Source organism: Sorex fumeus, unplaced genomic scaffold (assembly GCF_029834395.1).
Source record: "Sorex fumeus unplaced genomic scaffold, SorFum_2.1 ptg000061l, whole genome shotgun sequence".
Taxonomy (NCBI): domain Eukaryota; kingdom Metazoa; phylum Chordata; class Mammalia; order Eulipotyphla; family Soricidae; genus Sorex; species Sorex fumeus.
In genome coordinates, this window is record NW_026606118.1 from 57,208,994 (window position 1) to 57,278,777 (window position 69,784).

A 69,784-nucleotide genomic window follows, 5' to 3' on the forward strand; every position below is an offset into this window, starting at 1 on the left:
ACCACCCTCTCTCATCCTGGGGTGACCCAGGCCCGACCTTCCTCTGAGCCCCCGGGGGGGCTTTTCAGGGTCTCTCTGCTCCCCTTGGTTTTAGCTCTCCCCTACCCCACCCCCGAATCACAGCCATCCCCTCCTCTGCAGATGCTTAACCAGGCCCTGTCTTCGCCTTGCATTTTCCTCTAACCGGGAAATTATAAATATTTATTGTTTCCCTCCCTGCCGTCCCCTCTCCTCCACGTCCTGATGGATAATATCCTGTGGACGCAGCTGAACTATCTCTCAACAAGTCTGAGGACAACCTGGTGGGGCTTCCCCAGGGTCAACCCATTTCCAGGCTGGTGTACGTGAAAGCCTCCCCCAGTACGTGCACGACGCCCCCCCTGTTCCAGGCCGCAGTCCTTGTGGCTGTAATCAATCCCTGCTGTGGGGAGCCAGGGAGGAAGCAAGAAGCTCTGTTCGCTAGCCGTCGCCTCATTCTGTGGAGCAAACGGCCTTCTGGCTCCAGCCGGCCCTTCTCACCCTCTGGCCTCTCTTCTGGTGGGGGGCATCGGGAGGGAGAACTGAGGTCCTCCTCCGGCTAGGAATCACGCATCGCGTGGGCCTGCCAAGCTCGTATCCCAAGTCTTCCCTCCACCCGACTTCTCACCAGCTAGACCCTGGTCTCTGGTGAGAAGTTCCTCTCTCTCCCCTCTGAGACCAACACACACCCGTCTAAAGCCTAGTGGAGGGGATGGGACACACAAGGCCCAGGCCTGGGAAGTGAGTATTTCATTCGATGGCTCTGTGATGACCTCGGGGTCACAACCGCCACCACTCCATAGCCCTAAAACAAGCACAACCACACAATGGTTCCCAACTGCACGCTTGGACAACGGATGGAGTCTCCACTTCCGGTGTCGTGGGCTAAACTGGTTCACTTGAGACTGAGCTCTCTCTCTCTCTCTCTCTCTCTCTCTCTCTCTCTCTCTCTCTCTCTCTTATTCTCCAGGTAATTGAGCTTCTTCACAGCACGGCAAACACAAACACCCCTTAAGCCCACATCTGAAAGGCCCAGAACATCTCTTCATCCCCTTCTCTCCATCAGGTCCTAGGAGCAGCCCAGATTCAAGGGAGGAAGACTAGACTAGAAGAAGACTCTTCTTTTTTTATTTTTTTTATTTTTTTGCTTTCTGGGTCACACCTGACGATGCACAGGGGTTACTCCCGGCTCTACTCAGGAGTTACTCCTGGCAGTGCTCAGGGGACCATGTGGGATGCTGGGAATCGAACCCGGGTGGGCCGCATGCAAGGCAAACGCCCTACCCGCTGTGCTATTGCTCCAGCCCAAGAAGACTCTTCTTGACAGAGTAGGAGCCAGCGGGCAGAGACGGGCAGGGCTGCAGGCAGCCGTATCTGTAACACAGCCGCTGCCCGGTCCTCGGACCCGGTCAGCCGCCCCAGGAAAGGGAGACAGAGCCACAGACTGGCAGTTTCCTGAGACAAGCAAATCCCCCCGAAGGCCTTTGAGGGCTGCCAACAAACTAGACCCCTTCTCAGGAGGAAGGGAAAGGGTCTCAGCTGGTCAGAGCGGCACCTTCAGGGAGGGCTTCCAGGCTGTGTCGCCACGGGGGGATGGCACAGTCGCTGTCACCCTCCCCTTCTCTCCTTTCCGTTCTGTTCACCGACTTGCGCCCTGGTTGCTCCCAACATGTTGCAATCGCTTTCGTGCTTGGGTTTCGGATCTTCCGCTGACAAGCCCCAGCCCCGGGAGACGGTCCTCGCCTCGCCTCGCCTTACCGCACTCGGGGGATCTGGATCTCAGCCCTGGGCTTGGCGGCCACCACATCCTCCCCCTGTCCCACTTTCCCGCTGCCTGTTTGTATTCAGTCTAGACAATTCATTTTCATTTGTTGATGTTCTGCCCTGGCCCGGGGCAGCCGTGGGGCGGTGGAAAAGAGCACTCGAGTCGGAGTCAGGAAAGCTGGTTTAAATTCTGGCTTGGCCATCGACAGGCTTTCTATACTCGAGCTAGTCCTTCACTCTCTCTGAACGCCCCACGACTCCGTTGCCAAGAAGAAAATATGAGTCCTCCCACCCCCGACACCACTCCAGCGTGGCCTGGAGACAGTAGCCACTGTCCATGAAGAGACCTCTGTCCCCCACCCCAACTGTGGACTCTAAGCCCCCCTCTTCTGTCCAAGCTCCCGCCTGCCAGCAGGCCCTCCTGCCCTCACCCAATCCCACCCCTCAGGGACAGACTGCAGGCTCAGTCATGTCCATCACCTCACCAGTGTTGCCTGGACATGTCCTGTGTTCAGGCTCTGTTGGAGGAACCAGAGACCAAGAGCAACATGGCCCCCGATCTCTGTTCTCACATGCCTGGCCTCCTTGGGCAATTCAATTTTAGAGCCGTGATGTCCAAAATGGTCGCCTACAGCCACACATGGGCCCTGAGCACCCAACCAAGATGTACGAGAAGAACCAAATACCCTTCAGAACCCAGTGATTCTCTAAGGAAGTCGGGGGGAAGGTGGCCCACAAAATCGCTCGTCCCTTGAGTAAATGTTGGAGCGCTATTTCAGATCAATCAGAGGGTTAGCGTGATAAAATTTGTAACTGGAGGGCCAGTTAGGTAGTACAGGGGGAAAAGAGCTGGCCTTGCATGCAGCTGGCCCCCTTGGGATTCCTAGCTCCACATATGTGCACATGTGTTCACATCCTGAGCACAGAGCTAAAAGTTAGCCTTGAGTACTGAGTAAGCCCCGAGCACCGCCAGGTATGGTATGAGCCATAAAAAAAAGGGCGGTGGGGTGGGGGAGTGCTGGAGCGATAACACAGTCGGTAGAGTGTTTGCCTTGCACGCGGCCGATCCAGGTTCGATTCCCAGCATGCCATATGGTCCCCCGAGCACCGCCAGGAGTAATTTCTGAGTGCAGAGTGGGGAGTCACCCTTGAGTATCGCCTCAACCTAAAATGTTATTCAAATCTATTTCACTTGTTTCCTTTTACCCTTTGAAACCCCACCAGGGAAGCTGTTTAGTTACATATGTGACTCAATGAGGTATGTAACTTAACAACTGGGAGCAAACTCTTCTAGAGAGGGTGAGGGTTGGAAGGAAGCTCTCAGCGCAAGGGAGGAGGCTCAAGGGGGGCCTCACTGAAGAGGCAGAGGGACTTGAAGGTCACAGGCTCACCTGCCATCCACATGGGGCCTGTGGAAGGAGCTCTGGGGTGGCAGGGTCAGTCACAGAGACCCGGCGGCGGCAGCGGGGGCAGGCCGGACAGCGCAGGGCCTTTTAAGGCCACTGGACGGACTTTGGTTTTTTTTTTTTTTCTCTGACTGAAACAGTCTTCAGGGTTTGGAGCCAAAAGGTGACTCGAGCTGGCTCCCATGTCCACAGGCTGGGCCTGGGGCTGGCGGGGAGAAGAGTCCGGGTGGTCAGTGTTGCAGCTACAGGCACCGTGAGAGCGTCTCTCCTCACTGAGCCTTCCGGTGGAAAGCTCTAGGAAAGGAGGGACTTTTGGGACTCAAAGCTCCACGATGACTGGGAGGTCGCCTCCCTGCTCCAAACAGTGGGGCACGTCAGGGTCCTCCTGCCTCACCGTCCCTGACTGACGGCCCCACTGGCCTGCGGCGAGGTGCCCTCACCAGGTCCCTGCTACCTCTGCCCACAGCCTCCACCCCACACCCCCGCCCCACCTGAGTGCCCTGTCCGTGCCCCCGTGCTGAGATGGTCACTCAGACTTTTCCCCTCCCTGCCCTGTCCTCTCCTCCTTGTTCCATAGGAGGCCCGGTCGGAGGTCACATGAAGACCATTCCTCCATCGCGGGTCCCCCACTCTGAAGTGGATGCAGAGACTTCTACCAACTGGTGGCTCTCCGCTGTCTCACTCCGTCCTCAAGGGGCCTGGTCGTGGTTTGGGGCCGACACCCGGAGGTGCTCAGGGCCTCCTTCTGGCTCTGCACTCAGGGGTCAGTCCTGCGGGTGCTCAGGGGTCCATCCGACAGGCCACAGACAAGGCATGTGCCCAACCCCTCTGTCAGCCTGCAACTGTGTCTTATGGAAAATGCCAACCCTTGCCCTACAGACATTCCAAAGGTACCCAAGGGGAAATGGGTTTGGAAGCATTGCTCCCACCGGCCAAAGACCCAGCTTCTCCCTACCCTGGGGTGCCAGAGGAGGTCTCTGTGGCAAGCCCAGAGGGAATCCCCCTCAAGAACAAACAGCGCTGGGGGGTCTCTCCTGCAGAGGTTCAAAGAACCTAAGACTCACTTGGTAAAACAAATGACACCCTGGAGTCACGGGCCCCTGGGAGCACCCCCTCCCACCCACAGGCCGCGGCAGTCAACAAGGTCCCATAGCCAAACCCAGCCCTCTCCACTCTGTCCCCTGGGCAGCAGACACACGCCAGTTCTTTCCTGAACCTGGATCATGTGGTTCCTGAAGGCCACCCCACACCAGTCCTTTCTCTGTAGACATCAAACCCTCCTCTCTCCTCCAGGCTCCCCCGGGACTGACCTCCCCAGAATAGGAGGACACTGGCCCTGAGCACAAGCACAACACCCCACATCCCTCGCACCTCCACCTGGAAGCCCTTCCTTCCCCAGGCGTCAGACAAATGCCACATTCCGCTGGGGGCGGTGGGGGAGGGGAGGTGGCGTGGGGAGGTGACCGGGAGGGACGGGAGGGACTGCTACAAGGAGGAACCCATGGAGAAGGCAGACCAGGAGGAGCTTTGAGATCAGAATTAAAATCTTTAATACAAAATGCTTTTTTAAGATATATCTGTATTTCTTTGTTGCTGTTTAAAAATAAATATGTACTACAGAATATCTCGAAAACTGCACTAGAGACAAAGATGTGATGTTAATATCTTTTTCCCCCCACAATTATTACGGATAAACAGTAGCACCAATAAATAAATGATAACAAATATTAAAATTAAAAAAGGAGAGAGATTTAGTATGTAGAGTTCTCTATTTTTCTGGTTTGTTTTTACATATAAAAAACAGAATAGCAATGTCTATTTTATCAGAATCACATATATACATAAACATATATATATATATATATATATACAAACACAAGTTGCCAAATATATATATAGTATGTAGATGTATATTGAAACCTTATTTCAAAGGAATGTGTGGCGGGGAGCGGGGCAAAGGTCAGGGCAGAACTGAGTGTTAGCAAATTAAATATCTGTTTGGGACAAGCTAGTGACTATCACCGGTCAGAGAGCGGCTGAAACATCAATCTCACACACAAAGACCAGTTCGAAGGAGAGAGCGCGAGAAAGAGCGAGAGAGCGAGAGAGATACATCTCATAAATAGTTGAAATTAAATATTAACCAAGAATACTGAAAAAAACCCTACTCTTTAATTAAATTAACTGTTTTAATTTCTAATTAAAAAGGGATATTAAATAAGTACCGTATAGAAAACACTTTCTCTTTCCTCTGCCTCCACGACGGGCGCCAAGCGCGTACCTCGCCTAGGTGCCTCGGGATGGGGGGAGGGAAGGGGGTGAACCACTCACACACGTCGCCAGGTCTCCTGGGGGGCAGCACTAGTGGTTTCAACGGTCTGAGGGCCGCGGCCCTTCTGAGCGGGCCCCCAGGCAGGGAAGGCGGGAGAAGGCCCAACAGAGGTCCCCTGCCCCCGAACCCCCGTGTCTCTCTTCACTGGGACAGCAGTTTCCTGGGCCTCTGGGGGGCAGATGAAGGCCGCCCCCGGTCCCGAGTCTTCCAGGCACGGCCCCTGGCGGGCGGGCAAGACGCTTGTGCAGCCTGCGAGGGTTCCCCAGGTGCAGCAGAGCCCTGAGGCCCCCCAAACTCCTGGTCAGGGCCAGACGCCTTGTCCCCACACTGCTTGTCTTCCTCTCCATTGACTCAGGGTCCGAGGTGCCGGGCTAGGTCTGGGTTTGTCAAGTGTTCCCGCAGCGGGACAAGTTTGCCCCCAGGCCCCGGCCACGGGTGCTCCTGGGCAGGGACGGGGACCCAGGCCTCCCGAGTCCCTCCTCCCGTCCTCTCCCCCGTCGGGGGTCTGCGTGGGGACCATCTCCACCCCACGCAAGTCCACAGCAGTCAAATACATCCAGTGAAGACACCAATAACATTACCATGTTAATTTAAAAAAAAAAAGAATATATATATTTTATATATATATAAAATATATATATATTTATTTATATATATATAATATATATATATACGAAGGTATGTGGGTGGGTGTGTCTACAGGAATCCCAGAAATAAAACTTTCTAATCTTCCGGGCTCGGTGATTTAGCAGCAAGAAAAATAAAATGGCAAAAATCCACTTCCGAGAGAAACCGTGCTGGGTCACCCGCCCGGGAGTGCTTCTGCGGGCCGCACTCTCGGCCCCAGCGTGCTCGGAGCAGCCTCTCTTGTCCTTCATTTCCACGTCTGGATTTCGGGTTGTTCTGGCGATGGTGCTGGTGGGGTGGTGGGTGGTGGTGGCGGTGTGGTTCAGCATCAGGCTTTCTGAGTCGTCTTTCCTGGTGAGAGGTCTGGTTCCCGCAAGCCCGTGGGAGGCGCCTTCGTCCAGCCCGGCTCACCGCCTCGGCTTGTCACATCTGCGGGCAACGAGACACAGCCCGGGGTCAGGCGGCACCAGGAGAGCGAGGGGCAGGCGGGCGGGCAGGGGACCTCGGCCGACTGGCACTGGAAGCGGTGACGGGGACGGGCAGGGGGAGTTAGGCCCTGCCTCGGGGACACCCGGCACGAGGGGAGGGAGATCAGCCCTGCCCATGAGGGAGAGGGGGACCCCCCGCCCTATCTGAGCCGTAACCGTGGTGACTGGCTCGTACAACCCAGGTCAGACACGACAAACACGTGGGACAGTTGACAAAGCAACAGGCGAACACGGACGAGAGACCAGCCCTGCCAGACACTGAAGCACTGAGGGGTGATGAGGTGACCCTGGAATGGGGCAAGGGTTCGTCTCACGGATCTGCACTGTGGGATGGATGCCAGGAGGCACTGGCCCTCACCTGGGGGCTTTAGGGGTCGGGGTGGGAGGTGCCAGCCAGGACCGCAGGGTGGTGGGGGCTGCCTAGGAAAGCGGGAGCCCCAAAGAAGAGGGACCCTCGACCACACAGGTGGGGAGACAGCTCATAGCGGCCGCCCTAGGGGTAACTGCCACTCTGACAGGCCCGGCACGAGGGCCCAGGGTCTGGGGGGATAGTTGGGCCTGACTGGCCCTTGCCCTCCTCCCCACAGGCCCGGCTATACTGGGTTCCAAGTCTGGGGTCCCTCGGGTGGGGTCCATTTTAGCCATTCCCGTTCGGGACCATCCGTGGGATCTTAGCACATAATTCCTACAACGGCAAGACCCTTCTCTTCCCGAGGTGCCCGGGGGGGCAGGAGCCCCCTTCCAGGGAGTGGGTGAAGCCCCCAGGCTGACCAGGACAGACAAAAGCCCCCGGCCTGGTCCCGGGCGTGCCCTGAGCACCCACACACCTCTGAACGAGGGCAGGTAGGGGGGGTGGGGGGCCACTCCCAGGATATGTGAATGGACCAGCAGGGGTCCAGTCACCCTGCCCGGAATTGGTCTCTGAAGACCCCCTCCTCGCAAGGGCTGTACCCCGACCCAGCCACTGGGCCTGTCCACCCCAGGACTCAGTCCCGTGCCCACTTTCTTGGTGCCCACTGCGGATGAGGGTGAGGTGGGGTCCACACAGGCCTGGCCGCAGGAAGCATCTGATCTAGGGAAGTTGACCTGGCCCTTCCCCCACCCGTCCAGGGGGCTATGGAAACAGGGGGGCGGTCGGCCGGACCTCTGGAGGGGTCAAGCGAGGGAGTGTCCCCAGATACCCCATCTCCTTGTGCAGGAAGAGAGGCTCCCCCGAGCCCCGAGAAGGACGGCCAGAGCCGGAGCCCTGTGGGAGTCTGCCCAGGGCTCACTCCCTGCCCCCTCGAGAGACACAGCGACAGGCTCGGGGAGGCGCCCACAGAGCAGGAAGGACCCTCGCACGAGCAGCAACAAAGGAGCGACACGTCCGGACCCACAGCCACGGCGCAGGACAGAACGTTCCGCTTGTGTTTGCACCGCCGGCCGGCAGGCAGACAAGCAGGGCCCCTGCACAGGGCACCAGGCAAGGCAGCTGGCAGCCAGGCAAGCAGCTGGCCCTGCAGAGGCTCCGCGCGAAGCCCCCTCTCTGTCTCGCTCGCCCTCTGGGAACCAACCTGCAAGTACGTTCGTTTAACTCAAGCTGCCTCGCCTTGCAACGCGAGTCTGTGTTTTTGCAGGAACATTTACACGTCTGCGGATCTTGTACAAACAAATGCTTTCTCCGCTCTGAGCAAGGCCCACAGGGACTGCAAAAAGGCAAAAGGAAAGACATCTAAGCTAGAGCGTCAGCAGAGAGAGAGAAAAAAAGAGAAAGAAAGAAAAATTAAAAAAAAAAACATGCAACACCCCTTGAGGTCTTGGCAGCTTCGCCCCGGACCTGGCTCACCGGCCCCCCGCCTCCTTCCACACCCTGGAAGGACTCAAGTGCGGCAGCGGAAGGGCAGAAAGAGCGGCGGGCGGCGAAAGTGGCAGCGCGGGCAGGCGGCCTGGCCGCTGGGCGAGTGGGCTCAGGCGGGCGGCGGAGAGGGCACTCGAGTGGGCGCCGCCCCGGGCAGGCTGCCCCGGACACAGCGAGGGGGGCTCCGACGGCTCCCAGCCCGGGAAGAGCACGGGGGCTCTCCCCCTGTGGGCACAGCAACGGGGGCCCAGGACCCCCTCTGCGCTGGGGCTTCCGCCCCAGAGGGGAGATAAGGGGCCCTGGAGCAGTAGGACCCCAGGCAGTGCCCGCAGCGGCCTCAGCACCCGCCGGCAGAGGCTACCCTGGAGGGACACTGGGCCAGGCTGGAAATACCGGACTCCGTTGCAATGGCCCCACGTCCCCCTCCCGGACCCTACCCCATCTCCACCTTCCATGGACCACAAGCCGCTTCACGTCATCCGCACCCCTTCCTCGAGTGGCGCTGGCCTGCCCGCCCCCCTCCCAGGACCCCCGTGTGGAAGCCAGAGCAGCGGGAACCAGCCGGATGAGGAGGCTGCTGGGCCTCCACGGGCCTCCACCGGTGAGTGCCCAGTAGGTGAGAGAAGGCGGTGCCCACCCAAGCCAGAGGCCCCTCCCTGGACCGTCCAGGCCCGCTCTGCCAACCCCGGGCTGGCACGGCGGCCCCCCGGCTCCCCAGCGGTGCCATTAGTGGAGTGAGAGTGAGGGACCCTGAGGCCAAGGAGAGGCCCGGGCAGGACAATGGGGTGACGGGGTTACAGGGTCCTGCAGACGGGAGTCTGCCTGGGGCCAGACAGCGGCGGGCACCACGTACACGCTCCAGGATTTATACCGGGATTTCTTGCGCTTTCTTTTTTGCCCCTTTCCCTTTCCTCGAACTGATTTTCTGGAAAAAAAAAAAAAAAGACAGACAGAGAGAGAGAGCGAGAGGACAGGGGGAGGCGAGTGAGCATGGGAGAGGCCAGGCGGGCACAGCACAGGCTGGGGGCGGCCGGGGTGGCGAGGGAGCTGCGGGACCCTCAGCGGGTGGAGGGTCTCCTCCTGTCAGTGCCCCCACCACAAGGCTGCAGGTGGGGAGAGGGTCTCCACGCTCACAGCACCAGGACCCTGGCGGTGGCAGAGTCCCTCGGGCAGCCCCTGTGCCTGGCCCTGAAGGCAGGCTGAGGGCGGGAAGCGGGTCAGAGCCTGACTCCTGGGGGCGGCTGGCTTCAGGGGGCTTCTTTTGTTTTTATTTTTTTTTTTTTTTGCTTTTTGGGTCACACCTGGCTATGCACGGGGGTTCCTCCTGGCTCTGCACTCAGGAACCACTCCTGGTGGTGCTCAGGGGACCATATAGGATGCTGGGACTCAAACCTGGGTCGGCCACGTGCAAGGCAAACACCCTACCCGCTGTGCTATCTCTCCAGTCCCCCAGGGGGCTTCTTTTAAGGCTGAGCACGAGACCAGGGGATTCTCCAGGAGCCCGGCCTGGGCGCACGCTGGAGGGGGCCGAGGAACTACAGCGGCACAGGCAGCCCGAGAGGCACGGGCCAGGCCGGCCAGAGCCTGGGCTGTGAGGGGGTTCTGGCCGGACTGGGGTGGGGGGGCTGGGCTGGGGGGGGGGCAGGCTGTGGCAGGGGCAGGCTGTGAGGGGTGTCTTGGCCGGGCTGTGAGGGAGGCTGGGTGTTTTCAGAGCCCCAGACAGGCAGGGGTGGGCTGACAGTTAAGGAGGCTGGAGAGGTGCCCACTTACCCCAGAGTCCTCTTCCAGCCTCTCACAGCCCGCTACCCCATCTCCCCTAGCATCTTCTGAGCCCAGGCAGCCCCCCACTCGTCCTCTGAGGAAAGCAGGTGTGTGTCTGTGGAGAATGGGGGGTGGGGCAGCCTCCCTCAAGGGACCCAGGGCTCTCCCGATCTCCCAGGCCCCGCATGGAGTCTCCACGGGGGAAGAGGCGGGCAGGAAGGGGTGAGGAGGGGCAAGCCCTCGGGAGAAAGCAGCGGAGGGAGGAAGTCACACACATAGACACACACACACATATACATGTGTACTCACACACACACACACGCACACGTGCATATTCACACACGAACACACACACGCACACGTGTTTACACAGACACTCGTGCGCAGGCACTCACATGCACACACGCGCTCACATGTGATGTATTCGCACTAACCAGGCACACACTCACATACAACACTCACACACATGTATTCAAACGTGCACGCACACCCGTATACATGCATGCATTCACACCCTATCATACACTCGCGTACACATGCTCACGCATGCGTAGTCGAACACTAATAGGTGCACTCACACACACAGAGACATGTTCACACACATATTCGTACACTAATGTGTGCACTCACGCCCGCACACGTGTGTATTCACACTTACACACGGGCTCACACTCGCACACACATGCTCAGACACGGGCACTCACACATTAACACATGCACTCATACATGCACACAAGTGCGTAGTCACGCAAATACGTGTGCTCACACACGTGTTCACGCGTGTGTTCATACACTAACACAGGCACGCACACTCTCAGCTCTCCACTCACGCCCTGACAGCCGTGCACTCCTGACAGTCGAGGGCCCAGGAAAGAAGGCGCTGGGGCCCAGTGTCGAGGCTTCAGTGTCCCCAGAGGAGGGTGTGGGGGAGACAGTCGGGGAGAGGGAGGCGGGAGGGGCACAGGTGCTCTCTCTCAGTCTCTGCTTCCCTGCAAGCTGGCCCTCCATCCCTGTCCACTGCTCACCCTGTCTTACAGACCCTGCCCGCCCAGCCTGGTCCCAACCTTCCATGCTGAACCCCCGGAAGCCTCCACAAATGACGGCATCCACTCGTCTCCCGGCCAGGAGAGCTGAGTGTCTCCGCCCAGCCTGGCTGTTCACGGCAACGGCACCGCCCCATCGTCCCGCGCCCCCATGGTAGCCCCGTGGTGGGCCGCCTCCTCTGGCCTGCAGCACTGGCCTGTGGTCACCTGCCCCCTCTCCTGCTGTGGGTGATGGGGGCTGGAGTGGTCAGAAGCCCCTGCAGATACACTGGGCCGTAAGCCCCGGTCTAGAACGGCTGGAGTCCTGGGAGTCACCAAGAAAGAGCCTGGCTCCCAGGATGCATTGCATAACTCTTGCTAGAGACTTCTAGAATCCTGGAGAACACTGCCACCACAAGTCCCTAGAGTCCACTTCCCAGACCCAGTGAAGCCTTCAGACCCCCTGAGAGAGGAAGCCAAGAGCCCCAAACCAAGACAAGTGGCCAAGGAGCAGAGGAGCCAGGTGGTGGTCACTTACTTTTCTTGCCTTGCTCGATCTTTCTTTGGTCTGCAGAGGGAGAGAGGGAAGGAACACAGCAGACAGTGACTCAGACGGAGGTGACAAACAGGTCAACAATAATCCTAACAACCAGTAGGGCTTCTGCTTCCAGTCTTTGCAGAGAACCACACCCTTGGTTCTTAACCCCAGGCCGTGCCGGCCACTCTCTCAACGATCTCCAAGAAGTGGAAACAGAGGGACACTGCAGTCAAATTTAAATGCCCAAGGGTCCACCACTGGCAGGTGGCAGAATGCGCCGGGACGAGGGGCGCGTCCCCCCGGCCCGGAGCAGATGCTGGGCGCACCCGGGAAACGTCAGCTCACCTGCATTCACATTTGCTGTGCTGGAGGAAGCTCATCTCTCCTATGTGCTGGCTTTGGTGAGGTTTGATCCTCATGATCTAGACGGAAAAGAAGCAGACGACAGCCGTTAGTGACCCAGCCAGCCAAACCCAGAAGGGACACCCCTGCATCTCAGCCCCAAGGCACTGGGGTCCTACAGAGCAGGGATGTGCGAGGGAGGTAGGGGAGACCGGGGGCTCTCGGCAGACAGAGCCTCAGGCCCACCCCAGCTCCCCCGATCCCACTGACCTCTGGGAGCCCCTGCTCCCCTGGAGGGCAGGCAGGGCTGTGAAGGGTTGGCCAGGCTGGGAATTCGGGTCCTGGATTATTGCCGCCCCTCGTCCCACCCCACCCCCGCCTCCCCTCTTGGCCTCCCCCTGGTCCCCGTGGCGGGGGAGGGGGCTCAGAGCTCCCTCCCACCTGCCCAGGCCGTGCCTGCCTCCCCCGCGGACAGCACCCAACCGGCCAGCTTGGGATCCCTCCGCCGCCCAGGCGTCTCCGGCTTCCCGGAGAGGGGGCTCAGAGAAGGGAGGGTCCCCCAGGAGATGAAAAAGGGGGGCTCCTGTCCAGACGTCTACCCTCGGAGCCTGGGCAACACAGCAGAGAGCTGGTGGGAAACGCAGCTCCCCCGCCCCCCCGCCCCAGAGCGCAGGTCACGGGCGGGCGATGGGGCAGGAGGGTCCGGCCAGGCCCAGCAGTTCCTCCTCCGAGAGACAGAGCGGCCCAGGAGAGCACCAGGGAGCCCCCGAGGCCCCAGCCCACCCACCCCCACCCCCCGCCACCCCCGGCCCTGGCACGGCAGGGGCGCACCTGCATGGTGATGTTGAACTCCTCGGTGGGCACGCACTCGAGACCCTCGTCATTGCAGCAGCCCCCGCAGCGCATCAGCGGCACGCAGGACGGCTTGAAGATGTACTCGATCTCGTCGGGGTACTCCTGGAAGATGTCCACCAGCGTCTCGATGGGCCGGCAGTAGCTGCGCTGGTACACGTCCAGGAACTTCACCACTGTGTGGGAGGGGTGACAGGTGAGCCCACAGGGGGTTCCCAGAGAGAGGGGGGCCCTCCCCCCCAGTCCAGCGCCACTGCCCCACGCGGGGGGCTTCCTCTGCCGGCCCCTCCCAGAAGGGCCATTCTCGATGCCACCGTAGCCGCGTCCCGCCTGACTCCAGGCCAGTGTGAGGGTGAGGAGCCCCTGTCTTTGAGGGAGGCTCCAGCGCCCGCGTGAGAAGGCACAGCCAGCCTCGTTCCCAGCTGCCCTTTGACACCGGCCAGTGTCCCCACAGCCGCGGGTCCTGGTAGCAGCCCCCTGTGCCCCCCGCCCCCCCGTCCCACAAGCAGGTATGACAGTAGGCAAGCACCAGAGGGCTGAGTTAGCACCCAACGACTCCCCTCGCATGATCCTCGGAGGTTCTGCTAGGACTCCCCCATTGGACCGAGGGGGGCATGGAGACTCAGCGACTTGCCCGCCGCCCCCCACCCCCCAGCCATGGTGTCCGCCCCCCTGCCCAGCCACACCAAGGGAGCGGAAGAGCCGAGGTCAGTTCCTCCAGCTACCAGGGTCAGAAGAGGAAGGAAGGGGCTCTCCAGAGCACACCTGCCACAGCGCCCCCAAGCCTGGGCCTGAGCGTGGCAGCCCCCATCCCACACGACCCCTCCCCCCGCCTGCCTGCAATCAGCAGGTGGCAGTGGGTGGGCACCTGGGCAGGGTTGGCCCTGCCAGCGCCCAGAACCCTGCCCCGGCCAGCGAACTGCCTGCATCACGGAAAACAAGGCAGCCGGCCCACAGCATTTCCCCGAAGCCAAGCCGGAGGGAGCCCGGGGAAGCCAGGCTGGCCGCGGAGCCCGGGGGCACTGGAGCATGAAGGGGTAATTCTGGGCCACAGGGGCGGGGCCCTTGAGAAGGAATAAACTCTGGACTCCAGAGTGACCCCGCGGCCACTCCCCCCGTCCCCTCCACCCCAGCAGGTCTGTCCCTGCATGGAGAAGAGGCTGGGCCTGGGGTTCTGGCCGGGCTTGGGATGACCTTGGGCCAGTCCCTCCCTCTCCAGGCTGTGGGTTGAGCATATCTCTAATGACCATGAGAGCGAGGGCTGGCGTTGGGGGGGAGGCCGCCCGTCACAGGCGGAGCTCGGCCCGGCCCGCTGCGCCCCAAGCAGCCTGCCGGCAAGGGAACTTCCTTTTGCTCCCACAGCGGTGCAAGGGCAGACGAGACCCATGTGTGTCTGTGCGTGTGTCTGTGCATGTGTGTGTGCGTGTGTGTGCGCGCACATATGTACATGGGTGTATGTACGTGTACGTGGGTATGTCCGTGCACACGAAGGTGTGCATGTGTGTGTGCGGTATGCATGTGTATCTGTGCATGTGTGTGTGCCTGTGCACGTGTGCACGCATGTGTATGCATGTGTAAGTGTGTGCGTGTATGAGTGGGCATGTGTGCGTTTGCGTGTGCGCACACGCGTGTAAGAGGGGAGACCTGGGGGAGAGGAACCACCGGGAAGGCCACAGGTCCAAAAACAGAAAGGCGAGTGCTGGGGCCCCCCGTGCCATGCCTGGCTTCACCTGTGGCCTCCACAAGGACCCCGAATCTCCTCCTTGCCACAGCCAGGCTCCCCGAGAGAAGCTGTGTCAGCGCCCCAGAGCCCGGGAGCAGAAGCCTGTGCAGGCCACCGCACTCCGGAGAGGAGTCACTGCAGGCGCCTGACCTGACCCTGTCCTGCCTGGGGACAGCGGTGGGGGCTGAGCCGTGAGCAGATGCAGGGAGAAGCCCCCAGGACTCCCCACCATCCTGGAAGAGCACCTCCTGCCCTGGGCGGAGCATCCTGGAGGCCACAGCTTTGAGGGGCTGGACAGACAGCCCGACCTCGGGGCTTCCGTGGTTTTCCCTATTTCCACAAAACCACCTTTTCTCCAATAAACAAAGACCACTTGTCTCACCACTCCCGGGCGGCAGGGACCACCAGGAGGCTGAGGGGCTGGGGCACGGGGGCGGGGGGAGGGGAGGGGAGAGCTGTGGGGAGAGGGGCTGCCAGTGGTCAAGTCTTGGAGGGGCTGGGCAGCTAAAGCGCAGGCCAAGGACAAGCTCAGGCTAGGAAAGGATGCAGAACGGGCCGGACCCAGGCCCTCCGCCCACCGCCACGACCCCAGGCCCCACGGGCAGATCTGGGTGGGTCAAGGGGAGCTTCCCACTTCCAAGGGGGCGGGGGGGCAGGTTCGAGGGGTGCCACGTGCGGCTTCCCGAGGTGGGCAGATCTGGGGCGTCCCTAGAGACCTGGAAGCTCCCACAGTCCCCAGCACAGCGGAACAAAAGGCTTCGGGCTGGCTGGGCAGGGCGGGGCGCGCGCCAGCCTCTCCCTCTGCTGGACTGGGAGGGAAGTTCCGGCACCCCGAGCCCTTCCAGCAGGAGGGCTTTTTCTGGCCTCTCCCCCAGAAACGCAAGCTGGGGGCAGCAGAGGCCTGGTCCCCTGCACCCTGGCGCTCCGGGCAGCCCAGGCCACACCCCCCACCACCGTGTCGCGAGTGACCTGGGAGCTCCCTTCTCCCCTGGGACCTGGGGTGTGTGTGTGTGGGGGGGGGGGCAGACAGGGTTGGGACCGTCGCCCATCCCCCTCCCTGTTCCCCTTAGACATCTGGGATCCTTGGTGGCTGCCTGGAGCTCAGCTCCCTGGCAAGAGAGAAAGAAAAAGGGTTCCAAGTGCTATTTCTAGCAGGGGCACCTCCAGCACAGGCGGCCTCACCGTGCTCCCCTCTTTCTCTCGGATTCCCGGACCCCCTCCTCCGGCCCCTCCCTGCAGACCAGAGAAGGAACAGGGCCTCCCCGACCCCAACCCCGAGGGGCTCCAGGGAGCCCAGCCCAGAACCCGAAGGAGCACTCACCTTCGTGGGGTTTCTGCTCTCCTTCCTCTGTCATGGGCGCAGCCTGGGACCACTATAGGACAAAACAAAGAGCGAGGCATGGGCTGGGGCGGCCACCCACCTGCTCTCCTCCTGCGGGCGCCCACTCGCCCCCCAAACCACCCCCCCACCCCACGCAATGGCTCAAATCTTGAAACCAAGGAAGATAAAGACAGCAGGGGTGAGGGGTTGGGGGGGTGTGCGTGGGGGCGGGGGGGGGGGGAGAGACCGCTCTGCCCAGGCCCAAGCAGGGCCCCCGCCTCTCACTGCAAAGAGCTTCGCTCTGCCCAGCATGCCAGCGCCAGGCCCGGTCCAGGCCGGGGGGAAGTATTAAGGTCAAACGGGAGGACAGATTTGGACAGGGGCAGGAAGGAAGGACTGGGGGCAAGAAAAAACAGCATGGTGACCTTCTGCTGACATGACAAATACCAGGTGAGCTGGGGCTGGGGGGCAGGGGGGGTGCGGGGCACCCAAGGGCACCCGCCACCTGACCCCTCCCAGCCACACTCCTCCATTCGGCAACCCCACTGGTTGTCCAGAAGGTGAGCCCCTGAGTGTACGTGCTGGGGAGGGGGTCAGAGGGGGAAACCCCGTTTCTCCCCCAGCCCAAATCTCCCGGGCACCTAAATAGTCTCTCCAAAGTCAACCTCACGCGCTCTCTCGATTCCTCCTTCCAGACGGAGGGGAACCCTGTCCCCCTCACCTGGGCGCCTTCCTCAAGTGCAACCCACCAGCCTTCACACTGCCCAGCCTCTAGGGGGCCCTCCGCACCGTGTCCAGAGGGGGGGGGCCTCCCCAGGCCTCCCCACCCCCACCCCTCCATTCCTCCCCAGGAGCGGTGAAGGTCACCAAGCCCCGCCATGTGGACCTGACAGGAGGCAAGGGCGGCCCTCTTGGTGCCTCTAGTTCCCCTCAGACCAGTTCCCCACTGCACCCCTCTCCAGCCCCCCAAGACCCAGAGCAGCAGAGCTGCCCTGTAGCCCCTGGTGAGTCGAACCTGAAGGTCTGTCCGTCTTTCTCCTTCTCACACGCACGGGACAGCCAGTGGACCCCAGCCCCCAGCCCCCCGCAGGGCACCCAGGGCCAAGGTCAGATAACAGTTTCCAAGCTCCCAGCAGGGCCCCCTTCCGCTGCAGCTCCCCGGGGACCCCTCCCAGGGCCCCCCGGGCTTCCCTGGGTGGGCTCCCTCTCTATGCACTCCACTCCTTCTGGACCCCCAGGTGGAAAGGGGACAGAAACTTTATGCTGCTTCCAAGGCCAGGGGGTACCAGGAGGGGCAGCGCCAGAGAGGAGGGGCCAGGTGCCCTTCTCTGGGGGCCTCTGAAGGTCACACACTGGCCAGGCCGCTGCTCCTCCTCCTCCTGCCCCCCCCCCCAACTTGGCGGCCAAACGCCAAGGCCTTTGTGCCAGGGTCTGAGGAACTGGGGTGGCAGCAGGGACCCTGGCCCGTGTCCTCCTGCCTCTCTCTAAGGGGGCTGCGAGCTTCAGGGAGGCGTGGGGGGCAGCCGGGAAAGGACCCCAGGACAGCTGAGGGGAGAGCATTGGGGGGGCAAGGCTGGAGTTCCCAAAGGCCACCTGGTCGCGCTGCTGGGCTGGCCAGGGTGCCTGGAGCTGGGCAGTGCTAGCCCGCTGCGGGAGGGCTGTCCCAGCTGCCGGTTCACAGTCTAGTTCAAACCCCCCTAAAAAAGTGTCTGGGGGGGGGGGATGACACTCCTTCCACCCTCCCTCATCCACCCCCAGAAACGCTCCGGCGCAGCGCGGCCCTCGGAAGTAGGGGGGAGGGGAGGGACAGCGACTGTCACCCAGTCGGGACTTTAGGGAGAGTCTCCAGCCAGCCCCCGGTTGGGCCCGGCACCCGGACCTCTGACACTGCGGTCCTGGCCTCCTCCCGGGACTTCGGGGTGGCAGAGGAGGCGGGTGGCAGCCAGGGGAGCGGAACCCACGGGTGTCGGGGGGAGGGGGGGTCCTCTCCGCGCCGCGGTGGGTGGGGGGGGGCCGGGGAAGGGGCGTCAGGAAATCCCTCCCCGGAGCGCAGGAGGGGCCGAGGGCGGGGGTGCTGTCCCGGGCCTCGGGCCGGGGCTACCTCGCGGGGTCACCTTCCCGCGGCGGCGGGCGGCGGGGCGGGGGGAGGGGCGCCGCCGGCGGCCCGGGGCTCCCCGCTCCGGCCGCCGCGGCTCCGGGAACACGCGGCCGGCCAGGCCCGGGCTGATGTAATCGGCTCCGCGCCGCGCGCGCCCGGCCGGGCGGGGGAGGGCGGGCACCGAGCGGGACGCGAGCGGGGCCGGGCGGGGGGTGGCGCGGCGCAGGTGGCCGTGCGGGCGCGGGGTGGGGTGCAGGGGGTCCCCGGCGCCGTCCCCCCCGAAACTTTTCCCCAACTCGCGGCCGGGGCCCGAGAGATCGGGCGGTGACAGCGAGCCCCCTTCCCTCGCCGCGCCCTGCCCCCTCCACGCGCTCTGCCCTCCCGCGGTCCAAGGTCCGAGCACCCCCCCCACCTCCCCGCGCACCCCCGCGCCCGGCCCGCCGGCCTCGGGCGTCCAGTGCGTCCCGGCACCGGCGGCCGGGTGCAAACTTCAGCCGGCCCGCGGCGGCGCAAGCCCGGCCCCCTCGGCCTCCTCCTCCGGCGCCCGCCCTCCGCCGCTCGGCCCCGATCGTACGTGCGGCGACTCCGGCGGGTGGGCAGCGCCCGCGTGGGCGGCGAGCGGGGCCGCGGGGCCCTCCCGCCGGGCGCCCGGCCCGGGGCGCGGAGCCCCCCACGCGCGCGCGCGCTCGCACGCACGCACGCCCGTGCCCTGCCGGGAGAGGCGCTCCGGCGGGCACGGCCGCTTACCTTGGCATGGTGGAGGTACAGCAGCAAGGCGAGGCTCCAGTGCACCCAGGAGAGCAGAAAGTTCATGGTTTCGGAGGCCCGGCCGGGGCCGGCGCGGCCGGCGCTCCCTCTCCGGCGGGGCTGGCGGGGCGGCCCGCTCGCGGGGGCTCCCCGGGCGGCGGCAGCCGAGGCCCGGGCCGGGGCCTGGGGCGCGCGCGCGGCTGGAGCACTGTCTGCGCACTCAGCCGCCTCAGCCGTCCATGAGCCCGGCGTCCGGGCGCCGAGTGGCCCCCGCGGCCCCCGCTCCTCTTCCTTCTCCTCTTCCTCCTCCCCCTCCTCGGGCTGCGGCTCCTCGCGGCCCGCGCGGGCACTCCTCCCGGTTCCGCTCGGCTCGGCGGCCCCGGCGCGGACCACGGCTCCTCCGGAGCGAGAACAGCCCAGAAGTTGCACGAAAAGTTTCAGGGCGACGCTGCGAGCCCCGACCCCCTCCACCCCGCCTCCGGGCGCGGGCCCCGGCTCCTGCCCGCGGCTGGCCGCCGCGTCCACCGTCGGCCGCCCTCCCGGGAGGAGGTGGGCGCTGGGGCGGGGGGCGGCGTCTGCCTGTCCGTCCGTCGGCGCGGCCGGTCCGGTGCGGGATCGCGCGGGGGAGGGCTCCCGCGGCGCTCCGGCGGTCACCCCCAAAAGCAGGTCGGTCCCTTTGCCCCCTGTCCCTCTCGGCGCTCGCTCGCCCGCGCGCGCGCTCTGCCGGGGTCTCTCTCTGTCTCTCTTTCTCTCGCTCTCTCGCTCTCTTCCTCGACTTCTCTCCCGGAGCTCTTGCTTATCTCTTTCTTCTCGTCGCCGCTTTGCAGGATCCGAAGTTATTCGGGAGAGTTCCAAGGAGTCGTCTCCCCCAAGGCGGCCGGCCCGATTGGAGCGGGGAGTTGGCGGGGAAGCCAAGACCAATGAAAACGGGAAAGAAGACCGGTTGCCTTTTTTTTTTTTTCTATTTTTTTTTCTTTTTTTTTTTTTGGTTTGGTTGGTCTTGGGTTTGGATTTTTTTTTCTTTTTGGTAAATGTCTAAGCAAAAGAAGAGAGAGCACAAGAGAGGGAGAAAGAGAGCGGGAGGGGTTAAAAAGCCTGGATAAACGCAGATCCGATTCCGGCGCGGAGTCCCCCGCTTGGCGACCCCGCCGCTCCGTCCGCCTGGCCTCTCGCGACTCCCGCCCGAGCGCCGCCGCCGCCGCCGGCTCCTCTGGCCCCCCGCGCCGCGGCCTCCTCCTCGCAGCCCGGCTGCCCCAAGCCTCTGCGCGGCTCCCGGCGCACCAGCCGCTTAGAAAAAAGGCCGCCCCCGCCCCCCGAGAGGCACGCCCCCGACACGCCCCGGGGGCGGTGCTGCCGCCTGGCCGGGCTCAGGTTCTCCCCGTTTGCGGGCTCCGCTTCCCCCTGGGGACCCCGAGCGAAGCCGGCCTGCCCCCCTCCCCACGCCCGGAAGGGAAAGCGCGACCCCGGCCGGGATTCTTCCCCGGCCGCAGATCACCCATCCTCCCCGCTCCGCTTGGAGACACGCGCGCCCGCGCCGGGGTTGGGGGAGGGAAGGGGAAAGTGAGGTTCTGCGAGTCCCGAGGCTGCAGGGCTGTCCCCGCCGCGCGGGGGGACCCGGGAGGGGGCGGACGGGGACCCTGGGGAGCCCTCGGCATCCCGGGGTCACCCCTGGCCGCCCGCTCCTCTCCCCCTCTCCGATCACCCCAGCCGCACCGCACGCGCGCGCGCGCGCGCACACACGCACACACGCGCGCACCCACCCGGCCCTGACACCCGCGCTCACGCAGACGCGGCTCGCCCAAGTTCAGCCGCTTCCCCGCGGTGGCCGAGCGCCCTCTAGTGACCACCGGGCTCCGGCTCCCGCGCGAGAGGAAGGGCTGGGGCAGAGGGTGGAGTGGGGGGGACCCCCGAACCCCGCCGCCGCCCCGCCGCCCCCCGTGTCTGGGACTTCCACCTCGAGCGGTCCCGGAGGCACGCGGCCCCGGGGTGCTGGGCACAGGGGCGCGATGTGTCGCTGTGCCCGCGGCTGGAGCGCCCATCCGACCTGCCGGCAGCAGCAGATGAGGCGGCGGGCCAGCCGGGGTCACCTGGGTCCTTGGGGGCAAGTGTCTCGGGCGCCCTGGGGAGGAGGGCTTGGCAGCAGCGCCCTGAGGCTATGTGGCCGAGCGGTTAGTCAGCGGCCTGCAACGGAGGGGACCTGTGAGAACCCACGTATGCTCTGGCGTCTGGCAGCGGTCGCGGGTGAGGCAGCTGGGCAGACAGAGGCCGGCCCTTGTTCTGGCTCCCCACACCCCCCCAGATGTTGCCAAGGAACCGAAGCCAGGGGGCGCGAGGGGGTGGACCGAGGCCAGGGCCCAGTGATGATTCAAACCGGCTCTGCCCGTGCTCGCGCTCCGGAGCCGCAGGCCAGCTGCCCGCAGCTCCGGGCTCATCTTCCCCTTCACCCTCAGAACTGGGGGGCTGCTCCTTGGCAGCTCCCAAATCCCCACCTCCTGGTGCCTCCTCTCCCCTCCCCACTGCCGCTCCTCTCTGTCCCCGCTCCCCGGCTCTTTCCACAGTGCTCCCCAGACCGGGAGAATTCCTAGTTCGGCTTTCACCCTGCATTCTGGGAACAGGGTCCCCCAGGGAACCCAGGGGGTACCGATACCTGGAGAGAGAGCGGGACCAACCACCCCATCCCCATGCAGACCCGCCCTGGAGCTTCTCCCAACTGGCCTGGGCTGATGCCCCGGGACCCTCCTCCAGCCCCCTACCTGGGCAAATGGTGCTCTACTGGGGAAGCCCTTAGTCCCCCAAACCCAGAGAAGGCCCCTCGGTGCTGAGTCCCTGCTCACTCCCCGCATCCTGCTCTGTGCTGAGCTGCCCCCAGGTCGCTGCACAGTTTGGGGACAGCTCTGGGGTCTGCTCAGTGCCCAACACCCGCCTACGGGGCAGCTATGTTCCCTCCCACCTCTAGAGCCTAAGACGTGAGGGTCTGGGGAAGACCCTCGTCACATTCTGGATCAGGCAGACTCCCCGACACCCCCCCACACACATACACACAAACACACACACTCAGGCCCCTTCATCTCAGCCGTCCTCAGTGCCCATGGGAAAGTAGCCATTGACTGTCCCCAACTGCTGCGTCCTCCCTGGCCCCACACCCTGAGCGAGGGTCTCCTCTGGGGCCTGGCCCAGAGATTCCCAGGAATAAACCAGAAGAGGTGCAAGGCGGCCTGGGTGTGGGTGGAACGGCTGCCCTGGAAGGGTCCCAGCCTCCACCCTCAGTGCAAAGACACAGCCTCGAGCTGGCCAGGGCACAGGGACACAGGTGGCCTCTGGAATCCACCCCTAATGGGGTGATGCCAGCTACGCCCCCTGACACCTCTGGGCACTGCCAGTGCCCATGACGGTGCAGCCGACATGCCACGTGCCAAATCTTGGGAAAAAGAGAACAAGAGAGACACAGGACAGGGCAATGGGACGACGGGGAGGGCACCGGCCTCGCACCCAGCCCACTGGGGTCCAGCCTCAGCACTCAGAAGGGTCCCCCGAGCCCTGCCAGGAGGGATCCCTGAGCACCACCCGGTGACCCAAGAGCCAAAAAGAGAATAGCAGAGATCCACGCGCCAAACCGTCAGCCCCAAGGGCCCCCATGGGGCCCCTGCCTGTCCCCTTTCTTCCCACCACCTGGTCCCCATGGACAGACTTAGGGACCATCCTGGTCCACGGTCACTGCAAAGCAGGGAGTGTCAGATGCATTGTCCCCTAGAGAATCCCAAGGGCCCCTGCAATGGGTGAGCCCAACCCGAGGTCAGGCTGGGTCCTAGAGAGCACCCGCGCCCTGCAGAAGGCCCCACCTCTGGGCCAGCAGCTGGTGGCTCTGAAGCCATTCGGATGGAGCCAAGGAGGAAAGGGACGTGTCCGGGCAGGGGGCAGGGGACGTGGACAAGGACATGAATGCAGTGGACTGGAGCCAGCGGGTGGCGTAGGGTGGGGGGGGGGCAGACAAAGGCAGTAGTGATGGGCCCTGGGTGAGAGTTTGTACTTTGTCCTGAGGACCTGTCCTGTGTGGGAGCCACTCTGCCCAGGGAGGTGGAGACAGGCATCTCCCAGCCCGCAGCACAGAGACCCTCTGAGGGACAGGGAGCGGAGAGTGGGGGGAGGGAGGGGCTGAGTGTGGCTGTTGCCTAAACATTTTCCCCAGTGGCTTGGCTGTGGTGGAAAAAAGGTCTTCACCCCAGATACCCCCACCCTGGCCAGGTCCCTGGCCAGGTCCCTGGCCCCATCTAACCAAACTGTGGAATTACTGGAGGGAGAAAGAATCTCTGTCCTGTCTTGTCTGTCTCTCCCTCTCTCCCTCTCCCCCTCTCTCCCTCTTTCCCTCTCTCTCCTCCCCTTCTCTCTCTCTCTCTCTCTCTCTCTCTCTCTCTCTCTCTCTCTCTCTCTCTCTCTTTCTGTCTGTGTCTCTTTCCCTGTATCTCTCTCTAACTCTCTGTCTCCTGGTCTATGTGGGTGTCTTTCTCTGTGTGTCTCTCAGTCTGTCTGTGTCTCTCTGTCTCTCAATCTGTGTGTGTCTGTGTGTGTGTGTGTCTAAGATTGTCTCTCGGTCTCTGTCTCTCTGTTTCTTGAGCTCTGTGTGTGTGTCTATGTCTGTCTCTCAGACTCTGTCTCTCTATATTTCTTTTTCTCTGTGTGTGTGTGTATGTGTGTGTGTGTGTGTGTGTGTCAGTCTCTCTGTGTCCCCACACCCCTCCATCACCCTGTCCCCTCTCTCTGCTGATGGGCTTGTTAACAAAGCAATGCAAAGCCAGGCTAGCACCACCTCCTATCCCCCATCCCCGGGCTGCCTGGGTGTGCAGCAGGCCTTGAGCACCAAGGACGGAGCAAAGTGAGATGGAGGATGCCCAGGAGACACACATCCCTCCTGAAGCTAATCCAGAAAAGGGGGTAAGAGGCTGGGGAGCAACAGGGGGGTGTCAGGGCGGGGCCATCTGGGGGATACACACTCCCCCCCCCTCACACACACACACCAGGTCCTTCCTGTGCCTGTCTGGATGCCGGAAGCCCAGACTGTCTCCATGGCTTCTCCAGAGTAGCACCCAGAGGGACCCTCCCTGCCTCCACTGCCCCCTGCTGAAAGGAATTCTCCCTCTGGCCTGCCCTGCCCAGGTTGATGCCAGTGCCTGGGTCATTTTCTAAAGGCAAGCAGAGCCCCAGCACTGCACCGGTATGACAGGGACACAGGGACCCCCACAGAGCCCAGACGCAGAGCTTAGGGACCCCAGGCAGCCCCTGCCATCTCAGCTGCTGTGTGGTGTCAGGGAAATTGCTCAACCTCTCTGGCCCTCCGCTCTGCAGCTGTGAACGAGGGTCAACCCCGGACCACTGTGCAAAGCCGACCTAGAAGGCAAGAGAGGAAAGAAATTCAGAGCCATGAAATGCCCGAGCAGCCCAAGTGGTCGGAAGGGGCGTCCGGTACGGGTGCTCTGTGGAGTTGGGAGGGATGTGATTTGGTCAACAAGCAAGCACCCACCCAACCACAATAGCACTCGGGGCCAGGCCCTGGGGTCTCCACCACCTGGAAAGGGCTGCTTTGACTTGGAGGTCCAGTCAAAAAGTAAACGGAGAAACTAGAAACTCTCCAGGATGCGTCAGAGAGGGCTTCCTGGAGGCGGTGACACAGGTTTTATTAGAAGAGTAGGAGCTTGCCCACTGAGTGGAACGTAGGGGGAGGAGGGGAAGAGGGGGCATCTAGGGGTGTGCAGGGCTCTCCTAGGGCCTTTGTGGGGGACAGACACGTAGGCGGGGCTGGGGATTAGGTCTCCTTCAGAAAAGCCCTGAGTCCCAGCCCCTGGGGATAATGCCCCTCTCTCAGGGCCGGCATCCCTGCCCTCCGGGACAACACGTCTCTGGCAGAGGATTTAAGCAAACAAGCCAGAACTGGGAAGTCCAGCAGCTCCACTGCTATTTGCCAGGGGGAGGGCAGAGGACACCAGCCGGTGGCCAGCCGAGGGCCACTCCGCCGGGAGAGGACCCAAAGCAGGAAGGTCTTGCTCTCCACCGTGAGCATCACCTCCGGGTTCCCAGGGGTCTCCTGCCACCAGCAGCCCTGGGAAGGAAGGTCCCCTGGGCTGCAGGCCGGGTGAAAGCTGCGGGTGACACCCCCCCTAGCCATGTCCACCCCGAGATTCCTCATGTCCCCTCTTCCACTGGCCAGCTCCCTTTTTTTTAATTTAATTTAATTTTATTTTATTTTTGCTTTTTGGGTCACACCCAGTGATGCTCAGGGGTTCCTCCTGGCTCTGCATTCAGGAATTACTCCTGGCGGCACTCGGGGGACCCTGTGGGATGCTGGGAATCGAACCCGGGTCGTCCGCGTGCAAGGCAAACGCCCTACTCGCTGTGCTATCGCTCCAGCCCCAGCTTCTGTTTTTAAAGGAGAAGTGTTAAGGGGGAGGAGGAGCATCCCCCCCCTTGCCCCCCGCCCTGAGAACGCTAACGAGGGGGCAAAAGCCAAGGTGATTTGGGCCCAAGAGGACACGTGAAACCCTAGGGCCAAGAATGGCAGAGGAGAGAAAACGCGGCCAGCACAGTGCGGTGAGCCCAGAGCGGAAGCCGCGTGTGCAGAGAGCCTGGGCCCGCGGCACTGACCTGCACACAGTGGCCATCCCAGTTCGACGCCCCCCTCCCGCCACAGGGTGCCCCAGCACTGCCGAGAGTAGCCCTGAGCACAAAGCCAGGAGCCCAGGGCATTGCTGGGCGCCTCCTCCAGTCTTGGTTTGAGTTTTAGGAGTCAAGTCCCTTGAAGAGAGAAACGTTCGCCCCCAGACAGCCAGCAGGCGTGGTAAGACCCGGCGCAGGATCAGAGGTGGAGGGGGAATGCGGTTCCAGTCCCTTCCAGGAAGGCACGGATAGGAGCCCTCACTCTGAAAGACCAGGGGCCCCATAGCCACACCCATGACTCTTCCCCTGCCCAGCACAGGCCAGTGGGGCATTCTCGGGCCACCCTTCCAAACCTGATCCATCATAGCCTCAGTTTCCTCATCTGTAAAATGGGGTCAGCCCCAAAGGCAGCTGGCACAGAGCAGCTGGGCAGGCCGGCGGCTGACCCCAGCAGAGGCACCACTGGTAGGAAGGGGCCACTCTGCTCTCCCCTGGAGAGGGAGGGGGCGCTGGTGCATCTCCCTGAGGGCCCCGACCGGCAGCCCCCTCTCCTTCAGAACAGAGCTGGGCACACAGATGACATCACAACAAACCAGGGCTGCGGGGAGAAGGATGAAGATGGAGGGGCCCCCGCCACACACACACACACACATGAACACACACAGACAGAGAAGGCATGTGCATACACACATACATGCACGTACAACACATAAATACACATGCACAGATGCACATACATACACAAAAACACACGTGCACATACACACAAACATGCATGCACAAACAAATACACATGCACACAACTACACATGCATGCAAACACACATGCATATGCAAAACACACAAATACACAGGCACATATTAACACATACACATGTGACACAAATACACATATACACACGCACATACACAAGTATACATGTACGTACACACACACACACACACACAGAGTTTCTGAGTGAGTGTCACAGAAACGTGGCTTCTCGTGGCCTTGTTCCGCCCAGGACTGAGCAGGCCCTCAGGAGTGCACTGGCCCGAGGCTGAAGTAGAGTGGGTGGGGTGGGGCGAGGCCGCTGCCCCCACCCTCTGGGAAGGTGATTCCTTTGAGTGCCAGCCTCAGGCTCTGTCAGCCCTGCAGTGAGTGCTCCCCCAGAGCGGCCTGCATGGAGAAACAGAGATGCCGGCCGAAAGCCCCCCACACAGCTCTGGACCAGAAGGTCCCTCCCGCGACTTCCGGGCGTGGGCTGATGGCCAGCCCCGAGCCTGGATAAGGGAGCTCATGATCGGCCCCCACAGAGGAGCCCCCCCTGCGGCCCCTCATTTCCTGGGGGCAGCCTGGCCGTGTGGCCTCAGGGAACCCCGGGGGCAATAGCTTGCCAGATAGACTCAGTCCTGTCAGGAGACATGGGCAGTTCTGGGGAGCCAAGAGGCTGGAGGGAGGCGAGTGGGAACTGGCCCTCGCCCACACCAGTGGCCACCATGCAGGCAGGTGGACAGCGAGGATTGGGCCGAACCCAGACCCCCGACTCCCAGCCACCTCTGGGGGACATCAGGCCTCCAGCCCTGGGACTAATTGGTGACCAGAGCAGCAGGGCAGTGCCCAGGAGGACAGTTGGCACAGACAGGCCGGCACCCAGCGGGGCAACGGCTGGGCCACAGGCCTTGTCTGCTCCCCCTTCACGGACACTCAGTGCCCACCATCCCTGCGGGCAGCACAGCAGGTGGGAACGAGGCACAGTGACACTCCTGCAGAAGGAGGGGGCTTTGGTGGTCTCTCCCTGCAGCCCCCTGCCCAGCCAGCCTCGTCTCCTTCAGCACAGAGCCGACACACCCAGAGAGGACAGCGTGGCTCAACTTCCCCAAGGTCGGGGCCAGATCTGCTTCCGGGGACCCCCCACCCACCCCCTATCCGAATACCAGCTGACACGTGAGTACCCGCTGGCTCTCCGTTCAGACGCTGCCCAGCACTCAAACTCAGCAGTTCTGGTTTGTGGTAAGTCCAAGGATGGCCCAGAGTGGCCAAGAGAGGGTCAGGGAACTGGGGCGCTGGAGCTGGAGCTTTTGGCCATCTGGGGACCGTGCCGGGCTGTCCCAGCCCCCAGCGGCCCTGCCTCGGCCTCTCCACTCTGGCTGGAATGCACAGCTGCAGCGGGGATCAAGCCTGTCTGGGGCCCCGGCCTACGAACCTGCCCACCTCTCCCTCGCCAGGGACCCCGTCAGGGCCCCACGCTAGGGTGCAGCCCACACCCAGCATTGCAGGGGCGGACTCACCCTCGGGGGCCACCCCATCCCTGGTAAAAAAAAAAACGGTGCCACGGTGATCCCTGGGCACCCACCCCACCCCCATCCCCACGGCCCATCTCGAATTTGAGATGGTCAGATCCTTCTGTTGAAATTTTGTTTGCTTTGGGGGCCACACCCGGCGATGCTCAGGAGTCACGCCTGGCCCTGCACTCAGGAATCACGCCTGGCGGTGCTCGAGGGAGGGATGCCGGGGATTGAACCCGGGTCGGCCATGTGCAGGGCAAATGCCCCCCTCCCCCATCCGCCCCTGCACTATCTGTACTAGAGCTCCGGCCCCCAATCAGATCCTTTCTTGTTCCCTCCTCCCTTCCCGAAGCCTGCTGTCCCCCTTCTCCTTCCTCTTCCTCCCTCCTTTCTGTCTGCCCCTGCCGCCCAACTCCATCCCCGAGGCCCCCCAAATCAGTGGAGGGGGCAGAGTGAGGAGGGGTGTAACTTGAGGGGGACGGGTGGTCTTCACATCTGCCCCACTCCCACCAGCCTCCCAGCCAGATGGGAACTGACACCTCCCCGGCCCAGGTACAGGGACTTGGCGTGGCAGCCCCAGAGGGAGCCATGTGGGCAGGTGTGTGTGTGTGTGGGGGGGCACCCTCTCTCCCCTCCCCCCGCCCAGGAGGGACCTGAGCTAACAGGCACGGTGAGAACGCTCTCATCTATCTCTGACTGTCCCTCAGGGACCCTCCACCCCAATGCCCCCCATTCCTACAGTCTCCAGACCGAAGGCCAAAGAAGCTCATAGGGCACTTGTGGACACATGTACACAATGCACAAACACGTGCGTACATGCGCACATATGCACATGTGTGCATACATGCACACGCGGGGCCGCTGCCACCAGGCCAGGCTCCACAGAGAAGGGAGGGTCTTTCCATGAATCCAGCGGCTGCAGACACGCTGAGCTGGGCCATGGAGATGAGCTCTGACACATGCGGAGGGGCAGCTGTCCCTAAACGTGCCCTCTCAGAGGGACCCGGGAGTCACCTCACAAGCCCCTCACACACAGTGTACCTGGAGCCAAGCTCGGGAACTTGAGGCGGGGGTGCGGGGGGGGGGGGGTGGCTGGAGGCAACACCTCCAAGCCCTGCCCAGTGGGGTGACCTGGAGACAGACCCGAGTCCTGACTCCGTGCCCACTCAGCGGAAAGAGGTGCTGGCCTGACTTCTGAGGCCTGGTGGGGCACCCATGAGCTGGGGCCTGGCTGCTGACTGTGGGGCCCCAGGAGCAGATCTCCAAGCCCCTGTGAGTGACGCCCTGAGCACTGCAGAAGGGATGGCAGCAGAGAAGCGCCGACTCCTCCGCCCGGCGTCCGCCAGAGTGCCTCTCCCTTCCCGGGGCTGCGAGACACAGCCCCGTGTTTACCTCGAGACCTCAGGCCTGTCCCGGCCTGGACCAAATGTCAGGGTGTGAGAGAGAGGAAGGGGCGAGAGGGGAGAGGCTGCCAGGGCCCCCCACCCACCCCGGGAGAGGAGGTGAGTGAGGTGTCCAGTGCGGAGCTGAAGTGAGGGAAGGAATTCGTGCAGGGGTGTGGCGGGAGCCCCCTTGGCCCGGGAATGGAATGAGAAAGCCGTCGAGTGGCAGAGCGAGTGTTTGTGGGAAATGGAGACACAGCCCCTGCCCGGGCAGGAGGGGGCACGGGGGAGCCCCGGGGGGGGGGCACCCCCGCTCCACTCCAGGACGGAGGGACGCTCGCGGGGGCAGGCCCACACCATCCGCCCTGCCCTGCGACATCAGGGCCACTGTTTGTTTTGAGAAGCGAGGTGACAGTCCCCTGGCCCAGGCCCAGGCGCCGGGGAGGGCCTGGCTGGCGAGGTCCACGGGCAGAGAGTGTGGGGACAGAGGCCTCCTCCCCAGAGGCTGCTCAGACCAGTCCTGGCAGAAGGGCCTGGGACAAGGCACAGGAAGGGTCAGCCTTAATTTCCCCCTGGGCCTGTGAGGAGAGCAGAGGCTGTGACTCTCCCCTCTCTCTCCTCCTCCCCCCTCACCAACCCTCTGAGGCGATACTCCCACCAAGTGAAGGACCCCTCTAGGGGAGGGGATTGCCTCAGGGGCCGTTTCTGTCTGGAGGCTGAGCCCCACCCCCACGTCCAGCGGAGCCCACTGCTCAGATCTGACACCCCAGCCCGACCCATACACACCAGGCTGTTCCCACCAGGCTGTCCTTCCCTGCCTGCCCCCTCGTGCCCCACCCAGCCACCACCGCCTGTGTCCTTCCAAGGCCACCTCGGGGCTCACCCCTCATCCGTCCTCCCTTCCTGACCTAAGGCTCTGTAAGCAGAAGGGCCGTAGCCGACCCACCGCCTGCCCAGAGCTGGCAGAGGGAACCCCGGCCCCTCGACGTTGCTGCCCGGAGGGGAAAAGTTTGAAGGGGACCCCCTAACCAGCTGGGCAGGGGCCAGGGAGCACCTACTTGGCCCGCAGGAGGGAGGACCCTCCCCAGCCAGATGGCCCTGGGGGCCTTCCAGCCTGTCTGCTAGAGCCCACAAGTCCAACGAGCCATGCACCTCCCCAGGCAGGCTCCGAGGGAGGCTGCGGACGCTGGGCTGGGCCGCTCCCCGGGCCCCCCTGGAAGACCAGGCAGGGACCCCTCCTCCATCAGGACCCCTCCTCCCCGGCTCCCCCAGTGCCATCCTGAGCCTCTAGAGGGCGCAGGAGAGCAGCGCTGCACTTCCCAGCCCCTGGGGCACAGGTGGCTGGCGCCGAGGGCGCCGGGCAGAGAGGGGGTTAGAGCACTGAGGGCGAAGCTCCCTCTCAGCGTGCAGGGGCCCCACCATGATCGCCCCCTGGAGTCCTTCACCCGGCTCCCTCACTCCCCTCACCTAAAGTCCTGGGGTACCTGGGACAGGCTGGAGGGGGACAGGCTGGGACAGGGGTATCTGGGACAGGCTGGAGGGGGCGTGGTTTCTCCCTGGAGCCCTCAAAGGGAAGGAACGGGCTTTCCACACCCCCCAGTCCACCGGATAGGGGGTTCAGGAGAGAGGGGGGGTCCCACTGTCTGTCCCTGAAGCCAGCCATGTGCATGTGTGTGTTGAGTGTATGTGTGTGAGAGTGTGTGTGTGTGCGTGTGCATGTGTGTGTATGTGTACATGCGTGCACATGCAGCATTTCAGGGTCTAGGTTTACATCCGAATTGTGCATTTTCTTGTTTCTAGGGCTCCACGAACAAGCTCCCGGACCTTCTGAGGCCTCCATTTCCTTGAAATCTTGAAAGAGCAATGGCAGTGTCAGGGGGTCGCAGGAGCAGGGGCATCAGAGCACATAGGGAAAGGGTGTCACGTCCAGAGTTGCACAGGGCTAAGTCAGTGACGGTTGCTGCTCTCTGTTATGGACTCTGTTGTTGTATGTCGGGCCGACATCCCTGACTCCACCGCCTCCCCCCAGCCAGCTCCCACAGGTCAGGTCCTCCGACAGCCCCCAACATGTGCTGCCTACCTCATCGTTGTTCTGGCCTGTGCAGGGCCAGCCAGGAAATTTCACCTCTTAAAACAGGAGAAGTTGGGCCAGAGAGATTGTAGCAAGTAAACCACTCGCCTTGCATGTGGCCAACCCTGGTTCAATCCTTGGCACCAGATACAGTCCCTGGAGCACCATCAGAAATGACCCCTGAGCACAGAGCCAGGAGTAAGCCCGAGGACAGAGGGGTATAAGGTAAAAGAACAACAACAAAAAAATAGGGAAATAAAAATATAGGAGAACTTCCTGAACCACTTCTGCTATATGGTCTCCCCCAAATTTCCATAGTATGAGCTGTCTACCCCTCTCATGCTAGCTTCAATGTGTTATGCAGTGATTTGGGGGGGGGGGGAGAGAGAGAGAGAGAGAGAGAGAGAGAGAGAGAGAGAGAGAGAGAGAGAGAGAGAACACCCATGTGTCTATATGTGATTTTGCTTCAATCTCACTGGCACAGGAGGAACTGTATTTTTCAGTGATTTGTATCTCCCCCTAAAGATTAATACCATTCTACCATTCTACGGGGTTAAACATATACCTATAACCTCTCTGTCCACGAAGAAGATACTAATGGAGAATTCAACTCTGATTGCATTCCAACATGTGCCCTGCACAGTCTCACTAATCCCTGCAATACCCCAGTGCCATGGATTATAACTTAAAACCATACTTCAGAGAGGGCCAGAGAGACAGCATGGGGGTGAAGCACTTGCCCTGAACACCTGGCATCATATATGGTCCCCTGAGCACAGAGCTAGACTCTAGGCACTGCCACGTGTGACCCCAAAATACCCTCAATTTTTATAAAGTACATTTTGGGGGCCAGAGAGATAGTATAGAGGTGAAGTGTTTGCGTTGCATGCGGCTGACCCAGGTTCAATCCCCACTCCCCTCTATGTACCCCGAGCACCATCCCTGAGTGCAGTCAGGTGTGAGCCCTGAGCATGGCCAGGCAGGTCCAAAAACAAGCAAAACAGAACAAAAGTCTACCTTAGGGGGCTGGGGATTTGGCGCAATAAGCGTGAGTACTGAGATCCATCCCTGTCAGCGTAGAAAGAGAAGCCACAGCACATCTGGAAAGCTGGAGGAAGTGCCCCAGGGCCATGAAGCCAATAAAGAACTGAATGAGAGGCTGAAGCGATAGCACAGTGGGTAGGGCGTTTGCCTTGCACGCGGGCGACCCAGGTTCGATTCCCAGCATCCCATATGGTCCTCTGAGCACCGCCAGGAGTAATTCCTGAATACAGAGCCCGGAGTAACCCCTGTGCATCGCCAGGTGTGATTCGAAAAAGCCAAAAACAAAAAAACAAAACAAAACAAACAAACAAAAAAAACGAGTGAGAACTCAAGTTCCAAGAGCCAGGAGTAACCCCTGTGCATCGCCGGGTGTGACCCAAAAAAGCCAAAGCAAAAACAAAACAAAAAAAAAGAACCGAGTGAGAACTCAGACTTGAACTCCATCACTCAAGTCTGTCCAATTCCAAAGCTCAGACTCTGCATCACTATAGTTGGAGCTAGTGAGTGAACCCCAAACCAGGATTTCCTTCTTGCACTCAAGAAGCAAAGAAGCCCAGAGTCATGAGACATCAAAATGTCAACTCACCGCATTCAGGGCTTCCGGTCCTTTGGATGGGAGTCCCAGAGGACACTGCTCAGAGGTAAGTCAGAGGACCCCAGCTGGAACTGAGGCCCCTGAGTGGTCTTGCCCTGTTTACTGGGGCCTGGGGAAGTTTGTCCACAAATGAGGCTGAAATGAGACTCATCCCAGAACGTATCCGGAAAATTCCTTACCAGGCTAGAGAGAGCTCAACTGGCCACATGCGCACTGCACATGGGGGGCCCAGGTTTGATCCTCAGCATTGCAGGGTCCCCTGACCCCCTTGGGGGAGAGCCCCTGAGCACAGAGCCAGGAGTAGCACTCAGCATTGCTAGATGGTCCCCGCCAAAACAATAAATAAATAAAAGGAAAGTCATATACCTTGATCATTCAATCACTAGAAAGTTCCAGTTGATCCTGGCTCTGTTTTATTGTTTTGGTGTTTTGATTTTCTTGTTCTGTTTTTGAGCCCCACCCAGCAGTGTTTGGGGGCCCTATGTGGTATGGGGGGATCGAATCCAGGACAGCTGCCGGTTAAGCCAGCACCCTGCCCGCTGTACTATCACTCTGGCCCCAATCCTGGCTCAATTTTAACTGTTCATAGGAGAAACCTTTGTTTTCTCTCCCTTTGATAATAGAGCGTTTAGCAACTTTTTGAAAATGAAATGGACAATATTAGTCACCCGGCAAATGTTACTTATTGTAATCACCAAAAAGCCTCTCACTGGGGGTGGAGAGATAGTCCTGCAGATAAGGTGCTTGCCCTGCCCGTGGCTGACTTGGGGTTGGTCCCTGGTATCCCCCAGTTGGTGCCCTGCGCATCACTAGGAGTGACCACTGAACACAGAGCCAGCGGTAAGCCCTGAGCACATCTGGGTGTGCCCTCCCCCCAAAATAAATAAATCAATAAATAAAACCTCTCGCTGATCCTCACATGTCCAGTGGCCCCCACAAGCAGGGAGCTATGTTTCCAGAACCCTAAGGAGATGCCCGGAGCAGCAGCAAATGCCAGAGCCCACCTGGACTGCTGCTGAAGGGGCCACACGCGGCAGTACTCAGCAACCACAACACCTTTTCAGGGGACCCTGCAGTGCCCAGGACTGAACTCACGACCTTGAGTATGCTGGGCAAGTGCTCTGCCACTCAGCTATCTCCCCGGTCCTAGTTCGTTCCAGCCTTAATCTCTAAATCAGGCACCGTGAGAGTGGCCGGAGATAGCGCAGCAGTTAGGGTGATTTCTGGGCAGACACACAGCCCAGGTTCCATCCCGGCATCCCGGGCGCCCCCCCGAGAATCCCCGGGTAGATCCCACAGGACTCGGAGCACTGCTGGGCTGGCCAGGTGTTCTCCAGCACCACATCCTGGGGTCCTTGCATGGATCACTGGCCCAGTTGCCCAGGCATCTCCAGGACCCTCTGAGCACTGCTTGGGAACCCCCAAAAAGAAGCAAGATGGGTATCAGTAATGATAATAAAATAGAACAATTATAACAAGCTGTTCTGACTTTCATAAAAGTTTTGAGACTCTGATCACTCGTGTGCTCTCGCTCTCCCCCCCTCCCTCAAAGGGTCTTTTTGTCCATATTTTGTCCGTGAGTGTGGAAAGGTTGGACTACAGCTGAATCTTACAAAGACAATGTTTATGAGAAACAGCCTTGTTCCTGACGCCCCATTCGCTCTCAACGGAACGACCATCTCCGAATGCAACAGCTATGTGTACCTAGGTCGAGAGGTCAACAATGACAAATGACCTGGCACCCGAGCTGCGCAGGAGGAAGAGAGCAGCTTGGAACGCCTTCAAGAACGTCGAAGAAATAGCTAAGAGGACGAAGAACCTCCGGCTCCGGGCACATCTCTTTGATTCCACTGTTCTTCCTGCATTAACATATGCCTCAGAGACATTGGGTCCTACGCAAACAGGATGAGAACGCTATTCGGGTCTCCCAAAGAGGAATTGAAAGAGCTATGCTTGGAATATCACGTTTCACTCAAATGAGAGAAAGAATCCGGAGTTCCGACGTCCGTCGACGATCAAGGATCAGGGATGCTGTCTCATTCGCCAAGGCGTCAGAAATCAGATGGGCTGGTCACGTAATGAGATTTAGAGACGACCACTGGGCTAGAGCTGTTACCGACTGGATTCCACGGGATGTCAAAAGACCGCTTGGCCGCCCACCTACCAGATGGTCAGACTTCTTCATCAAGATCATGAACGATCGGTTTGAGGCTCTTCGTGTTCCGAGACCGAACAGACGCCGTTGGGCTACACTAGCACATGACAGGGACAAATGGAGACGTTACTAGTGCCCGCTCGAGCAAATCGATGATTAACGGGAAGTCAAGTGATCAAGTGATCAATTGAATGTAATGGCGATTGCAGGAAGGGGAGAGGGTATTTTCACCAAGTGCGGCCAGAGGGAAGTACCCCCTCGCACCTCCATCCTCCTTTGTTATCTTCCCATAGTCATTCTGAAGCTAAACAGATTTAGCCTGTTCCACTTTGTTCCTCGCCCTGGGACTCAGTTTCCTTCCCTGTAAAATGGGTACAGTGGGAGTACTGATACTGCGGGGCTAGAGCCAGGACCTGAAGTGGCACCAGGTAGGACGCAGAGGCTGGTGAGGAGTGAAGACATTGCCAGTTTCCGGTGCTGATGGCATTGCTGTTTCAAGCAGGCAGAAGCATCCGGACATCAATCCCCACCTCTTGCTGCCAAGAATCCCCTCAGCCCAGCACCCCTTGCTCCTGCCTCACTGGAGTACAAGTGCCTAAAGACCACCTCTGCTTGCCTCTCCCATCACACCTAGGCCCCCAGGCTTGGAGTCACCATTGAACGACACACTGCACGCCGGCCCCCAAGGTAGTGAGACTTCACCCTACCCAGAGAAAGCTTTTGTACCAAAGACGGCAAATCCTTGATCTGTGTGACTTGGCCCAAATGACAGTTGGCTTTTTTTTTTTTCTTTTGAGGTCACATCCAGCGATGCACGGAGTTACTCCTGGCTCTCCACCCAGGAATTACTCCTGACGGTGCTCGGGGGACCCTATGGGATTCTGGGAATCGAACCCGGGTGGGTCACATGCAAGGCAAACGCCCTACCTGCTGTGCTATCTTGGCTTTTAAGTCACCTATGTAGGGGAGGTGGCTTAAAGGTCCATTACTTGCTTTGCATGTGTGAGGTCTTGAATTCCATTCACTGCAGGAAACAAAACAAAACAGAAATTACTTGTAACACTTGACACAGGCAACAACAAAAGTATACTCTCCCCAACAACACCCAGGCCAAGTGATCCCAAGTTTGCTCAAAGCACTTTTTGGGTATGATTGAAATCCAATCAATAACAACTTTGTAACTATGTATCTCACTGTGATTCAATTTAAAACTTAATTAATTCACAAAAAAAATGAAAAATAAAAAGTAATATGTTCAGCTGGAGGACAAAAAAAAACCACTGTGGGGATTTGACTTCTTTCAGTGACTTGACCTCAGCAGACTTTGTTGCATCCCAAACAAGGAAATCAGTCTTGTCATTCTATGCCACACCTTATTGTAGATCGGCAAAAAAAAAAAAAAAGCTATTGTCATCACCTGATTCGTTTACTCACTCTTTCTAACACACATCTTGGCACTCGGCAACTTTTGGCTATTTCCACATAGGATTCCGTTCCTGAGAATAAAGTTTTGACATCATTGAGGAAAATTTTTCACGTTTGAAAGGTCACTCATTTGTTCAGATGTTGATTCATATATTTAGCAAATATTTATTGATCTTCCTTCACACAGGCCCTGTGCCGGGCATGGAATACCCACAAACAGGAACTGACCCCCTACCTGTGCACCGGAAACGTTGAGGTTAGAGCCGGAGTAGACAGACACTCCCTAAGCTAAATCTTGCTGGTGATTGCGTGATTGCGTGGAGCTGGTGGTAACAAAGCTGTCAGATGGCCACCTGGACTCTTGTGTTCACGTCTGCTCCTTTTTGAAATGTCTCGAAAGCAAAGTTACAGGCTTTCTACTTTTTCCTTTCATCTTGTTTGTTTTTGTTTTGTTTTGTTTTTGTTTTTTGTTTTTTGGGTCTTACCTGGCGATGCTCAGGGGTTATTCCTGGCTCTCCACTCAGCAATTACTCCTGGCGGTGCTCGGGGGACCATATGGGATGTTGGCAATCGAGTCCGGGTCGACCACGTGCAAGGCAAACGCCCTACCTGCTCTGCTATCCGTTCCAGCCCCCTCCTTTCATTTTGATTTGATGATCGGGCTTTGCTGTCGTGGTGTTTTATTTTTTGACTTCGCTTCGGGTATTATTTTGTTTGGGGTTTTGGCAGCACCAGGTTTTGAACCTGGGATCTCACACATCTGCTCTGCTGCTGAGTGACAACCCCAGGCCTCGGTTATACTTGTGAAAGCATCCACCCATGGGACAGGAAGAACAGAAGAGATCCCAGCAAAGTCACGTTTGGAAGCTCGGGAACAGGGAGGAAAGTGATAAGAACCTCGCAGCAAGGCGACATGTGGCAGAGGCATGCCCTGGACCCCCACGTGCTGCCGGGTGTGGCCTGCGGGCCCCCAAGCACAGGTCAGGCCTGCACTTGCCGGCAGAGCATCGCCTGGGAGGGGCCCCTGGCCCCAGCACACTGTCTGGTGTAGCCCACAGCACCGAGAAAGCCGGATCCGAGTTCCTCCCGTACCCAGCCCAGGGAGGCAAGGCTAGAGGCTAAACCCTCCGGCAGGACACAGAAGGCTGAAGCAGTTTGAGAAAAATATGGATGCTGATCCCCAGCCCTCTGACAACTCTTGGGAACACTGGTCTGCATGTCCTCCATCCTCTAGGAAAGGAGAAGCTGCGTGCCGCGGGTCTGGCAAATGGATTTAGAGTAAAGATCCAACACTACTAACATCCAAGAAACCCATGTGAAGTATAAAGTCAGAACAACAGAGGGAGGCTTATTGATGGCAAAGCACACGCACACGTGCACACACACACACACACACACATACACACATGCACATATACACATATACACACACAGAGACACACATGCGCACTCAGAGACACATACACATGCGCACACACATATGCATGTATGTACACACACACACACACACACACACACACACACACGCACAGAGTTCCTTTCCCAGAGTCTCCAATGAGCTTTTCAGAACCCAACTCTTCAAAACTAAACACGGGGGGGAGGGGATGGGATGGAGCCTTGGAACACTAGCGTAGAGGGAAGTGGACAGTGGTGTGGGATTGGTGCTAGAACAGCGCATGCCGGCTTGGAGGCCAACCACACATGCTAGGGAAAAAGGGAGCTGAGATAGAGAAGGGAACACCAAATAAAGGGTGTTGGGAGGATCCTCCCAGGATGGGAGAAGCATGCTGAAAGTAGACTATAGACCAAACATGATTGTGACCCATTGCCTCTTTTGCAGACCACAACACCCAATAGGAGAGAGAGAACAAAAGGGAATGCCCTGCCACAGAGGCAGGGTGGGATGGGGGGGGTGGGGGGTGGGAGGGATACTGGGATCCGTGGTGGTGGGAAATGGGCACCGGTGGAGGGATGGGTATTTGATCATTGTATAATTGAAACCCAAGCACAAAAATTTGTAAGTCTACAACTGTACCTCATGATGTCTCACTAATAAAAATTTTTAAAAAATTAAAAGATAAATTAATTAAATTAAATTAAATGTAAAAAAAAGAACAGCGCATGCCTGAAACTCAGCTATGACTAGCTTTGTAAATCATGTTGCCCTAATAAAAAGATTAAAAATAATAATAATAAGCAAATGGGTTGGAGAGGTAGAGTCAATGAACTTTGCCTTGCATACACCTAACCCTGGTTTTGCTCCCCAGTTCCATCAGGCGTGACCCCCAAGCAGAGAACTGGGAAGAGCCCCTGAGGATCACTAGGTTTAGCCCCAAGGGGGAAAAAAATCGCAGCAGAAACTGCGGGGAAAGCCGGAAGTGGCAGAGCACCGGCGTTGTATGCTCCACGTCCTGAGTTCAGCCCCCTCCCCCCCCACAAGCCTGAGCCCCACTGGCTGTTTCCAGCCTCTTGGTTTGGGGTGAAGGCTGCCTGAAGCAGTGCTCCCTGTGGGCACTGGGCCAGGGAGAGATGCAGAGTGGTTCAGGCCCAGCAGGGCTGGGAACTGCCAGGGCCTCCCCTTGTGATGCTCAGGGCTACTCCTAGCTCTGTGCTCGGGGACCACTCCTGGCAGGGCTTGTGGTACCATATGTAAGACTGGGAGCAAACTAGGGTCAGCCCGACATTACCCGCTGTACTATCTCCCAACCCTCCCCCCACCCCACACACACACACCGTCATTTTTATCTGTTTGTTTATTTGGGGGCAACACCAGGTGTTGCTCAGGACTTACTACTGGCTCTGCACTCAGGAATCACCCCTGGCAGGGCTCAGGGGATCATATGGGATGCCGGGGATGGAACCCCATTGGCCACAAGCAAGGCAAACACCCTCCCCGCTGTGCTCCCTCGGGCCCTCCAAGTTATTTAAATATTGTAATCTGTGTCGTCTTTATTATTTTTTTTTCCGATTAACCTGGCTAGAGGTTTATCTTTTTTTCTTTTTTTTCAATCTTGAAAATACAGCTTTTAGTTTCGTTGGCCTCTCTGCTGTTTTTCTTTTTTCCACTTCATTCCTCTTCTCTAATGTTCAACTCTTTCTTCTGCTTACTTTTGTGTTTAATGTTCTCTAGATAGAGGTTTCAGAATTCCATCAAAAGGATTTAAACTGAAAGTCAAAAATATTGCAGGAACATATTTTATATATTTCCTCGGCATGACATGTCTATTTCGAAAGTTTTGGAGAGGCTGGAGAGGTAGCAAAGTGTGTAGTACTTTGCATGTAGCTGACCCAAGTTCGATCTCCGGCATCCCATATGGTCCCTCAAGCATTCCTAGGAGTGATTCCTTAGAGCTGAGGAAGAAGTAAGCTCTGAGCATTGCCAAGTATGGTCCCTAAACAAACAAACACCAAACGTTTTGCTGTGGCTGTGTTTGGGGCCACACTCTGTGTATTCAGTGGCTATGCCTGAATCAAACTGTGATTATATTTCAAAAGTATATAAAAAACGGCTAATGAGGGGCTGGAGTGACAGCATAGCGGGTAGGGCATTTGCCTTGCATGCGACCGACCCAGGTTCGATTCCCAGCAACCCATATGGTCCCCCAAGCACTGCCAGGAGTAATTCCTGAGTGCATAGTCAGGAGGAACCCCTAAGCATTGCTGAGTGTGACCCAAAAGAAAAAAAAAAACGGCTAATGATTCATTCCTCAGTCACTTACTGGGAACTGTCTACTATGTACTAGACACTACTGTCGCACAGCGTTAAGGCCCACGATGAGTTTATTTCTAGTTAGTGGACTCAAGCAATCATCCAAAGGTATGTAGATATCAGTATCAGTTTGAATTTACTTATAGTTGCAGATGCAGAGAGAGAGAGAGATCTCTGTCAGGTGTCAATAAATGTTGTGCAGGAAAATAAAGCCAGGTGAAGGAAGAAAGGTTAAGCGCACTGGGTGACTCCTATTGTCTTGTTGGGGACAACCCCAACAGATGCTCAGAGCTTACTCCTGGCTTTGTGTTCAGGAGTCACTCTAGCAGGTCCAGGAAACCATATGGGGTGCCGGGGGCTGAGCCTGGGGTTGATCACATGCAAAGCGAGTGCCCTCCCCGCTATACTATCTCCCATCCCCCGGCTGCAGCTTCTTCTAGTCTATTTTGTCCTTCTCTTCCATTACCTGTTGTGTGTGATAGCCACTCTCATTTTGAGACCAAAGGCAAAGCCACCAGGATAGCTCTCAGGACAAGTGAAATCAAGTCAAATGAGGTCCCAGCCTGCAGGGCAAGCACCAGACTGGACACTTGATGCTCCAGATGGAGCCAGTCAAGGATTGTCTCTTACAGGAGACCTGGAGGGACTGGGAGAAGGCCGTCGAAACATCTGGGAAAGAACATTCCAAGCTTCACTCTGAACCTGGGTCATCTGCTTTTGCCTGTCAGCCACACCTGGCTATGCTCCTGACTCTGTGCTCAGGAATCACTCCTGGCAGGGATCTGGGCTCCCTGTGCAGTGCCATAGGGGTCAAATCCAGGTTGGCTACATGGAAAGGTCAGCGCCCTACCCACTGAACTATCTCTGGTCCTGAGCCAGTCTTTGTACAAGAAAAGCACGAGTAAGTGTCTGGGGATACAGGTTGTCAGGAGGTTAGAACATAAAAAGTCTTATAGGTCATTGTGGAAACTTTACACTCAATTCTAAATGTGGTGGGGCAAGTTCTGAGGATGCCCAAAGCATGCACGTGCCCATGCACACATGCTCGTGTCATAATCCCAGGACTCTGAACACAATAACTCACTCCTGTGGGATTAGGTTGCATTAGATGGTCAATTGATTCTGAAAATGGGAGATTATCCCAATGGGCCTGACTTAATGTCATGAGACCTTTAGAAGTTGAGTTTTCTCAAAAATAAATAAATTCAAAAATGGTCAAAAATATGTATTATATATTCAACTACATATTATATACTATAAATATATATACATAATGTCCTATAAGCACATAAAATCACTAATTAGGGAAATCAAAGTCAAAGCCTCGATGAAATATTATTTTGCAGCCATTAGGATTCCTATTGTAGGAGGTAAAAGACAAAAAAAAAAGCACAGTATTGGCAAAGACGTTGAGAAATGGAAACATTTCTGCCCTATTAGTAGAAATGTTGGGGCTAGAGCGATAGCACAGCGGTAGGGCATTTGCCTTGCACACAGCCAATATGGCCGACCCGAGTTCGATTCCTCCACCCCTCTCAGAGAGCCTGGCAAGCTACCAAGAGTATTTCGTCCGCATGGCAGAGCCTGGCAAGCTACCCATGACGTATTCAATATGCCAAACACAGTAACAGCAAGTCTCACGATGGAGATGTTACTGGGCCCGCTCACCAAAAAAAAAAAAAAAAAATGAAGACTAGAATTACCACACGTTCCAACAACTCCACTTGGGGTATATTGCCAAAAGAACAGAAAATTGGGTCTCAAAGAGGTATTTGCCTACATCCTAGCAGCATTATTCACTAAAATCGCTAAAAAAAAAAAAAAAAAAAAGGATCAGGGGCTAGAGAGAGATAGCACAGTGGGTAGGAGTTTGCCTTGCATGTGGCCTACCCGGGGTTCAATTCCCAGCATCCCATATGGTCCCCCAAGCATCGCCAGGAGTAATTCCTGAGTGCATGAGCCAAAAGTAACCCCTGAGCATCACAGGGTGTGACCCAAAAAGGAAAAAACAAAATAGGAGCAAATCAAGCATCCATTGATGAGAAAGTGAATCCGCTAAATATGGCCTAGGAGGCCACCCAGAGGAAGGACACGCTAGCCTGTGCTCCGGTGTGGAGGAACCCTGAGGACAGGCTGGGAGTGGAAGAAGCCAGTGTCAGAAGACAAACAGGTTCGGATTCGACTTACACGAAGGATTTCTTTCGACGGTCAGAATCCTCCTGCCAGGACGGTGGTTGCCAGCGGCCATGGGAGGGGAGGATGGGAGTTCTTGTTTAATGGGGATAGAGTTACAGCTGTATAAGATGAGAAATGTTACATGAATAGATGGAACCGCGATTGCACAATGGTCCATATGTACTTATTACAGCAAAACTGTACACTTTGAGGTGACGGAGATGACTAAGGCGGCAGGTCGTATGTGAGAGGTATTTTTCCACCATGACACAAATTGCAGAAGCAAAACACCGAGCCCTTCCTCCAGCCGGTCAAAGAAGAGGCCATCCGAGACAGAAAGCGTGAGAAAATGTTGGTGCACCATGGCGGGCTTCTAGGTGGAAGGGGCCATGTGACAAGGAATCCAGGCGGCCCCCGTTGCCTCGAGCAGCCTGGCTGTCTGCCAGCCAGGAAATGGAATCTCAATCCTCCAGTCGCAAAGACGTGAATCTCGCCAACAATAAGAAGAGGCTTGGAAGTGGATTCCCCCCAGAGCCTCCATAGAAAACCTGAGTCCGGCCAACACCTTGATTCTGATTTCTGACCCACAGACTTGCGCATCTGATTTCTGAACTGCATAGAACTGCAGGTTCATGAGTGTGGAGTTGAGGTTCTTGGGGTGGGAGTGGGGGGCGGGAGAAGTGGTCAGCAACAGGCAGCGAATGCACTCCGGAAATACTCACAGATATGTCTGAACCTCTGTTACGAGGTTCACATCCTGTCACCCTGATTAGAGTGCAAACTCGCTGGGGACATAAACCCAACCATCAATGGGTCCTGGCCCAGACGGGGAGAGTTCTCCACAGCCTGCCCCAAAGCGTTCCACAAAGGCAGCGAGAGTCCTGGTCCAGGGAAACTGTGAGAAAATTGACTCAGTTCTCGTGCCGATCTCCTTGAGGGCCCACTGGCCTTTGGTAAGGGTTGGGGCGTTTGTGAGCTTATTTTGGTGCCAGGGATGGGACTCGGGGTCCTCCTCCCAGTGAAGGTTGAACACAGCTACACCCCAGCCCGACTCACTTGGTTTGAAAAAAAAAAAAAAAAGAAAAATAGTTGTGCTTTGAGAGGCTCTACGAAGTAGCTCTGGTCCTGCCCTCTCATGGGGACAGTGACTTCTCAGACCAGAACAGTGACATGGCATCCACTAAGTCAGTTCAGCGGGCCTGCCCTCAGCTGCCAGGTGCCCACACGCAGACGCTTACACGCGCCAAACTCCCTCCTGCTCCCTCTCCTCATAGAGGCTGGACCTTCACGTCACAGATCACAGAGGCTGGACCTTCAGAAGCCCACAGAAGCGCCTCTTAGGTTCCAGTCTTCAGACCCCACAAATCTCAGTCCAATGGGAGTTTCTTCACCTCCTCCGTGAGGCACAGAGTCTCACAGCCCCTGCCCAGCCCAAGTCCCCCTCACGTCCCCCTCACAGCCCAACTCCCCCTCATGTGCCCTTCCCAGCCCAACTCCTGAGGCACCAGTAGGAAGCTCTTTCTCTCACATCTGCGCAGGTGCCCATCCCTCACAAGGCCATGAGCATCTCCAGAGTCAGGGTCATAGGCAGGGGCTGGTGAGGGGCAGGGTGACAAGGGTCTTGACTGTGACAAGGTCTTGACTGTGAGATGAGACTTTTTCTCCTCTTGGAACAGGGGAGACCAGCCCAGGGTGTCATTCCCTCATGCTCTGAAGTGGAGCCCCTCTTCCCTCTAAACCTGCCACCCCACAAGCCCCCTCACCCCCAGCCTAGTGACTCAGGAATTAATAGCAGCTGCCAGGACTCTGGCTCATTCTGAAGGGGTGTCCTTCCCAGAGGCACTGTCCATGGAACAAGGGATAGCCCGAAAGGAAGCAAATGCCAGGCGTGAGCTGTCCAGGGTCATCTCGGGAGTGGACTGAGATGCTTGGACGTGGCTATGAGGTGGACTCCTGCATCTAAAAATGCCCACTGGGGCTGGAGCAATAGCAAAGCGGGTAGGGCGTTTGCCTTGCACGTGGTCGACCCGAGTTCAATTCCCAGCATCCCATATGGTTCCCCGAGCACCGCCAGGAGTGATTCCTGAGTGCAAAGCCAGGAGTAACCCCTGAGCATCGCCGGGTATGACCCAAAAAGTAAAAATAGATAAATAAATAAATAAATAAATAAAATTTTAAAAAAATGCTCACTACTCACACCCGCAGTTGACCAGACCTCTGTTAGTCAAGGCCGGGTGCCCCTCCCTGCCGGAAGGCCCAGCAGCCCACACCCGACATCCTCTGGCATAAAACTCCACATCAACCTCATCAAGCCCCCAAACCATCAGCTCTCCAGTGCCAGCGCACAGCCACGGGTGCCTCCGGATTTCATAGTCCTGACAGCCCAGGAGGAGCACAGCCAGTTCAACGGGAAAGGCACCGAGAAGCCCACCATGTTCAGTGAGCCTCAACAAGACCACAGGGGGGCTGGAGTGATAGCACAGTGGGTTGGGTGTTTGCCTTGCATGCGGCCAACCTGGGTTCGATTCCCAGCATCCCACCTGGTCCCCTGAGCACCGCCAGGAGTGATTCCTGAGTGCAGAGTCAGGAGTAACCCCTGTGCCTCTCCAGGTGTGACCCAAAAAGAAATAAAACAGGGTCACAGAAGGCTCAGCCAGCACCGAGCAACACCAAGCCTATCACAGTGACCTCAGCAGCACCACTGCGGGTGGAACGGTGATCACAAACTGACTTTTATTGAGCTGTTTTTTTTTTTTAATAAATCCATTGACCATTTTGCTGTCACAAGCAGTATGAACTAAATCTGTGTCTGCAAGGGGGGTAGGTTTGGTGGGGGCGGGGGGGTACTGGGACCTTGGTGAGGGGGAGTCACACTGGACTGGACTTGAAACATTGACTGCCTGGAACAACTGTATGAGGAGCAACTTGGGATATCGTGGGTTTTTTTTTGTTTTTTATATAATTAATTTAAATAACTAAATAAAGGCTGGGCCAGAACGTGTGCCCTCCCCTACCCCGGGGAGACAGAGCAAGAGTCTGGCCAGAGGAGTGGGGTCCAACACCGGGGAGACCTGACAGGAGAAGAGCGAGACTGCCCTCCCCTCCCCTCCCCTCCCCTCCCTCCTCCCCCTTCCCCTCCCCAGGGCAGCCCGGCAGCCCTAAGGGTTCAGCTCTCCAGGAGGATGCAGAAAGCTGTGTCCCCTGGGGCTGGAGAGATAGCACAGTGGGTAGGGCGTTTGCCTTGCACGCAGCCGACCCAGGTTCGATTCCCAGCATCCCACCTGGTCCCCTGAGCACCGCCAGGAGTAACTCCTGAGTGCAGAGCCAGGAGCATCCCCTATGCATCGCTGGGTGTGACCCAAAAAGAAAAAAAAAAACTCCCCTTTGTCAGGCTGTTCTCCTCCTCCATTACACCTATGGAGAGGGGGGTCCACTTTACATTCTTTGGCGGGAGGGGATTGGGGCACATCCGGTAGTGTTCAGGGCTTACTACTGACTCAGAAATCACTCCAGCGGACTTGGGGGCCCAATGCTGGAGACCAAACCCAGCTGGAGACCAAACCCAGTTCGGCTGCACACAAGACAAGCCCCCCTCCCAGCTGTACTCTTGTTCCACACCAGGGGACCCACTACCCTTGCCACCGCACCCCCAGGAGAGGACAGTGAAGGGGGCACCGCCACAGACAGTGAAGGGGGCACCCCCGGCAGATGGAGTGTCTCTCCCTGCTGACTCCGCGGAAGAAATCCCTTTCCCAATTCTTCCTCTCCCAGACTCCCCACATGCACCCCTGCTTCCTGGCGCGGGGTGAAGGAGTGTGTGTGTGTGTGTGTGTGTGTGTGTGTGTGTGTGTGTGTGTGTGTGTGTACACGTGGCGGGAAGGGAGGAAACTTGTGAGCAGCTGGGGGCGGGGGGGGGGGCGGTGGCCCTCTGGCATGCAGGGGGAGGCTTCCTCCTTAATTGCTCCAGTTCCCCAGCTGTCATTCCTAACGAGAAATTAAAAAGCGCCGACCCCCTGACCCCGCCCCTGCCCCCACAGTCCACAAGTGCTCTCTCAGCAAGTCGCTCCCAGAGGATGCCGTGGAGACACCCGGAGGAAGCCTAGGGTGAACCTGAGAGTGGAGTACTGGGGCGGGGGGGGGGGGGTCCCTGCATTTCTGCTCCTACTCTGGGGTTTCTGGGCTGGTCCTGATGAGGCTTCGTTCCTGCTTCACATAGCTCTGGCCCAGACCTGGGGGGTTGGAGGTGAAGTGGGGAGTAGCAGGAGCGATTCTAGAAAATGGAGAGAAACCTTGTGGGAAGTTGCAGTGAGAGAGGCGAGAGCGTAGGGGAGGAAGAACGAGGCTACCATCTCTCTCCTCTCCCCCGACGGCTCTGTTAGGGAGCAGGACTCAGCTCTGTGGCGTCTCTCCTCACCCCCTCTGAGGCCCAGACCCCAGGCTGCTGCCTCTGAGAGGGGCTCCCAGAACCGCAGGTCTGAGACCATCCACCCAGCCCAGCCCCACCCCCAAGGACCGCCAAACATTCCCAGCAAAGCGCCACATGCTGGGGTAGAAGCCATAGTACAGCAGGTAAGGCTCTTGCCTTGCACGCAGACAGCCCAGGTTCGATCCCCAGGACCCCGTCTGGTCCCCTGAGCCCTGCCCGGAGCAGAAATAAAGTCACACACGACTGGGTGTGACCCCAAACCCAACAGGACAAACGGCCACATGCTGCCTCTCCCCTTTCCGGTCTCAGCTCACTCGCCAAGGATCCCCAGCACCTGATTTGATGCCCTGAAGAATTGATAAATCAACACCCTGAGTCCTCCAGTCGGGTGAATAAAGACCCTGAAGGGCTATTGCTCTTTCAAACTTGGAGTGATACAGGAGTGAGAGAGCACAGCGGGTAGAGCACCTTCTTTGCAAGCGGCCAACCCAGATTCAATCCCTGGCATCCCATAGGGTTCCCCGGAGCACTGTCAGGAGTGATCCCTGAGCACCACCAGGTATGACCCCCCCAAAAAAAAAACTAAATAATTTTTTTTTTTTTTTAAAAAAAGAAGCACTGTAGCACTGTCCTCCCGTTGTTCATCTATTTGTTCGAGCGGGCCCAGTAACGTCTCCCTTTTGAGACTTGTTGTTACTGTGTTTGGCATATTGAATATGTCACGGGTAGCTTGCCAGGCTCTGCTGTGAGGGCGAGATACTCTCGGGAGTTTGCCGGGCTAGAAAAACCCACAAACTTGGAGAGCTGCTATAGGGAATGGAGGCCACTGAGTTTTCTTTCATTCTTTAATTCTTCCTCCCTCCAGCAGAGCTTGTTGTCTGAACAGCTTTTCCTGAACAATGAAGGGTCTGTCCCCCCAGCCCTGTCTGTCCCTTTGGGGTTCTGGAATTGTTTTGTAGCGTTGAAGTGAGGTTTCCTACTTCAACACGAGTCCCATCTGCTTCTCAAGACGATCCAGATCACATAAGCAAGCCCGTCCTGGCGAGCTTACGTAAGTCCGTTTTTTCCATAAGCCAGAAGGCGTCCAGGTGAGCTGAATGAAGCAGCGATCCGCTCGGCAGCAATCAACACGGGCCCCGGATGGAAACCTGCCGGGCCAGGGGCCGCCGTGGAAACTGGGGTTACCTTAGTGCAGGCGCCGCAGACTCCGCCCGCAGCCCGCGCGGGCCAAGGCCGCTGGATCCGGGCTGAGTTTACATAAGGCGGCCTGACGTAAGCATTGGCCTATAAGGGCTCTGAGAAGGACCCGGAGAAAAGTAAATAGCTGGGCTGGTGGGTGGCCCTTACCAAGGGGGCACGCACGACTGCAAGACCCCCTTGAACCAGTGTTTTGGGGGTCTGCCGAGGTCCACCCAGGCAGCTCCCCTGCCTGCCTTGATTCCAGCCCTAGGGAGACGGATGTCCAGGCTGAGATGGCCCCAGAACATATGTGCCACTCACGGAGGGAAATTCCACTGCCTGCTTCCCCCCTGCCAAGGCTGGGCCCAGGTACCCGCCACTGTGGGCTCACACAGGTCGCCCCAACCCCTCTCACCAAGCCCACTCAATCCATGCGCCCCCCCCCCCCCGTGGGTCCCTGCAAAGGAATCACCTTCTCGCCAGGACATTCCTTGGCCCCTCACTTAGACCCCCAGCCAGAAGGTCAAAGGCTGCCTCTGTCCCCAACCCTCCCTTCAGCGCTTGTCCTAGGGCCCCTGGAGGAGAGGCTTGAGAGCTGTTTGTTTGTTCTGTGTATTGGCCACACCCAGCAGTGCTCAGGGCTGACTCCTGGCTCCGTGCTCAGGGATCACTGCTGGTGTTGCTCAGGGCACCATCTGGGATGCTGTAGATTTCCCCCCCTGGGTGGGCCTCGAGCAGGGCAAACGCCCTACCTGCTGGACAGTAGCTCCCTCCCAGGAAGGGCTGCAGAGTCTCTGACCTCATCTGTCCCCAGCCTCTCCCCCCAACCCCCAGCCCCGGGACTGCCTGGGCCGGCCCCACCATCTGCATGTTCTCAGCCATCAGCCTGGCGGGGAGGAATATCCTGCTGAGTCAGCATATTCCTCAGTTCCCTCCCTCGCCCTGCGTGACCAGCGTCAGTTGAGTGGCTGCTCCCCCAAGCCTGACCCCCAGCCCAGCCCTCCTCCCTCACACCCCAGGAGATCAGGCTGCCTGCCCTCCTCCACGGAGACGAGAGGACGAGAGGACGGTCCCACACTGCCTCCTGCCGCCCAGCCCCAGCTCACCGGCAGCTGCACTCAGCAAAGGGGCTTCGGAACCAGGAACCAGCCCCCACCCTATGGCCCCAGGGCCCCACACAGGGGGAGTCGCCCCTTAGGAGAGCCTGGGACGGCTGTCGAGGGGGTGGACGAAAGGCAAACCTGGAAGAGGATTAGAAAAGACTTCTAGCCCCCAGTCGCCCCCAGAGTGAAGAACCCGAGCCAGGGAGGAAGGGGGCTGGTCGCTCCCATGAACTTAGTAGAAAACCAAGACCCGGAAGTTCAAGGGCAGGGCTATAGGACAACTGCCTCGCACCGGCAAACCCAGGTTGAATTCCCATGTGGTCCCCTGAGCCTGCCAGGAGTGATCCCTGAGCACCGCTGGGGGTGCCCTAAACCCTCCCCCCTCAAAAACAAAAAAGTTCGAGGGCCAAGCTAGGAGGATAACCAAGGGCAAAGCTAGAGGGTGAGCACAAGAATGCGAGAATAATGGGGAGGGGGAGGGGGAGGGGAGGGGTGGCGATTGACGAGAGGAGGAAGCCAGGGTGGGCAGCCTGGCGGGGAGGGTTGGCCTGGACACAGCTGACCCGGCTTTGATCCCTGCATCTTGGACCCCTTAGCACCACCAGACTGAAGCCTGAGCACTGCTCGAGATGACTCCCCTGCCAAAAATCAAGAAAGAGAAAGGAAGGCCAGGCTGGGAGTGGCTCAGATAGAGACTGTGGCTCACACACGGGCCTGGGGCAGGTCCTGGCACCGCATGCCCCATCCCCAGAGCCTCCGGATTTGGTTCCAGCAGTGAAAAAATTTAAAGAAGGAAGGAAGGGAAGGAAGGAAGGAAGGAAGGAAGGAAGGAAGGAAGGAAGGAAGGAAGGAAGGAGGGAGGGAGGGAGGGAGGGAGGGAGGGAAGGAGGGAGGGAAGGCGGAAGGAAGGAAGAAAGGGAGGAAGGGAGGAAGGGAGGAAGGAAGGAGGAAGGAAGGAGAAAGAAAGGGAGGGAGGGAAGGAAGGAAGGAAAGAAGGAAGGAAGGAGGGAGGAAGGAAGGAGGGAGGGATTGAGGGAGGAAGGAAGGAGGAAGGAAGGAAGGAGGGAGGGAGGGAGGGAGGGAGGGAGGAGGAAGGAAGGAGGAAGGAAGGAAGGAGGGAGGAAGGAAGGAGGGAGGGAGGGAAGGAGGGAGGGAGGAAGGAAGGAAGGAGGAAGAAAGGAAGGAGGAAGGAAGGGAGGGAGGAAGGGAGGGAGGGAGGAAGGGAGGGAGGAAGGAAGGAAGGAAAGAAGGAAGGAAGGAGGGAGGAAGGAAGGAGGGAGGGAGGGAGGAAGGAAGGAGGAAGGAAGGAAGGAAGGAGGGAGGGAGGGAGGAAGGAAGGAGGAAGGAAGGAAGGGAGGAGGAAGGAAGGAGGGAGGGAGGGAAGGAGGGAGGGAGGAAGGAAGGAAGGAGGAAGAAAGGAAGGAGGAAGGAAGGGAGGGAGGAAGGGAGGGAGGGAGGAAGGGAGGGAGGAAGGAAGGAAGGAAGGGGAGGGAGGGAGGGAGGGAGGGAAGGGAGGAAGGAGAGGAGGAAGGAAGGAAGGAGGAAGAAAGGAAGGAAGGGAGGAAGGGAGGGGGGAGGAAGGGGAGAAGGAAGGAGGAGGAATGAAGGAAGGAAGGGGGAAAGAAGGGAGGAGGGAGGGAGGGAGGGACTGCTTGGGCTTCCTCCCTGCGTTTTCTTGAGATGGGGCCCCCTTTGCTGCTCGGCTGCTCCCTGAAGTGCCCGCAGGGAGGCCCGGGCCCTCCCCGAGACGCCCGCTGGAGCCAAGCCCCAAGCCTGACCCTTGGCCGCCCGCGACAGCCCACGCGGTCCACAAACAGCTCTGTCCCTTGGAGGGCCGCGGGCCAGTTTCACAACTGAGCTCGCCCGGCGCGTGAAGCCTGTTCTTGGAAAGCGGGACGGCCTGGTGGGGGGAGAGGCCGCGGCCCCTGGGGTCTGCGCCTGGACCACAAACAAGCCAGGCCGTTGGGTCGGAGGGGAGCGGAGCAGGGGTTAGCCAGGCTCCTCGTCTAAGGGGGACAAGGGTCACCAGTGCCCCGAGCGCTGCCCGCGGCGGGAGACCTCTCAGAGTCGGGGCCGGGCTGGGTCCCTGGTGAGGGAGACATGAGCCGGGCCATGGCGGGGGAGGAGCAGAAGCTCAGGGTTCCCGCAGGCAGGGCCACCCCGGGGCCTGTCCCCCACACCTTGTCAGTTCAGGAGGTGCGACAGGAGCTAAAGTCGGGGCGGTGGAACATGGAGGCAGGAGAGAAATCCAGGCCCCAGGAGGCCGTCTAAGAAAGGGGGCTCTGAGCAGCCAGCCCAGAGAAGGCTCCCGGGAGGGGCCCGGATGGACGATCCAGTTTTGAGGCAGGGAAGAGAATGGGACTCTGCAGAACGAGCGCCTAAAACGGGAAACTTCCCTCTGATACTTCCTGGGAGCTGACACTCGCAGGACCTGGCTTCGAACAGCTGATAGGGGGAAAGAGCCGGTGCTGAGCGGTCAGGGATTGTCCATCTTTGAAATGGACAGGCAGGCAGGCTTGAATGGTGATGGGAAAATTCGAGCAAAACATAACGCCCATACCCAATTCAATCAGCGTAATCAATGGCTGAATACAGAGCAGTACTCCTACATTTAAAAACAAACAAACGGGCTGGAGCCATAGCACAGCGGGGAGGGCGTTTGCCTTGCACGCAGTCGACCCCGGTTCAATTCCCAGCATCCCATATGGTCCCCCAAGCACCATCAGGAGTAATTCCTGAGTGCAGAGCCAGGAGTAACCCCTGCGCATCACCGGGTGAGACCCAAAAAGCAAAACAAAAACAAACAAACAAAAAAAACAAACACATAATGCCCAAAAGTAGAGAGAGAATATTGGGGAGGCAGGGTGAGGACTGGGATGGGCGGGGGGTGGGGGAATATACTGGGGTGGAAAGTGGGCACTGATGGAGGGATGGGTGTTCCATCATTGTATGGCTGAATCTGGAACATGAAAGCTTTGTAACTGTATCTATCTCACAGTGATTCAATTACACTGTCACTGTCACTGTCCTCCCTTCCTTCAGATTTGCTTGAGCAGGCTCAGGAACGTCTCCATTTTTGAGACTTGTTGTTACTGTGTGTGGCATATTGAATACGTCACAGGGAGCTTGCCAGGCTTTGCTGTGTGGGCGAGATACTCTCGGGAGCTTGCCGGGCTCTCCGCGAGGGGCGGAGGAATCGAACCCAGCTTGGCTGGGCTGGCTGTGCACAAGGCAAACGCCCTACTGCTGTGCTATCGCTCCAGAATCAATTAGAGACAAAAAAAAAAATTAATGTGGAGTTCATGCCCAATTCAGTCATCTTTAATCAATGACTGAGTAAATAGCAGTACTACATAAAAGAAAAGAAAAAAGAAAAGAAAAGAGAAAAGAAAAGAAAAGAAATGACCATCCGGGGCTGGAGCAATAGCACAGTGGGTAGGGCGTTTGCCTTGCACGCGGTCAACCCGGGTTCGATTCCCAGCATCCCATATGGTCCCCTGAGCACTGCCAGGGGTAATTCCTGAGTGCAGATCCAGGAGGAACCCCTGTGCATTGCCGTAAATAGCTGAGGTCTGCATGCTGCTTATGGGCAGGAATCTGGCAGGAGCCACCACGTAGGGGAGGGACGAGCACAGAGAAGGCCAAGGCACAGGTGCCTTCGTGCCTTGGGGCTGGAGAGATGGCAGGTGAGGTGTTTGCCTTATACAGGCCACCTGGTTAAATACGCAGTAATGCATATGGTCCCCGAGCACCGGCAGCGTGATCCCTGAGCCCACCCAGGATGTATCGGGTGTTTGCTGATCCATGGAGATAGTGAGCCCCAGGGGTGCTTTTCTATAGGGCACCTGTTTCAGTTCCTCACAAGGAATCTTCCACCACCTTCCTCCCAGCCCCGAGCTGCCTCCTCCACTCTCCTGCCTGTGGGCCCTCCAGCCACTTGTATTCTCAGAGACGGTAGCTTCTAGAACAACACAAAATGAGGAAGAGCAGGGGGGTGCGGGGGTGGGGATTTGGTTGAGGTGGTAGAGCACAGGTGTGTGTGTGTGTTCAAGGCCCTGGGTTTGATCCCCAGCCCTGGATGCCCTACCCACAGCACCAAGCACCTACCAGGCCGAGCACTGCACAGCGGTAGCCCAAGGCCTCCAGATACCGCTGGGACAGCCCCTATATGGATAAATAGCTAAACAAGCAAAGTAAGTTATGTTACAAGGACTTTTGTGAATGTGCAAAATTAATGTGGAGCTGGAGAGAGAATTCAAAGGCCCGAGTGAAGAGTTAACATCTGCAGAGACCCTGGGTTCAATTTCCAGCACCAGGGGCCAGAGCGATAGTACTGCAGGTAGGGCATTTGCCTTGCATGAAACCAACCCGGGTTCAAATCCCCTGCACCCCCACATGGTCCCCAGCACTGTCAGGAGTGAACCCTGAGCACAGAGGCAGGAGTGATGCCTGAGCTTTGCCGGGTGTGGCCCACAAACAGAAACAAAAACAATTTTCAGAACCCCTGGGAGTGAGGCCTCCACCCCAGAGCAAGTCCCTAAGCACTGCTGGGGTGGGCCTCAAGAATGGTGTCAGTCCATGTAAGACGTCGGGACCAGCAGTTCCTGTTTCTCAGCTGTTTACTGTGGACCTGCACGAGTTGCTTTCTGCTGCTAGAGGTCAGAACACTTCTATTCTCTGGGGCCACACCGAGCAATGATCAGGGATCGCTGCTGACACTGAGCTCAGGAATGACTCCTGGCAGTGCTCAGTGGTCCATCTGGGGTGCCAAGAATCGAATCCGAATTGGCCACGTGCAAGGCAAATACCCTCCCCGCTGTCCACAACCCTTCTTTTCTTTTCTTTTTTTTTTTTAATTTTTATTAGTGAACCACCATGAGGTACAGTTGTAGACTTACACATTTTTGTGCTTGGGTTTCAATTATACAATGTTCGAGTACCCATCCCTCCACCAGTGCCCATTCTCCACCACCACTGATCCCAGTATCCCTCCCACCCCCCATCCCCCCATCCCACCCTATCTCTGTGGCAGGGCATTCCCCTCTGTTCTCTCTCTCCTTTTGGGTGCTTGGTTAGCAAAAGAGGCATTGAGTGGCAATCATGTTCGGTCTATAGTCCACTTTCAGCATGCTTCTCCCATCCTGGGAGGATCCTCCCAACACCCTTTATTTGGTGCTCCCTTTTCTATCTGAGCTGCCTTTTCCCCTAGCATATGTGGCTGGCCTCCAAGCCATGGAGTAAACCTCCTGGTACTTATCTCGGCTATTCTTGGGTGTCAGTCTCCTATTTTGTTACTTTATGTTCCCCAGATGAATGCAATCTTTCTATGTCTGTCCCTCTCTTTCTGACTCATTTCACTTAACATGATACTTTCCATGTAGTACCACTTGTATGTAAATTTCATGACTTCATCTTTTCTAACAGCTACTTAGTACTCCACTGTGTAGATGTACCAAAGTTTCTTTAACCAGTCATCTGTTCTTGGGCACTCAGGTTTTTTCCAGATTCTGGCTATTGTAAAGAGTGCTGCAAAGAACAAACAAGCACAGATATCACTTCGACTGTACTTTTTTGCCTCTCTGGGATATATTCCCAGGAGTGGTATTTCTGGGTCAAATGGGAGCTCAATTTCTAATTTTTTGAGAATCAACCATACTGTTTTCCCAAAGGGCTGAACCACTTGGCATTCCCACCAGCAGTGAAGGAGGGTCCCTTTCTCACCACATCCGCACCGACACCGGTTGCTTCTGTTCTTTTGGATGTGTCCACAACCCTTCTAATAGAGGCCATGGGTACAGGAAAACTATGTGCCCAAGAGAGAATGTTTTTGACTTTATTTTTGTTCTCTGACATACATTTTTCACATTTTAACCTCTCTGGAGTCAGGACGAGCCTTGCGATCAATAACAGGAAGGTGCTGGCACCACTGCCCAGACACATGGTTGCTTCTCAGTGGCACAAAAGTTAATTGGTGCAGGCCGGAGTGATTGGGCAGGGGGTGGGGTGCCAGTCTCACACATGGCTGAGCCGGTTCCATCCCCAGCATCACATATGGTCTCCTAAGTACCATCAGGAGAGAGCCCTGAGCACAGAGCCAGGAGTAAGCCCTGAGAACCCTGGGTGTGACCAACCCCCTACCAAAAACGTTTCTGGCGAGAACACAGCAGGTAGGTCTCTTGCCTTATACACAGTGGACTTGGGTTCCATCCTCAGCACTCCTTCTGGTACCCTGAGCCCTGGCAGGAGTGACACCTGAGTGCAGGAGTGAGCCCTGGGCATTGCAGGGTGTGGCCCAACACACACACACACACACACACACACACACACACACACACACGTTTCTGATGTGTGTTGCTTTCCATGACATTTAGTTGCTCGAGTCCAGGGTTCAGCTCTCTGAACCGCCCCCCCGCCCTTTCAGTCCATGGGGTGGGGGGGTGCTACCCATGCTTCTTTCTCCATTTCCAAGTCTGATTTGAGGGTCCCAGCCCACCAGGCGGGGGAGCAGTTGAGGACAGGCTATCTGGAGAGAGGGCCCTCCACCCCCACCCCAGGCCCCCTGTACGCTCACACAGGGGCAGGAGCGCAGGGGACCTCGACCCTTTCAGCAAAGCCCTTTGGAGGCAGCGAAGGAGGAGGCCCTGAGGAATGGAGGTAAAAGGGAAGGATGCGATTGCTCCACTCTGACGGGAACCCGGGGCCAGTAGACGCAGCACGGCCCCGGCACCCGGCCATGCCGATCCAGAGCCAATTGCGGACACGAAGCAAACAGCAGCGCCGTCTCCTTCCTACGCCTTTGCTCTGTTACCTGCCAGAGTGCAGCCCCCCTTGCCCTCTGCCCTCTGCCCTCTGCCCTCAGTCTGGTCCCAGGAGGGAAGGCAAGGGCCAGTGAGGGAGCGGTCAGCCCCATGGCAGGAAACAAGGCCGGAGCCACGCCGCTGGGGCCCAGGCACTCTGCTCTGGCAGGTCCAAGAGGTGCCGGGTCCTGCCCTCTCGGCGGCCCCCGGCGGGGGATCTCCGGAGTGGCAAGGGGCGCGAGGAAGGAGAAGTTCCCTTGCCAGGGACTCTCCCGCCGGTCAGAGCTGTCACCTCCTCCTCCTTCCCTCTGTTCCCAGGACTCCTCCCCCAGAGGCTTGTCCTCTCCCTCCTCTTCCAGGAAGTTCCATCCCGGGGTCCCCGGACCCCCACGCTCTCAGATGCCCAGACCATCCATCCAGATGGTCAGGTCCCGCCTGGTGTGGGAACAGGGCAAAGACACTGTCACTTGTGGGGGCTGGAGGGCGTCTCGGAATCTGCAGGGGGCAGAGGATTCAGGTCTGAACGAGGTCTCGGGCGAGCAGAGGACCTCGGGCTGGGCTTTTCGAGACCCCCCTTTCAGCACCTCTCCCCTTTCCTCTGTCCCCCCTTTTCCCCCACACCCAGCAGTGCTCTGCACTCAGGAATCACTCCCGGCGGTGCTCAGGGGACCATACGGGACACCGGGGGTGGAACCCTGGTGGGTCACGTGCCAGGGGAATACTGCACCCGCTGTGCTATCGCTCCAGCCCTGCCCTGTCCTCAGAGGCCACCAAAGGGCTCTGCCGGGTGTGGCTGGGCAGTCATGGCGGCTGGTGCTTCCCACCCTCCCTGCACGAGGCCCACCCACGAAGCCTATGCCTGCCCAGCACCTGCCCCTCTCCATGTCCTCACACCCACCTGCCACCTGGGTGACACTGAGTTTCACCCCTCAGGAAAGTGGAGAAATGGGCCAGGATGGGGGACGGGGGTGGTCAGCCCAGAGAGGAAAGTCAAAGCTGGGCAGAGTCAGGGCACAAAGCCCAGGGACCTGAGTTGTGGCGATACACCACACACACACAGACACATGCACACGCATGCATACGCACACGCACACATATAGCACACACACGCACACACACACCACACATTCATACATGCACACACACATGTGCACACACGCACACCACAAAACACTCATACCAGACACACGACACACCCCATCCACATACACCATCCACACACACATCACACACTCATATACCACACACTCACACACCATGCACACCCCACACTCACATACCACAACCATGCACCACACGCCAGGTCTCAGGGAGAAGTCAGCCCCCCTTAGGAGTGGACAGAGACTGGGTGGTGGGAGAGAGAATCCTCCAAGCATTCTCAGGATGGGCAGATGGGGAGTCGTGCCCCCCACTCCTTGTATTGGGGCCCAAGAAATCCAGAGGAGAGGGGAAAGGACCCCTCCCTGGGCTTATCCACAGGGGACAGCAGCGGGCCCAGAAGGATGCCCCACGCCAGGAACTGTGACCCCCTTCCACACCATCTAGTCCTGCAAGAGCCATATGAGGCCCAGAGAAGCCAGGCCACTTGCTCCAAGGCCTGCTGGGCCCGAGGCTCAAGATCTTGTTCGATGGCTGGTCCCAGGGTGCGCTTTGGGGGCACCCTGGGTGGGGGATCCTCACGGTCCCACAACTGAACCCGAAAGTCGTTAAGTGTCTCTGATCTGGAATTGTCTGAGCCAGGAGCTAGGAGATGCCTAAAGCTGGCATGGAAACCCGGTCCTCCAGGACCAGCCAGCTCCCTGAGTGCCCCCAAGGCCCTGCCCCGACTGTGTGAGCAGAGCTTCCGGCCAGCGGCCAGCTGAGCCGACCCCCGCCGCATCCCTGCCCCTCACTCCATGCTGCCAGGAGACGCCAGGTAGCAGGAGATGGTGACACTGCGCACAGACCCAGGTGGAGTGCCAGGTGCTATAAGGGACTATCTTCTCGCCAGCCTCTCGCCAACCCCTGGCACGGTGCCCGGCTTTCGAAGACGCTCGGTCTCTGCTGCGCGAATGACTGAGACATGCAAAAGAACGATGAGAACTGGCCCTGCCCTCCGAGGGGTGACCGTCTGAAGGGGAGAGCCGGCAAACAGTCTGACTAACAATAGTCCGGCTGAGCCCCAGGGGTGACCTGCTTTCACGACAGGCCCGGGGGGGGGGGTGCCATGAGGGGGGCAGAACTCAGCCTTGCCTCTTGGTGCTTTTTTAATGCGTTCATTCATTCATTCCTAGGGCTGGAGAGACAGAACAGCGAGCACGGTGCTTGCCTTGCAAGAAGTTGACCTACACTCCATCTCTAGCACTACTCACGGGGTCCACTGAGCACAGAGACAGGAGTTAACTCCTGAGCGCTGAGATAGGAGTAAGTACTGAGCACTGAGGCGTGAGTAAGTCCTGAGCACTGCCGGCTCTGGTGGATCTCAAAAAAAAAAAAAAAACAGACAAGCAAAGGGTTGGGGTGGGGCCATATACCAGAGGGCAGAGCACATGCTGGCATGAGGCATCCCCAGATTTGATTCCTGGCACCCATTAGCATCCCTCCAAATCCCACCAGGAGTGATCCCTGAGCGCAGAGCCAGGAGTTAGCCCTGGGCACAGGAGGGTGTGGCCCAGCAACAAAAAAAAAACAACAAAAGTGTTTTTTTTTCATTTGTTCAAATACTACTAACATACTCATTTAAGGGGCCTCAGAGTTACCCAAAGGCCTGCGGTGTATGCCTGGCACGAACAAGACCCGGAGTTTATCCATGCCACTGCGTGCCCTACCCGCTAGGCCAGCTAGGTGCAGGCCTGGGTGCTCCAGCACCGTCATTCTGAGCAACCTTGCAGCTCCTGCCCAGGCAGGTTTCTGGGGCAGTCCCTCCGGGAGGATACCCATTTTGTAGATGTGGAGATGGAGGCTCACGGGAACTGTGCCCTGTTTTGTGAGCTGTATTAAGTGAGCAGCCATGACTGAGCCCATTTCTGACTCAGAGGGATGGACTGGCTTGACATTTGTCATCAGACGCCCATTCGGCGAGAATGTCTGGGACTGCTCTGAGCCAGTCGGAGTGGAGGGAGGTCGATGCACTGAGGAACCGACCTTTGCCCGTGCCTTAGCAGGGCTGTCAAGAGCCTTTCCAGGAGGGGGAGGCCGGAGTGATAGCACAGCGGGTAGGGTGTTTGCCTTGCATGCAGCCAACCCAGGTTCGATTCCCAGAATCCCATAGAGTCCCCTGAGCACCGCCAGGAGTGATTCCTGAGTGCAGAGCCAGGAGTAACCCCTGTGCATCGCCAGGTGTGGCCCAAAAAGAAAAGAAGAAAAAAAAAAAAGCCTTCCCAGGAGGCAGGAAGCAGCTTGGATCAGGAATGGAGGGGCCACAGGCCACGGGGCAGCCACGTTGGGAGGCGGGCTCTGAAGGGGGGGGGACAGGATTTGCACACCCAGGCATGACCACGGGCATTCCAGGCAGGAGTAAGACGGCACAAAAGGGCCAAGAGTGCTATCTGGCCCATGGGGGGTGGGGGAGTGGGCTGCAAACCAGTCCCCCCACCCCTCGGGGACCACATCCGGCCTCAGACTTGTTCCGTCTGGCCCACCTGCACGCGCTGGCACCGTCCTTGAGAAAGGTGCCGTCTCTCTGCAGAGCCAGAAGGTAAACAAATGGGGGGCGGAGGGAGGGCCGGCTCTGGAGTCTTAAATTCCAGAAATGCAACAGCCATTGAGAAGCCGAGTTGGGCCCCTCCCCCTGCAGTCCGGCGACTCCCTTGTCCCCAGTTACCTGTCTGGCCCCTGCTGGCATCTGGGTTTGAGGAGCTGGACGGGCGCCCAGGGCAGGAAGGCAGCAGCGGCAGATAACCATGGGAAGGTGCCTCAGGTCTGGGCGTGGGGCCCGCAGCAGGGCTGAAGGATCCCGGGTCTCAAGGCTCTGAGCACTCAGGGGCTCGGGACAACCAAAACGGAATCCCCTGAATCCAGGGCCCAAGCTGGGAGTGGGTGGCCTTGAGAAGTATTTTATATATTTTTTTTTCAATTCTTGGCTTTTGGGGGGCCACCTCCAGGGGTGCTCAGGGCTTCGTCCTTGCTCTGTGCACAGGGATCACTCCTAACGGTGTTCAGGGGACCCTTCTTGGCGCTGGGGTTCTGCCGCTGTCCTCACGTCTTTGCCACCCAAGCTCCCGCCTCTGCTTGGGGTTCGCATCCCTGATGTCCCCACTCATGTCCCAGCTGTGCCTCCGACACGGCTCCCTTGGCAAATCTGCTCCCGGAGCAGAAAGGAGCCCCAGAGGTACCCCCTATGTTCGCCACACTCCCCACCCCCAAGGCGGCCCGGCTGGCCGGAGCCAGAATTCCGGACAGGATTTAGGAATGGAATTTCCCTGGGCCTGGGCGGGGCCCCCAGGTGAGCCTGTTACAGGGCTGGGGGCCGAGTGGAAAAGTTTGGTCTGTCCCAGCCCTGCGGTGACTCAGGGCCCCGGTGGTGGGAGCGGGGGCGGCGTGGGCCTGGGGAGGGGACGAGACAGGAATCCACAGAAAAAATTTCCCTCGTCTCTTTGGCCACTGCCCAGCCTCCTCCCCGTTCTGCACACACCCGCTCGGGGTGCTGCTCCCACAAGCACCTCCTGCCAGGGCCCTCCCAGCCGGCACCCGCAGAATGCCCCTGGCAAGCAGTCGGGGTGAGAGACACCCTGCTCCCCACGGGGCTTCGGAGGCAGTGCTGCCAGGGCGGGGGGGGGGGGAGGAAGTGAAAGAACAAAGCCCAGGGGTGAGAGGCAGGGTATGCCACAGGAGGTAGGACAGCAGGGAGGGCACCTGCCTTGCATGCAGCCGACCGGGTTCAATTCCCGACATCCCACATGGTCCCCAAGTACCACCAGTAATGATCCCTGAGTACAGAGCTGGGAATAAACCCTGAGTATCTCTGTGTGTGTCCCAATACACACACACACACACACACACACACACACACACACACACACACAAATACACACACAAAAAAAAATCATTGCAGCTCTCGGACCTGCACATAGCTGAATAATCCAGGGTACATCCATTGGAGGACGGGTCCACCCAGTGCTTGCCCAAACAGAGCCCCCAGCAGCTGTTGGCCCCCACAGTCCAAAATCACTGCTATCCCCTTGACTGGGTTCCACTGTCTCAGGACAGACCTCACCAAGATATTAACCTGCTGAAATTTCCGGTATGCGGGCTTTGTGGCTGAAATCTCCAGGCTTTCTCGGGGTCAGGATGGGCTACCTCCCCCCACCTCCCCGTACTTCCAGAAGCCTCAGCAGTCACATTCACACCCCAAAGCCTCCACCCAATTAAAAAGGCTACTCGAGCCTTACCTTCCTGATAAAGATACTGAACTCCCTGAACAAACACAATGACCTCTTAGTACCTGTAAAGTAAAGTAAAGTAAAGGCCCTCCTGTTGATCATCGATTTGCTCCAGTGGGCCCAGTAACGTCTCCATTGGAGACTTTGTTGTTACTGTGTCTGGCATATCGAATACTCTTGGTAGCTTGCCGGGCTCTCCGAGAGGGGCGGAGGAATCGAACTCGGGTCAGCCATGTTGGCTGCGTGCAAGGCAAACGCCCTACCGCTGTGCTATCGCTCTGCAACCATAATCCACAAAAGGAGGGAGGGAGAGAGAAAGAAAGAGAAAAAGGTGGGGGGGAGGCAAGTGCCTGCCATAGAGGCAGGCTAGGTTGGGGGGGTGGGATTGGGAAGTGGGGGGAGGGACATTGGGGGTGGGACACGTACACTGGTATAGGGATGGGTGTTGGAATACTAGAACTGAAGCTTTGGAACTGAAACCCAATCATGAACAGCTTTGTAATGGTCTATCTCACGGTGATTCAATAAAAGCAAAAACAGCATCACCAGAGCGATAGTACAGCGAGGAGGGTACTTCCTTGTATGCGGCCAACCCAGGTTCCCTCCCAGTCACCCCATATGGATCCCCAGACCCCACTAGGAGTGATCCCTGAGTATAGAGCCAGGAATGAGCCCTGAGCACTGCAGGATGTGGCCCAAAACCAAAAAACAAATACGGGATCCAGATCTGGGGGGCAGCTTGGCGGGCAAGGGGGTGTGGACGCCCCAAATTCAGTCCCTGCCTCCTCCAGCCAGGTGGAGCCTGAACACTGAACTGTCCAGTCTGATAGGCCAAGTATGGCCCGGGGTCTGCCCCGGAGCACTCCTCGGGAGCACCACTCCTACCCCACCCGAGTTGCTCACTGTCCTCTGCTGTCTTTGAGTTCTACTGGAAAGATTTCTGGTGGTTTATTTTCTCTCCTTGATGCAGAAGAAAGTCCCAACGGGGAGGACCCAGGAGCTTCAAAGTTCCCCGGGGATCCCAGGCTTGCTCTGGTGGGGCAGGCGTAAGGCTGGCGAGTGGCCGCAGCTCACTCAGGGACACCCACTGTCCATGACAGCCTGGGCCAGCGCATGTGCCCTGTGGAGCTCACCCCTCCCCATGCCAAGCCCTCCCAGACCCACCCCAGTTAGTCTAAAGGGCGGGGAGGAGAGAAGGGGGGCTGACTTATTCGCCTCCAACTAGGAGGATTTAGGGACCGGAGGGTCACTGGCTCCTGGGACCCTCTTGAGTCTTTGCCAGGCTCCGGAATTTCTGACAGCTCACCCCTCACCCAGGAAAGGGCCAGTAGAACGTTCTCTTTCCCCCTCTTCAACTTGTTTGCTTGTTTCTAGGGTCACACCTGGTGGTGCTCTGGGCTGACTCCTGGCCCTGGGCTCAAGGAGCTCTCCTGCCTCTAGGCTCAGGGCTGACCCCTGCTCCTTGGCTCAGGGAACACTCCTAGCTCTGGGCTCGAGGAACACTCCTGGTCCTGGGCTTAGGGATGACTCCTGGCTCTGGGCTCAAGGAGCACTCCTGGCTGTGGGCTGACGAAGCTCTCCTGGCTCTGGACTCAGGGCTGACTCCCGGCTCGGGGTTCAGGGCAGACCCCTGGCCCGGGACTGAGGGAGCAGTCCTGGCTCTGGGCTAAGGGAGCACTCCTGGCTCTGGACTCAGAGCTGAATCCTGGTGGGGCTCCGGGGACTGAACCCGTTTAACCCTGTGCAAGGCGAGGGCCTCTGTGGCTCCAGCCCCTCTTTCTTCTCTTCTGCAGGACCCCCCTCCCTCACTAAACATTTGCTCAGCACCTCTTAGCTTGCTGCCCCCCACTCCCCAGGCATTCTCACGGCCCTGAGCTTGGTCCGACAAGGGCAGTATGGGCTGGGGTACTGCAGTGCGTGGGACCTCATGCAGCGGGCAGAGGAAGGGCAGGGGAAGGCTGAGGGGGTAGAGGCTGGAGGAACTCGACTTCCTAGAGGTTTAGTGGGGTGCCTACCTGCTCACCGTGCTGGCCACTGACAGTCGCTTCTGGTTCCAGGTCCGGGGCCCTGGGGAGGAGGCGCATCCTATCGGACTGCTCGGCAGCTGACTTGGCTCAGGATCTGAGAAAAGGGTGGAGGCTGAAGACACGCCCCTCCACTCCTGGATATCCCCACTGGGGCAGGGAGGGATGGGGAGAGGGTGAGGAGAAGTATCCAGAACACACAACGGGGTGCCCACGGAATAAGCACACAACCCGCAATAACCGGACTTTACAAGAGACTGGTGGAGGGAGACACTGTCACCTCAGCCAGGCCTGTCCCTCCTTCAGGGAGACTGTCCTTCAGGGAGAGACTGTCCCCTCAGCCAGGCCTGTCCCTCCATCAGGGAGACTGTACTTCAGGAACAGACTGTCCCCTCAGAAAAGACAGTCCTTCCTTCAGGAAGACTGTCCTTCAGGGAGAGACTGTCCCCTCAGCCAAGAAAGTCCCTATTTCAGGGAGCATGTCCTTCAGGGATAGACTGTCCCCTCAGCCAAGACAGTCCCTCCTTAAGGGAGACCGTCTTTCAGGAAGAGACTGTCCCCTCAGCCAGGCCTGTCCCTCGATCAGTGAGACCGTTCTTCAGGGAGAGACTATCCCCAGAGCCAGGCCTGTCCCTCTTTCAGGGAGACCTTCAGGCAAGAGAGTCCCTCCATCAGGGACACTCTCCTTTTGGGATGGACTCTCTCCTCAGCCAGACCTGTCCCTCCTTCAGGGAGACTGTACTTCAGAGAGAGATTGTCCCCTGAGCCAAGTGAGTCCCTCCTACTGGGAAACTATCCTTTAGGCAGAGACTGTACCCTCATGGCCCGCATGTCCCTCTTTAAGAGAGACTGTTAATCAGGGAGAGACTGTCCCCTCAGTCAGGATGTCCCTTCATCAGGTAGACTGTTCCTCAGGGAGAGACTGTCCCCACAGCCAGGCCTGTCCCTCCATAAGGGAGATTGTTCTTCAGGGAGAGACTGTCCCCTCAGCCAGGCCTGTCCCTCCTTCAGGGAGACTGATCTTCAGGGACAGACTGTCCCCTCAGACAGGCCTGTCCCTCCTTCAGGGAGACTGTTATTCAGGGAGAGACTGTCCCCTCAAGCAGGCCTGTCCCTCATTCAGTGAGACTGTTCTTAAGGGAGAGACTTTCCCCTGAGCCAGGCTTTTCCCTCTTTAGGGGAGAATGTTCTTCAGGGAGAGATTATCCCCTCAAAAAGGCCTGTCCACCCTTCAAGGAGACTATTCTTCAGGGAGAGACTGTCCCCTCAGCCAGGCCTGTCTCTCCTTCATGGAGACTGTTCTTCTGGGAGAGACTGTCCCCTCAGCCAAGTGAGTCCCTCCTTCTGGGAAACTGTCCTTTAGATAAAAACTGTACCCTCTTGTCAGGCATGTCCCTCCTAAATGGAGACTGTTCTTCAGGGAGAGATTGTCCCCTCAGTCAGTCCTCTCCCTCCTTCAGGGAAACTGTACTTAAGGAGAAACTGTCCATTCAGCCAGGCCTGTCCCTCCTTCAAAGATACTTTTTTTCAGAGAGAGACTGTCCGCTCAGCCACGCCTGTCCCTCATTCAAAGAGACTGTTCTTAAGGGAGAGACTGTCCCCTCAGCCAGGCCTGTCCCTCCATCAGGGAGACTGTTGTACAGGGAGAGACTGTCCACTCAGCCAGGCCTTTCCCTCCTTCAGAGAGACTGTTCTTCAGGGAGAGACTGTCCCCTCAGCCAAGAGAGTCCCTCCTTGTGGGAGACTGTCCTTCATTCAGAGACTGTACACTCATGTCCAGCCTGTCCCTCCTTCAGGGAGACTGTTCTTCAGAGAGAAACTGTCCCCTCATCCCGGCCTGTCCCTTCTTCAAGGGCACTGTTCTTCATGAAGAAACTGTCCCCTCTGCCAGCCCTGTCACTCCTTCAGGGAGACTCTTCTTCTGGGAGAGAGTGTCCCCTCAGCGAGCCCTGTTTTTCTATCAGGGACACTGTTCTTCAAGGAGAGATTGCCTCTCAGCAAAGACAGTTCCTTCTCAGGGAGACTGTCCATTAGAGAGAGACGGTCCCCTCACACAAACCTGTCTGTCCTTCATGGAGAATGTTCTGCAGGGAGAGATTGTCCCCTCTGCCAGGCCTGTCCTTCCTTCAGGGAGACTATTCCTCAGAGAGAGACTGTCGCCTCAGCCAAGAGAGTCCCTCTGTCATGGAGAGTCTCCTTCAGGGAGAGACTGCCACCTCATGAAAGGCCTGTCCCTCTGTCAGGAAGAATGTTCTTCAGGGAGAGACTGTCCCCTCAGCCAGGCCTGTCTCTCCATCAGGGAGACTGTTCTTCACAAAGACAGTGTCCCCTCAACCATGCCTGTCCATCCTTCAGGGAGATTGTTCTTCAGGAGAGACTGTCCCCTCAGCCAAGAGAGTCCCTCCTTCAGGGAGACACTCCCTGTGGGAGAGACTGTCCCCTTAGTCAGGCCTGTCCCTCCTTCAGGGAGACTCTTCTTCAGGGAGAGACTATCCCCTCAGCCAGGCCTGTCCCTCCATCAGGGATACTGTTCTTCAGAGAGAGCCTGTTCCCTCATCCAGGCCTGTCCCATCCTCAAGGAGACTGTTCTTGACAGAGAAAATGTCCCCTCAAGCAGGGCTGTCACTCATTCAGTGAGACTGTTCTTAAAGGAGAGACTATCCCCTGAACCAGCCCTTTCCCTCTTTCAGGGAGACTGTTCTTCAGGGAGAGACTTTCCCCTCAACCAGGCTTGTCCATCCTTCAGGGAGACTGTTTTTCAGGGAGAGACTGTCCCCTCAGCCAGGCTTGTCCCTCCATCAAGGATACTGTTCTTCACGGAGAGACTGTCCACTCAGCCAGGACTGTCACTCCTTCAGAGAGACTGTTCTTCAGGGAGAGATTGTCCCCTCAGCCAAGTGAGTAACACCTACTGGGAAACTGTCCTTTAGGCAGTGACTGTAGCCTCATGTCCGGTATGTCCCTTCGTAAGAGAGACTGTTCTTCAGGGAGACAGTGTCCCTCAGACAGGCCTCACCCTCAATCAGTGACTCTGTTCTTCAGGGAGAGAATGTCCCCACAGCCAGGCCTGTCCCTCCTTCATGGAGACTGTTCTGAAGGGAGAGACTCTACCCTCAGGCAAGCGAGGCCCTCCATCAGGGACACTCTCCTTTTGGGATAGACTCTCTCCTCAGCCAGGCCTGTCCCTCCTTCAGGCAGACTGTTCTTCAGGGAGAGACTGTCCCCTCAACCAGGCCAGTCCCTCGATCAGGGAGAATGTTCTTCAAGAGGAGACTGTCCCCTCAGCCAGGATTATCCCTCCTTCAGGGAGACTGTTCTTCAGGAAGAGACTGTCCCCTCAGCCAGGCGTGTCCCTCCTTCAGGGACACTGTTCTTCACGGAGAGATTGTCCCCTCAGCCAAGTGAGTCCCTACTTCTGGGAAACTCTCCTTTAGGCAGTGACTATACCCTCATGTCCGGCATGTCCCTTCGTAAGAGAGACTGTTCTTCAGGGAGCGACGGACCCCTCAGCCAGGCCTGTCGCTCGATCAGTGAGTCTGTTCTTCAGGGAGAGACTGTCCCCTCAGCCAGGCCTTTCCCTCCTTCAGGGAGACTCTTCTTCAGGGAGAGACTGTCCCCTCAGCCAAGTAAGTACCTCCTTCTGGGAAACTGTCCTTTAGGCAGTGACTGTAGCCTTATGTCCGTCATGTCCCTCCTTAAGACAGACTGTTATTCAGGAAGAGACTGTCCCCTCACCAGGCCAGTCCCTCCATCACGGAGACTGTTTTACAGGGCGAGACTGTCCCCTCAGGCAGGCCTGTCCCACCATCAGGGAGACTGTTCTTCAGGGAGAGACTGTACCCTCAGCCAAGAGAGTCCCTCCTTCAGGGAGGGTCTCATTTTGGGAGAGACTCTCTTCTCAGCCAGGCCTGTCCTTCCTTCAGGGAGACTGTTCTTCAGGGAGAGACTGTCCCCTCACCCAGGCCTGTCCCTCCATCAGGGAGACTGTTCTTCACGGAGAGACTGTCCCCTCAGCCAGGCCTGTCCCTCCTTCAGGGAGACTGTTCTTCACGGAGAGATTGACCCTTCAGCAAAGTGAGTAACTCCTTCTGGGAAACTGTCCTTTAGACAGAGACTGTACCCTCATATCCGACATGTACCTCCTTAAGAGAGATTGTTCATCAGGAGAGACTGTACCCTCAGCCAGGCCTGTCATTGCAAAATGGAGTGTGTTCTTCAAGGAGAGATTGTCCACTCAGCCAGGCCTGTCTCTCCTTCAGGGAGATTGTTCTTCTCAGAGAGACTGTGTCTTCAGCCAAGTGAGTCCCTCTTTCTGGGAAACTGTCCTTTAGATAGAAACTGTACCCTCATGTCAGGCATGTCCCTCCTAAATGGAGACTGTTCTACAGGGAGAGATTGTCCCCTCAGTCAGGCCTGTCCCTCCTTAAGGAAGATTGTACTTAAGGAGAGACTGTCCATTCAGTCAGGCGTGTCCCACCTTGAAAGATATTGTTTTTCAGAGAGAGACTGTCCGCTCAGCCACGCCTGACCCTCATTCAGAGAGACTGTTCTTAAGGGAGAGACTGTCCCCTGAGTCAGGCCTTTCCCTGTTCAGGGAGACTGTTCTTCAGGGAGAGACGGTCCACTCAGCCACGCCTGTCCCTCCTTCAGGTAGACTGTTCTTCATGGAGAGACTGTCCCCTCAGCCTGGCCTGTCCCTCCATCAGGGAGACTGTTCTACACGGAGAGACTGTCCGCTCAGCCAGGACTGTCCATCCTTCAAGGAGACTGTTCTTCAGGGGGAGACATTCCGTTCAGCCAGGCCTGTCCTCCAACAGGGAGACAGTTCTTCAGGGAGAGACTGTCCCCTCCTCCAAGAGAGTCCCTCCTTCAGGGAGAGTCTCCGTATGGGAGAGACTGTCCCCTCAGCCAGGCCTGTCCCTCCTTCAGGGACACTGTACTTCAGGGAGAGACTCTCCCCTCGGCCAGGCCTGTCCCTCCATCAGGGAGACTGTTCATCAGGGAGATACTATCCCCGCAGCCAGGCCTGTCCCTCCTCAGGGAGACTGTTCTTCAGGGAAAGACTGTTCCCTCAGCCAAGAGAGTCCATCCTTCACGGAAACTCTCCTTTTGGGAGAGACTGTCCTCTTAGCCAGGCTTGTCCCTGCTACAGGGAAACTCTTCTTCAGGGAGAGACTGTCCGCTCAGGCAGGCATCTCCTTCCTTCAGGGAGACTGTTCTTCAGGGAGAGATTGTCCCTTCAGCAAAGTGAGTAACTCCTTCTGGGAAACTGTCCTTTAGGCAGAGACTGTACCCTCATATCCGGCATGTACCTCCTTCAGAGAGATTGTTCTTCCAGAAGAGACTGTCCCCTCAGCCAGGCCTGTCACGCAATCAGGGAGTCTGTTCTTCAGGGAGAGATTACCCCTCAGCCAGGCCTGTCCCTCCTTCAGGGAGACTGTTCTTCAGGGAGAGACTGTCCCCTCAGCTAAGAGAGTCCCTCCATCAAGGAGACTCTCCTTCAGGGAGAGAATGTCATCTCATATCAGGCCTCTCCCTCTTTCAGGGAGACTGTTCTTCAGGGAGAGACTGTCCCCTCAGCCAGGCCTGGCCCTCCTTCAGGGGACTGTTCTTCAGGAAGAGATTGTCCCCTCAGCCAACAGAGTTCCTCCATCCTGGAAAATCTCCTTTTGGGAGAGACTGTCCCCTGAGCCAGGCCTGTGCCTGCATCAGGTATACTGTTATTCTCTGAGAGACTGTCCCCACAGCCAAGCCTGTACCTCCTTCAGGGAGACGGTTCTTCAGGGAGAGACTGTCCCCTCAGCCAGGCCTGTCCCTCCATCAGGGAGACTGTTCTTAACGGAGAGACTGTCCCCTGATCCAGGCCTTTCCCTCTTTCAGAGAGACTGTTATTCAGGAAGAGACTTTCCCCTCAGCCAAGAGAGTCCCTCGTTCAGGGAGACTCTCTGTATGGGAGAGACTGTCCCCTCAGCAACGGCTGTCCCTCCTTCAGGGAGACTGTTCTTCAGGGAGAGATTGTCCCCTCAGCCAAGTGAGTACCTCCTTCTGGGAAACTGTCCTTTAGGCAGTGATTGTAGCCTCATTTCCGTCATGTCCCTCCTTAAGACAGACTGTTATTCATGGAGAGACTCTCCCCTCAGCCAGGCCAGTCCCTCCATCACGGAGACTGTTTATCAGGGCGAGACTGTCCCCTCAGCCAGGCCTGTCCCACCATCAGGGAGACTGTTCTTCAGGGAGAGACTGTACCCTCAGCCAAGAGAGTCCCTCCTTCAGGGAGAGTCTCCTTTTGGGAGAGACTCTCCCCTAAGCCCTGCCTGTCCCTCCTTCAGGGAGACTGTACTTCACGGAGAGATTGTTCCCTGAGCCAAGCCTGTCCCTCCATCAGGGAGACTGTTCTTCAGGGAGAGACTGTCCTCTCAGCCAGGCCTGTCCCTCCATCAGGGAGACTGTTCTGCAGGAAGAGACTGTCCCCTCAGCCAAGAGAGTGCCTCCTTCAGGGGAACTCTCCTTTGGGGAGAGACTGTCCTCTCAGGCAGGACTGTCCCTGCTA

General features: G+C 58.2%; 1 protein-coding gene across 1 annotated transcript; it reads right to left on the reverse strand.

Moving 5' to 3' along the window:
* Positions 1-4,721: 4,721 nt before the first annotated feature.
* VEGFA (vascular endothelial growth factor A) lies at positions 4,722-21,308 on the reverse strand. Its single transcript, XM_056125897.1, has 9 exons — positions 21,267-21,308; positions 20,637-20,753; positions 18,877-19,911; positions 16,032-16,083; positions 12,967-13,163; positions 12,139-12,215; positions 11,794-11,823; positions 8,189-8,320; positions 4,722-6,576 (listed from the first exon to the last, which is right to left on the reverse strand). Exons 1-9 carry the CDS (start codon positions 21,306-21,308, stop codon positions 6,555-6,557), a joined length of 1,704 nt encoding a protein of 567 aa, XP_055981872.1. The 3' UTR covers positions 4,722-6,554.
* Between the last annotated feature and the right edge of the window lie 48,476 nt (positions 21,309-69,784).

Excerpts from the sequence above, each read along its gene's own strand:
- VEGFA (XM_056125897.1), bottom strand. The coding sequence starts at position 21,308 with ATGAGCCCGGAGCTGCGGGCAGCTGGCCTGCGGCTCCGGAGC. Across the intron at positions 20,754-21,266 it reads CTGGCCTGCGGCTCCGGAGC|CCCTTCCTCTCGCGCGGGAG; the intron begins GCGAGCACGGGC and ends CCTCTGCCCCAG. Across the intron at positions 8,321-11,793 it reads GATCGAGCAAGGCAAGAAAA|TCCCTGTGGGCCTTGCTCAG; the intron begins GTAAGTGACCAC and ends GCCTTTTTGCAG.